The sequence below is a fragment of the Cyclopterus lumpus genome, chromosome 17 (assembly GCF_009769545.1).
Source record: "Cyclopterus lumpus isolate fCycLum1 chromosome 17, fCycLum1.pri, whole genome shotgun sequence".
NCBI classification, from domain to species: Eukaryota; Metazoa; Chordata; class Actinopteri; order Perciformes; family Cyclopteridae; genus Cyclopterus; species Cyclopterus lumpus.
Window position 1 is genome coordinate 4202429 of NC_046982.1, and position 65334 is coordinate 4267762.

General features: G+C 44.2%; 3 protein-coding genes across 5 annotated transcripts in view; 2 read left to right on the forward strand and 1 right to left on the reverse strand.

Moving 5' to 3' along the window:
- Nucleotides 1-21264, reverse strand: part of pappa2 (pappalysin 2) — a gene marked incomplete at its 3' end in the record, with an annotated part of 61419 nt that extends 40155 nt beyond the window's left edge. Inside the window, exons 1-10 of the mRNA XM_034555694.1 lie at nt 20295-21264; nt 19005-19237; nt 18175-18405; nt 17443-18041; nt 10491-10639; nt 7780-7919; nt 6774-6927; nt 6232-6424; nt 5162-5295; nt 1806-1988 (exon numbers count right to left, since the gene is read on the reverse strand). Coding sequence (XP_034411585.1) covers nt 1806-1988; nt 5162-5295; nt 6232-6424; nt 6774-6927; nt 7780-7919; nt 10491-10639; nt 17443-18041; nt 18175-18405; nt 19005-19237; nt 20295-21264 — 2986 coding nt within the window. The remainder of the gene's footprint in view (nt 1-1805; nt 1989-5161; nt 5296-6231; nt 6425-6773; nt 6928-7779; nt 7920-10490; nt 10640-17442; nt 18042-18174; nt 18406-19004; nt 19238-20294) is intronic.
- Nucleotides 21265-25950: 4686 nt separating this feature from the next.
- cop1 (COP1 E3 ubiquitin ligase) lies at nt 25951-40235 on the forward strand. Of its 2 annotated transcripts, none has more exons than XM_034556130.1 (20): nt 25951-26665; nt 26790-26849; nt 27395-27492; nt 27740-27804; nt 27932-28051; nt 30392-30460; nt 30547-30606; nt 30730-30809; nt 31148-31211; nt 31491-31605; nt 32512-32647; nt 32820-32963; nt 33046-33154; nt 33859-33940; nt 34041-34157; nt 35222-35339; nt 36656-36780; nt 36895-37055; nt 37218-37262; nt 39557-40235. In XM_034556130.1, the coding sequence occupies exons 1-20, from the start codon at nt 26310-26312 to the stop codon at nt 39572-39574; spliced, it is 2142 nt and encodes a 713-aa protein (XP_034412021.1). In that variant the 5' UTR covers nt 25951-26309; the 3' UTR covers nt 39575-40235. The 2 variants fall into 2 exon arrangements, with proteins under 2 accessions (XP_034412021.1, XP_034412022.1); XM_034556131.1 differs by having other exon boundaries at nt 27950-28051.
- A 1290-nt stretch (nt 40236-41525) lies between these two features.
- Nucleotides 41526-59362, forward strand: xrn1 (5'-3' exoribonuclease 1). 2 transcript variants are annotated; one of them, XM_034555258.1, is made up of 41 exons: nt 41526-41754; nt 42852-43084; nt 43713-43810; nt 44314-44423; nt 44516-44626; nt 44710-44795; nt 44900-44987; nt 45162-45330; nt 45547-45614; nt 46288-46425; nt 46514-46662; nt 47222-47311; nt 47631-47787; nt 47931-48050; nt 48155-48324; nt 48610-48727; nt 48884-48979; nt 49515-49618; nt 49965-50099; nt 50302-50464; nt 51593-51706; nt 51843-51941; nt 52036-52151; nt 52478-52624; nt 52885-52974; nt 53184-53319; nt 53402-53458; nt 54583-54715; nt 54797-54866; nt 55057-55243; nt 55348-55440; nt 55550-55621; nt 55794-55838; nt 56047-56127; nt 56640-56777; nt 56887-57013; nt 57124-57296; nt 57687-57803; nt 58141-58246; nt 58338-58531; nt 58825-59362. In XM_034555258.1, exons 1-41 carry the CDS (start codon nt 41680-41682, stop codon nt 59161-59163), a joined length of 5112 nt encoding a protein of 1703 aa, XP_034411149.1. In that variant the 5' UTR covers nt 41526-41679; the 3' UTR covers nt 59164-59362. The 2 variants fall into 2 exon arrangements, with proteins under 2 accessions (XP_034411149.1, XP_034411151.1); XM_034555260.1 differs by having other exon boundaries at nt 57127-57296.
- Nucleotides 59363-65334: the final 5972 nt, after the last annotated feature.

Genomic DNA, 65334 nt, shown 5'->3' on the forward strand with positions numbered 1-65334 from the left:
CATTCTTAAAACTTACTGGGAAAACTCATCAGTTCGATTCTGTTCGCTTTTGCCAGTGTTAGGTTGTAGTGGATTTTATATATATTTGCACATGTAGATAAGAGAAGTTTGTTTTAAATTAATACATAAAGAAAGATATGATAATTAATTTGGGATATTATGAGGAATATTCTGGAGGAATGTATTATGAAACATAAGAGAGGATCACTGTTTTATTATTCTGTTTTAATGACAAATGTAATGATTAACTGTATGATGCATGAGAATGAATGAATGTTTTATTGTTTAGACAATAGTTGAAATGGATGCCGATTGAAACCTAATGTGTTGCTTTTATTCTGAAGGCAGGATAATAGGGTTTTATTGTGAAGGGGAACTTCCTGTCCTTGACCGGAAGAGTGAGCTTTGACCCCGCTAGTTTATCAATTGGCTTAGCGAACAGAACTGCGGCATCCTTTGAACTGACCAATGGAACTAACCTTGAGGTGTGAATTCATTTGCATGACCATACTAACGACCGAGCATTTGTTCTGGGGAGACATGGTTCTACTGGTCTGGAGACATGGTTCTACTGGTCTGGAGACATGGTTCTACTGGTCTGGAGACATGGTTCTACTGGTCTGGAGACTCGAGACAGCCCCGGTCTGTGGCTCCCTGGGAGCTGCACTCCGTCTGTGGAGAGTTCCTCCTTTCTGGCCCCACGATCGTGAACGCTACATGAGTATTATCTTTGCCATTAAATATTGTTAAACTTTAACTCATTGAATCCTGAATTTCCTGCGGCCACGGGACCCGGAGCTTTGAACACGAATCTTACACCAGCTAAGCTAGAACTCAGATATTCGTCCCTCACAATCCTCACCACACATTGTTGAAGCTTCCGGTCTCTTCTACCTAAAAACAATGCTCGTAGATATCCCACGAAATGATTTGGGATGTTATCCACGTCATTACGGACGAGGAAGCACAGTTGGGGAATGGAGGTGGGTGGGTCCAGCGGCCTTTCAAACCAGGAGGCCGCAAGTCCCCGTGTGAAATGAGAAGTCAACGTTTTTGTCACTTCATCGAATAAAAAATAATCAAAAACAAATTTTGTGCACAAAATCCAAACTGGTTACAAAACCAAAGGGTCAATTTGCCACTTCTTGTGTTAGTGTCCGATTGGTGTTGATGGTAAATGTAGACAATTGAAGCAATAACAACAAAAAATCCCTGGTGAGTGCTATATTAATAGAGAAAGCCCAGTTTGTCCTCCAATAGGGAAGATCGGCGGTTCGATCCCAGGCTCCGGATCCTCCTGTCTGCGTCGGAGTGCCCTTGGGCAAGACACTGAACCCCAAACTGTGTGAATGGGTGTGAATGTGACTGTTCCTGATGGGCCTTTGCCATCACTGTGTGAATGGGTGAATTTGTTCAGGAATCCATCAACTACATTTCCCATCAACACTGATTGTATATACGTTTTTGTGAGTGACGCCGGATACGTCTCTGGCAGTGGCAGCTACCTGTCAATCACAGTAAGTCCGCCCTAAAGTATACCCTGATTTATGGTCAAAATGAATCTAAATGGACCATAATATACTGAATGTACATCATGCTGTATTGAAGAAGACTAATAACTGGAGATTGCGACCATAAACTCGTGTTAATAATATTTACTGAGGGAATAAAATCAAATGAGACGTAGAGCTATCTTCTCATAGACTCCCTGCTGGTAAGTAGAGATAATGCACGTTTTAAGACCCCATCGGCTTCCCTCATCAGAAGCGCAGGTTGCCACCTGCTCGCGATGGAGTGACACTTACTGGAAGAGACGTAGGTGACCCAGAGGGTGAGTGTGTGTGGAACGATAGGGTGGAGGAACCTCAGTGTGAGCGTGCAGCCCTCCGTGTCGGGACACGGCGAGGTCAAGTTGGTGTCATAAAGGCTGAGCTCGGGACTCCAGGCCTGGAGGCTGGGATCGCAGGGCTGCTCCACGTCAGGCGGGCCTGGGGGTTCAATGACATCACACGGACACACGCATCAGTATTCATGCATTGCATCATGTGTCGTGACATTCTCCTGTGTATCAGATTTGGAAGGTGGCTCAGCACCGACTTGCTACCTAGAACTGCAATGACCAGCGGATAGTCCTGATCAAGCAGATTAGTGGAGTTTTAGTCTTAATAAATAATCCCTCCGATTAAGAGGTTCTTCTCATTTTTTTTGTCTTTAATAGCAACTAATTTAACAAAGGTGTCAGTATTACTTTTAACAGTTAACAGCAAACCCTGAGCGCAGAATTTTCCAGTTGAGTGCGAAAGAGAGTCATGCTCCCTTCCTTAAAACATGGCACGCATTCAGAAATGCAGTAGTAACACCATTACAGACGGCAAAATGAGTTGATAATTGTTAGTGTTAGTAATTAGCACAATGGAATTACATTGTAGCAGTTTTATTGACAGCTGTGTCCCAGAAAGCCAAATAAAAATCCGGAGTGTAATGAGGTGTTACACATTTCACACCGTCTGAAGCACAATGGATTGCCACATGTACGCCAGCTAAATGATGTCGAGATTGGCCTAAATTAGCATGAAAAATGAACCATAACCGTAAATTGTTGCCATTAGTTTCTGCATTTTCCAGCGACTAACGGTGCGAGACGTATTAATAAAGATCGTCCGTTTCTGCCACACGTCTCTTGGCTCCACTGAAATACCGAGTCTGCAAAGAAGCACTGAATTCCTTACTTTATTTGTATTTTTTTTATTCGAAGATTCTATTGAGGTTTTTTTTTTCGAATGAAGCTTGAAGCTGTCAGTGGTCATATTTTATGACGTCATCACCCTAAAAAAAAAATGTTTAAATCCTCAGTTTGAATACAGATTCATCGGATTATTTTTTTTTTAATCGTTTTTAAATGAATATAATGCTTTTAAATGAATATAATGTTTTTAAATTAATATAATGCCAAGAAGAACTGATTGTGGAAAGACTAAACGCCAACAAATATGTATTGAAGCCACAGGTATAAGAGGCATTGAAAATGATTGTGGGACAATATTCAATGAATAGTCAATGTCATTCCATTGCTTTCCACCTTGCATTAGTCCAGAGTCCAGACTTGACTGAGAGACTAGAAAGTCATTGCCTACTTTTACAATAATTTGCGCCTATAATAAGGGCCAATCATTGATTTCTAATGTGCTATTCTGTCCATTCCTGATGCCAAATGTCCATTGGATTCAATGAGAAGATGATGTTGCTAGACGAGTATATATAAATAACATGCTAACATGTTTTGCCAGAACAACTTTAGAAGATCATAATATATTATATTATATATTCCACCACTCCCAAGTAGCCAAAAAATGTATGAATGCAGCTTCACGGTTTCCAATGGATGGTCAAGATTTCTAGTCATATGGATTGTTTGCATCCCAAAATCATTATAATCCCAAAAGTATCTAGATGCCTTTAAGTGTGTTGTATTTCAATACTTCATAGATATTCATCAAAATACTTACAGCGTCAACTATCCCATGCTTCTTGTGTGGTTTGTGGTTTCTTGACATACTTTCCATGCTCATATTTTGACAGTGTTTACGTTCAGTGTTTTTTGATATTTCTGTTTATGTTCTTTCTTCCGCTTTACTTCTTACTTCACCTAGATTATTACTTTTGCTGCAGCCACAACTCATTTCCTTTCATATCATACATCATCTCCTCTCTTCTCACATCTCGCCGTACAGATTGCAGCACGGCGAACGGCGTGACGCACCTACTCTAAACGCTTTCATTTGTGAATTATTAACCACTTTAATGCTGAATGCTGCACATAAACCAATACGACCCTTCTCAGTGGGATCTCAGGCTCCTGAAACAGGCGAAAACCTCGAACCTGTCAACGTTGTGGCACAGGCGACGTTGTTTGGGAAATGTGAGAGGACAATTTTTGCCAACTATTCGAGCCAACAGTGTATTGCCATTTTGCGTTGCCAGCCTTGATATCCGCATATAATTTGTCCAATTCTTCCCCCCACCCCCCTTCTCCTTCGCTTTCCCTGCTGAGGGAGATATTGCCCATCTCCGTTGGCTGACGAAGTGACCCTGTGAATCGCCCTCTTTAGTGAGTGAAAAGGGAGCCGGGGGAAGCCAGCAGACTGGCTGTCTCCTCAGCTGTGTGCATACCACTGTTTGGAGTAAGACTGTAATTGACTCTTTATCATCATTACGGTCCCGCAGCGACGGAGAGGGAGCCGTAATCCCCCCTGTTCCTCCTCTGCCCGCTTGTTTTCAAAGCGTAAATTCCAGCCGAGGATTTCCACATACTTGGGTAGAGTTTCCGCGGAGGGGAAGGAGGGCGTTATTGTGCTCGCAGGATCTTTCTTTCTCTCTATCACTTTCGCTCTCTTTGCTTTCTTGTGTTTCTTTTTTTTTTCTCTTCTTGTTGTTTCCCCCCCCCCCTTTACCCCGACATCTCATGCCAAAGGGGCCCGGGCTTCTGCAGAAATGATGATTGGAATAACAGGGACCATGTGCTTACATGACGCGTAACGTCTCAAAGTACAGTGCTACAAGATTCTTTTTTGTTTATGACTGAGGTTCAACGTTTGAACAGCACCCAAACATGAACCCGAGTAGACGGCTCGCCTCATAATCCTCGTTCTCGCTCTGGCTAAAACAAGACAGAGACAGAGGGAGCTCTGTAGCGGGAGGGCAATTATCATTTAATGATTTTCTGCTTTGTCGTCATCCAGGAGCCATTAGCCTCGCACGCACCTGAAGTTTACAGGGGAGAGACGTGTGTGTGTGTGTGTGTGTGTGTGTGCGTGCGTGTGTTTGTGTGTGATCTGCAGCGTGGAAACGAGAGACAGAAGTAGAACCCAAAAGGACACAAAAGGACCTGAAAAAACCATCACATTCCTCACTCGACAATAATCATTGACAGTGAAGAGTGTGTGGGGCGGAGAACTCGGGGTCAGCTGCAGATTTTTAGGGATGAGAGAGGAGTAATCAACCAATTGGCTTCCTCGCCCTCTCCTGGTTTGCATTTCAACAGTGGAAAAGTAATCTATGTTGATCAAGTGATTCATCAGAAAGAAGCGGCGCATTAAGAAAAGGGCGTTGCATCAAGGAGAATGCTACGATCCAGATCCACACGCGGTGATTTCTGACTGACCGACTGCCTCCTCGGGTGTCCAGTAGCCCGACGTGTCACAGATGCGCGGCGAGGTGGCCTCGGAGGCGTACTGGTGGAAGACGCCATCCGTCTCACAGTCTGCACAGTTGACACCAGACACTGGGAAGGAGGAGCTGGGACACGAGGAAACAGAGTTGCCGATTAGGGAACATCCCACTTTGTCTTTCACAAATATGTCTCTTTCGAGACCTTTTTAAAAAAAAAAATGTTTTCTACTCTCTCGATGGACAAAGCCAGAAAGCTGAAGGAGGGCAGACACACAGGTGAAGTAGAGTGGGACGACCTGAATACGTGACAGCGGGCCAACAAGACCTTCGTCATCTCAAAAAGCTTTGTGTTTTGCCCAGATGTTGAGAATCCCCTCATCTGTAGCACACAGGCCACTTGTAATCAATACATGAACTGAGGAAGTATGACGTGACCACCTTCTAAGTGTCTTTGTTCAGGTGGTCATCGTGCACTGGTAAATACAAAACATTAACCAATTTAAAAAGTACTGGGAGTACTGGGCACTAACTCCCGCAGTGCGTTTTGAATCACCAGGCATTACATGTTAACCAGCCATTACACTGTTTGCCAGGTGCCCGCAATGTTTTATGACATCATTTGTATTGCAAACCTGGTTATCTTCCCTGAGATGATGTCATGATGCCAACTTTCCGGTGACAAACTTTGAACTTGTTAACGAGGAGCCACTGAATGCACCTTTTGTCCCAGCAGACTCAGGTCCATCCTGGCGTGTGTGGTCCAGAAAAGCAGTGGGTTTATGGTGGGACTGAGCTGGCATCTAAGTTGTCATTTACTTGTGAAGAGGCAACACATTGCCGGCATTGTTGTCACTCATGGCAAGGGCAGTCCTTCGTTAATTCTGCACTGCATGAGTCAAGTAGTAACATATCTAACTATAAAGACTACTGTCCATCTAATCTTGCTGGGGACCCAAGGACGTGCGGTTCAAAAAAACACATTTGAACAATATACCTCAGATAACAGACATAACTCAATTTGAAAAGGTCAAATATTTAAATGAAGAACCCATGCAACCGTACCTCTGATAAAGTGGTCCCCTTATAGGTGGCAGCCAATAGATAGAGACAGAATCCGGACTCTGGTCCGTCACTATGGGGGCCAGAGGGATGGGGGCAGGTTGCAGCTCCGTCAGCCAGTTCTGGTAGACCAAGTCCAGATAACAGTGCATCCGGGCCACTTGGTTGGGTGTGAAATGATTGGTGCAGTTGTCATCTGCAACGCAACCAAAAGAAAGTCCAGGTAATCATCATGGAAAATAAAAATCTTCAGCTAAAAATGTATTTTTGGAGTCCTCACAAAACACATTTTGAAAAGGTAATGCAAGTTGTTTGTATGAAGTATATGTAGTAGTGTGTGGTTGTCAAGAGCCTTGTTTCTTTTCACTTGATATGAGGACATGTCATACCATGTCCCCAACAAATGATATGGATTTAAGACCAAGTTGTAACCAAGAACCAAGTGTTTGGTATTTCTGGATTTTATCTTGCACAAAAAAAAGCACAGTTTCTCATTTTTTCATTTCTGACAGTACACTCGCTGTTAATTGTATTATCCACCGTACCTGTGTAACTCATGTAATTGCTATAAGGGGTGCCGTGGTACATGGTGAGTCCACAGCTGTCATTGACCGCACCGGGGTCTTTGCATGCTTTGGATTTGGGTGTCGGTGCGGTGTCAGCACACAGATCTCCTGTCTCCATGGATGCGGTGGTCTCCTGCAAGTGCATATGACAGAACCACTCGCAAATGATCACAGAAGAGGGCAAAGCTCTATCATGTATATACTTTACAGACAGCAGACATTGAAAATAGTTTCATACAAAGAACGTTGTGGAGACCCTTTCCCACATAAAGTAGCATTTCGGATCAGACAATATACTGTATGATGTGTGTTACGACCCACATCAGCTGTTGTTTGGTAGTGACCTCTAATGGCTGTGCTAATTATGACGGGAGCGAAGGAGGAAGTCAGGCGACGAGTCATTTTAGGTCAACGTTAATTTACGGAACCGACGTACGTATGTCCGTTGGTTTTTGCTCGTCGCCGTCTTGTGGTGGAGCTAAGTACAACGGAGCACTGAATACGACATCTTTAGGTGACCAAAATGTAACAATGAACTTTCATGAGGTGAAAACACACACTGTGAAAGTGTTGAAGTTCTGAGATGAAAATACGGAAAACACCCTGACCGGAAAACCCATTGGTAGCGACCTGTCAATCACAAGGTAGCCACGTCTTAAAGCATACTCCACCTCATGGTCTATTTGACTCTAAATGGTACCATAATTTACTAAATGAACATCATGCTGTATTGAAGAAGACTTAAACCAAGTCAGAAGTAGGGTAATTTTCTCATAGACTTCTATACAATCAGAATTCTTTTTACAACTAGAGGAGTCGCCCCTAGATGGCCATTAAAGTGAATGCAGGTTTAGAGCACTTCCACATAGGCTTCCCTTTTCAGAACCAGCGGTTGCCACCTGGTCGTAAACAAACAACGTCACACCGTCAAGTGGGTCGGAGGACTTGTAAGTATTATCAAGAGGAGAAGCTTTAACAGTCCTACCTGACATGGGTCATCACAGGAGTCCCGCTCGCTCACGCCCTTGAAGACATGGTACAGTCCAAGGATGTGGCCCATCTCATGGATCATGGTGTTCTGGTGGCCCAGGGTGCCAAAGTACGACGGGTTAAGCACCATCCCACCTGAGGACAAAAGAACAAATTCACAGTGTTGGTTGTAAAATGATCACGATGTGTGACAGTCAGAGCAGTGAATACAACATTTCAAGTGACGTAAAAGTGAGAGTGTTTAAAATAGCTTTCCCTTTCAAAACTGTGACACCTCATTCCATCGCTCTGACGTGGTCTAAAAAAAGTAACCTCAAACAGGTTTAGTGCCCTACGGCAAGACACAAGACATTGCTGTGAATGTCCAGATTCTAACCACCGGCTGTGTGGCAATTCAACTTTTCCAAAAGACCAACAAACCTCCATTGTAAAAACAGTAAGCGCTGTGACATTTAAAACCAATTAGAAAGGCAGTAAAATGTAAGTACTTTAAACCAAAAACAGGAAAGTGGATACTGTTACGTGGGCCATTTTTTGCCTGCTCTGAATCTAAAGGAATGCTCTGCAGAAACCTTGCATTCGCCATTTTGCCTCATTTCCCAAATAGCTGACACCTACCACCATTGTCTAACTTGTAAAGAAGAAATGATGTGGCCTCGGAAACAAACCAATGCCACTGAAAATGCACTCAAATATCCTGCGAAACACCTAAACAACTAAAGCACAAAATCACTGAAAAACAATGGAGAAAGGTGGCCCAACCTCATAACCTTATAATAAATATAACATAAAGACTTTGTTACCGATATAACTAGATAACTACTAGATTATATTAGTGGGTTTAAGATGAAGTGTTTTGAATGTATTAGCTTATTAGAGTTATTCATTTTTGGTTGTCCACGGTTAACGCGGTGTAAATAGTCATAAGATCATAGATCATAATGAGAAAACAGAAGGAAAATCAAGCCTCTGATCTAATCATGAATGGTTCAAAGACCTTGAAAAAAAGCCCTCAAAAAGACTGAACGGAAGAACGTAGTGGAAAAATAGCATCTTTATGTTTCCATAAGCACATTAAGTCACTTTTCTAATGATGATGTGTGGATCTGTGGACTAATATTCCTCAAAACTCTTCTGCGATGTTTACTTTCGCTCAGATCTTTTTTCCGTTGATCCGTCCAACAAGGTATCTCAAAATATGTAACCAGATCTGAATTCAATTTGGTAGAGAGTTTCTTTTAAAAATGTTTCATGCATTTTTGGACATTATTTGCAAATGTAAATCCTTGGGACCAAAAATAAATTCTGACAGTATTTTTCAATGCATACATAAAAAATAAAAATGTTCTTTCGTGAAAGACTAAAGAAAAATACAAATCATCAATTATGCCAAAGAAATGTCTTACAAGAACGGCCTGTGAGTGGAGGCACGGCTCTTTTTATCCTGCTAATTGCAGGATCAGGAACAGTCGTGACAGTTATTGGTTTTCTAAATAGAAACAGTGTGTTCCGTGGCGAAGACGTAGAATACATTAAATATGAAAGCATTAAACAACAGGGCCTCCGGAGGCGCCCCGTCATCTACCAACTCGCTTTCTTAAACGGGGACAGATGCCGAGCGACTGAAGCAAATGTTCAGTCGAGAACTAAGTTCAACAGTTTCATTTGAAAATATAACATCTACTCTGACAATGTGAACAGTATCAAAGCATCCCTATTTAAATACACAGCGATCTCATGCTCATGAATCCACCGAATAACAACATATTACAAAGTCTAATTTTGATATTTGACATCCTGTGTTCCTCCGTAAGTCAGTCGTAGTGTGCTCATAAAACTCCACCTGTGTTTAGCTTCTGAGGCCACGGCTAACAATTACTTTCATTCAATCAACCGGTTACATTTTTGAGTGCTCAGTTATCAATTTAGTCTTCACAGCAGAAGTTACCAGAGCTCAAAGTGACATATCTGAATGAAACAGCTTATTTAATCTTACCGTCAAGAAATGGGTATATATAAGATTCCTAATTATATAAACTAAAGGAAAAGCACAAAAGCCTCTGCGAAATTGTACTAAAATTCTAAATAATCAATGTCAATTGTCAACCGTAAAATTATTCCACTAATCATTTCAGCAGTATTTTGTCTTTTTTTTGTTGAAGGTGTTATTTATTTAGGTTAAACGTACTTAACTGGTAGTGACTAGGAACTCGTCTGACAGCCTCACTTTTTGATGCACGAGGTGCTGAAAATGCTTTAGAATGTGTACAGCACACGACTCTTTCCGACCTTTATATTATTGCCCTCCCCCCAAAATAACTTTTAACGAGCCCACGCTGCCGTTTGTTTGTTTGGTTGTTGTTGGGTTGATTAGCCGTTTCCAGTGGAAAGGGGCCTCACGATTGGAACAGTAAAAGAGGCAACGTGCCGGGGAAATCCCTGCCAGCTCCGAACGCTCTCTCCATTCTCCTTAGGATATTTCCAAAGCGGACAGAAAGGTTACGGAGGGCGAGGGAGGAGATGAAGGGATGGATAAAAAGAAAAGGCGAGGAGAAAAAAATAAATAATAATAATGACAAATCCAGGAAAGGAGCAAAGAGGAATAAGAAAGAGAGATGATGATTTAAAGAGAATAAAGGAACAAAGACACAGGCCAGAGAGATGGCGATATTACAATATACGGTAGTTTGGTGTAATTTAATTTACCTTGGTGGGTAAGAGCCTCCTTCGCCCATGGCCAGGTTGCAGCTCCTGCCAGCTCTTCTCGCACCGAGTTGCTGGCAAAGAAAACGTTGAGCGTGTCGGTGCCGCTCAGGTGCAGCTCCTCCTTTAGCTCTTTCACACTCATATAGGCCCTGCAAACATGGATATTTTAGGTATAGAATATCATACTATTTAATATTAGTTAAGGTCTAGAACCCAATGCCAAGGGTGTAGACTTTACAGGTAATACCAAATAGGAATGAGCATTCATGAAATCAAATTGAGCGGAAAGAGTGAATCCAGAATGATCCTGAAAACTCTTTTAAACTAAACAGGACTATTTCCCTTGTTTCACGAGCGTGCAGACCAGATGAAAATGTGGCTAATAAAAGTTAATATGTGTGTTATTATTGTTGTATAAAACTGGCCATATTCACTGGATACATATCTACCAGCTTTTACTTTTGGATAGTAAAATGAGCGGTCATTAAACATAGATTTGCATGTTGCTAAAGCTTTCTGCATCATTACTACTGAAACAGACGTGAAACATTGAGCCAATTTCCCAAAAACGTGATGTATGAAATTAATAGTTTAAACCGCGGGTTTAACTTGTCACATGTTGAAGTTAACTTTGAAGTAGAACAGGCTCCTTTGGAATTGGAGACGCTGGCTAACTAGCTGGGGGGGAAACATGCTTCAAGCTTTTATGCTAAGCTAAGTTCACAACCATCCCACAGAATGAAAACTGTGTGACGGATGTAAAGTGTATTTAGCGACGTTGTAGTCTTGTCGCAGGCCATCTCTTTAGCAGACGACAGTTTGCTTTAACCCACCGGCATCTCTCTCTTGTAGCTTCCCAATTATAATTTTGCTTTTGTATCTGGAAAGCTTTTACACCCGTCACCGCTAGGCCACGCCGGGTCTAAGAGAACTTGCAGTGGGGCTGGGGGGCTCTCGTTGCTTGATGAGGAAGCTAGAATGGCAGTGAATGGCAGTATGGGTGTGTCTGTGTAGTAGTGTACTTCATGTATGTACAGGCCAAAATAAATATGCCGTGAGGCTAACTGTGTTCCCATTACAAAATCATACTTGAAGTTTGTATTTGGATGATGTGTTTTTCTGAAGAAAAAAAAAGTCCATGCTTTTGATTCAGCTCCGCCGTAGGGCCGAACTTCTAAATAAATATGACAACCTTTAAAGAAAAGGAAGTGCGTTTTTCTCTTTTTCCATCAGAAATATCATTTCTATAATTGCTCATTAAAAGAATACATCAGCTTTGGATCAGCGCCTCATGCATTGTTCCAACAGCCTGAAGGACAAACAGGTGAGCTTGTGACCGTAAAATCTCAGTTTACTGCTGGGAAAAACCTTGCTTAATAAAAAGCAGTAATCCCCATTCTCCCATGCGCTACGTTCAGAAGTGAAGCGCTTCGCCTCTAAACTGGTCCAAAGCCGTGAGTCCTGCATGTGTGTAATCCTCCTACTCCTAACGCGATCACTCCCTGAGTGCATGTGTTGTGCTGTAAATAAGAGTGTGTTTTCTCTGGCCAGAGCCTGACTAAATGAGGTTTAAGATTTAAGATACCTCAGGGAATCCCTGCTCTCGCTACACTCCTGAAGTTGAGTTCAGCAGAGGTCGCGCTCAGTATCCATCAACCTAGACAGAGAGTGTACCGCTAAAGAATCGACTTCAGCTTCTGAGACTCGGGGAGGGCACCTATCCACGGTCTACGTCTTGGTCTACGGCCAACCCGGCCAATAAAGGGCTGCGCCCGGTTGAAAATCACGGTTATGAGTCAGAGTCAGCAGCAGCAGCAGCAGCAGCGCTGTTCGCCATGCAAAACTGTAGATGTGTGTCCACTTTAAATGCGATCGCTGACGAGTCACTTACTTTGAATCCTCAAGAATCAGAAGACTATGCAAGAATATCGCACCGATAGCAGCGCAAACATTTGAATATGTTATGCTCTTCACTGTGCCCTTCACTTTGTGCACAGCGAGCTTCTGTACATCATAACAGACAATGTGGTGGTCGGCATCTAGATCTCATTGTATAGTACTCGCCCACTAATAGCATGAATCTGGAATTTTGTTTTCGGTCGCATTCGCGATCTTTGGTGGTTAATGCCCTTGCATAACTTGAGAAGCTATTGCTTCCAAACTATGTGTGCACACTCAGGTGCGTTGTCATTGTTCACGAACTGTGAAAGAGCCTCAAGCACCAGTGGGGCTTAACAAAGGGCCAGTTGTTACGGGTCTTACAAGCTTGAATCAACAATCTCATTGAGATAGCGTTGCATTCGCTGCTCTGCACCGCAATAAAAAGTTGAGATTCACGTGTTTGTGAAGCGTCAAGACGAGTCAAGAGTTTTCCTTCAGGGGAGTAGACTGAAGCTCTTTGCTCCCAAGTGCGCCGTCCAGGATTTGCAGACCAAAAGCCGTTCAAATCTTGGACATGTGTCTCAGTTTAAATGAACATGATGTCCCCTGCCACCCAATCACTCCCCCTCCACCCTTGCATCTCTCTCTCTCTCTCTCTCTCTCTCTCTCTCTCTTTCTTCCTCGCTCTCTGTCCATCTTTCCTTTTCTCTTTATTGCACTGCCAAAATCCTCAGTGTACCTGGCCACCGCTCTCGAACTGGCTCTCAAAAACAAATTTGTTTTCATGACAGCAGCTGGCTTGATCAAAAACAAAAAACCTCTGGGCCGGTACTGGCAAGCAGCAGCTGCACACATATAGGGTCCCGCAATCTGAATACCTGGCCCGAGAACACAGAGAGGAGGGGGAGGGGAGTGGGGGAATATTTTTTTTTAAAACAGATCCCAAAATATTAAAAAAACGGTTCAGTGCTCCACAAACACTAGCGAAACGCCATCTTCACATCGATTGTCCCTCCGCCTGAGACAGTTGGGATTCGCAAAAAACATCTGAATCTCCATAATCATGACCCAACCTCAACTTTTTGCTAATTAAGTCGGTCCATCACAAGGCAGGGGGATCACTAAATTACCGCGCTGATTGAAAATGAATAAATGTTTTGTTACTGCATTTCCCCTTTTTTCTCGCCTCAAATGTTTGCAGAAACCTATTTTAGTGTAGCTGTAAAATGAGAAAAAAAATAAACAAACCCGATACTAAGCACGGCCCAGCCGCCGGACCGTTTTGGGTTCCTCCCACGGCTTTACGTTTGTTGGACGGGTTTGGTGGATCTCCACCATCATTCAGGGTTAGACTGAACCACTTCATGGTTTGGCTTGAAATAACACAACGGACCGCAGATCGTCACGTGACATAATGTCGTCAGTAAAGAAATTCCCTCACTCACTCTTTATGGTTTCACATAGGACACGAACTCCGGTCCCCTGAGTCAAAGTCTCGCTCTCAATACGACGTCTGTTGTGAGACCGGGCTGTCGCATAAAACACACACACTGACTTTTGCTTTTCAGAGACCTTATTTATGGTTGTCTTCCAGGAAAAAACTTTCACAAAAGTGGATCCAATCCAAAGCCATGATTTATAAAAGCATTGCTCACATCAACATCAACGCATTATATTGACCTCTCCAATTCCCTGTCATGCATCAAGCTCAAACGGACTGTGGTGGACGTATTTTCATTTGTTCTTGTTGCAACATCCTTTCGCAATAACCATTGAATTAAGCCAGGTATAAATCACTGAGCATTTCATATAATTGAGGGCCAAAGGACCAGACCAAAACAACAGAGCAAGGTGCTGTCTGCTGTCCAGCTCTTTTCATTAGAGTCCATCTCCTCTCTGCAGGGAACATCTGAACATAACAATTACCCAAACCTTTTTTCTTTCTCTTTTCAGTCTGTCTCGCGGTGTCCATCCCACCGAGCTCATGACATGACAACATCAATTACCGTTTGCTTGTGACACACTCCGAACTTCCTGCATATGGCCAAGCAATGAGAACACGCATGCAGGTCAACTCTTTTTTTTCTTCTTTCCCCCCCCCCCCCCCCCCCCCCCATCTGTAACCAGCGTCACCCAAGCAGCGTGTTCTTTTCCAGCAACAGACAGTTTTGCATTCACACAGCTGCTCGGAACAGTGCAACCACGGGCTTCCTCCCTCCGGCTGTTTGGAGCCGTCCGGTTCGACCTGTTGGCCGGTGAAACAGTTGGAGTTAAGAGCCTTGCTTGTGTTATGGGTAAGGAAGGCGAAGAAGCTATAAACTCCAGCTTACTTCAAGTGTACAAGATGTTTTTCTCACGCGTCCCAGTCGGCCAAACTCTGCCGGTCGTTTCGAGTCATTCGGAAACATTGTTTCGGAAATGCCAACAAAGGTTTGGCCCAAACGCACGTCTTCCTCCCTCTCGCTATATTGTTCTGTTCGCTGCTACTAGAATCCGAAATGGGGATTTTATATGACCGGCGGTGCTGGCTTGTCGCCCCAAAGTCTGATTTGATCGAGTGGCGCGTTAGTCATCAAACAACCTGATTTGATGCGGATTTTGACATGTTTTTCATAACCACGTGTAAATGAAGAACTAGGACTGGGACACAGGAGCAAATGTTCCTTTCAATGGGAATCTAATGGGAGAAAAAGATTGGTTGCTGTTCAAGTTTGTATCACTCACATTACCCAACAGTTTATATTGGGAGCTGTTACTTGGCCATCCGTACCAGTTTCTGACCAAAATACCAAAAGGCCTCTGTTGGTATGTGAACATGTATTCATTCAGAAGGCATTTTTCCTCCTCTGAAATCTAATTCCCCCGTGTGTCTCGCCATCTGCCAAGTGGTAACGCATGTCTGTCCTCTATTCATAGTTCAGCAACTATAATCCATCACGGTCAGTCATTTCTGAAAGAATGTGATGATGTGAACAGTTTGTTTATCTTAAAGCTTGTCTCTGATCCGTGGAAGTGTTCTGCCTCTCATAACCATTATGGTCGAAACTGATAGAATCTGAAATTTGAAGTCTTGGACTAAATGGCAAACTTGTAATTTGGGATTTTGAGTCATGTTGAATTTGTTCTTATTTGCTACCTAAACTTTGAAAAGTTGGATTTTGTGACACCGATTGTGAAACAAGTCAACTTAATGCTCAACATTATTACAAAGAAGAAGCCCCATGTATGTAAGTATTGTATAAATAAATAGTGCAGTTTATTGTTTAATGAGCGGTGCTACAGCACGACTACACTACTACATAAGCGATTTGCTTTAGTGACATGGTTGGTTTTGGATTTGAATGATGGCACGAGGAAGTGTAATAACATATGTTCTCAATTGAGAAGGAGGTCAATTTGACCTTAGTATGAATGGAAAAACAATTATTTTGGTTAAAAAAAACATTGCTCCAGTTCCCATGTTCTGTTTCCCACTGCCCAGTGTTTACAATTTGGATCGAGGACGGCGTCTTGGGCCGACGCCTTCACGGCGTGACTTCGTGCAAGCTATTTGGAGCTCTGCATGAGCCGGTCTGTCAGACCAAACGGAAGGCAGCGGGGCTGCCCCTCGAGTTGTTTAGTCATAAATAAGTGTGTGCTTTGGCCTCTTCACCCGGCAACCCCATTTCTCAGAGCTCGCTGTCCAACCACTGGGGGAAAGCGAGAGCACTAATTTGTGCATGCAGCATGCTGAGCCTGTTCATTTTGCACATCCCTGCTGAAGCACAATGACACATTCACCTCATGGGGAGAACTGGTCTTATTAATAGACATTTATGCCCAGAGACCTCTCGCCTCTGGAAAAAACATGTTGTCCTCAGTGGCTGATATGAATCCCCCTGGTGCTTCTCTCCATCAATGTAGGCTTTTACGTTTTCCGCCAGTCTTAATATAAATGGATATGCGGTGTATCGTTGGGCTGATCACTAAACTGTTTATTCAATTAAATGTTTGTGACCAGCGACAACTCCTACTTAGAAACGATTCACTTAAAATGCTCTCAATTCGACTCGACCTACCTGGAACCGTTCTTTCTTTGGTTTTCTATGAGCAAAGGTTATGTATGGGACAAGGGACTTTTTTTTAACTTTTACTTGAGCCAAAGTTATGTATGGTACCTGGTTATGTATGGGAAATGGGACTTTTTTAGTTTTACATGAGCCAAGGTTTTCTATTAGCAAAAGTGATGTATGGTGCCTGGTACTTTTGGGGTTTTCTATTAGCAAAGGTATCGTACCTTTTTTTTGGTAGCACCTCAGTTGAGCTTCCAAGCGAGTTAAGCCGATACTAGAAGGTGGAGTTAAAACACTGTCGAACACTGTTTGGTCAGAAAAAAGTTACTATATTCATCACTTGTGCAACACGGGACATCCTGCATAAAAAACAACATTTTAAATAACCAAGCTACGGTCAATAGTGGTTTGAGCCGACAAGGATGGGGATACTATCTGCTACCAAAAGCAAATCGAGTAGAGCTGTACACAGTGTAAATGTGGCATAAGATCCTGAGTCTCTTTTTCGGTCACAGATAAAGGTTTTATTTTTTTATTTAAATGCCACCTTACCGTAGATTAATATGTATAATTTTGATTACCATAAATGATCAAATAAAGGCATGGTCCCTCATTTATCTCGAGGACAAATTTCCCTTCCTCTCTGATATTTGCAGACTCAACTTTCATCTCGATCAATTCAGTCAAACGGAAATTCCACAGCATTACTTCTATGAATACAACAACATTGTATTGTCACACCCACCCCTCTGATGCTGGGTTTCTCCAATATAAATATTGTTTTAATTCACAATTGTTTTTTTTCCCCTTATATTTTGGGGATCGCAGAAAAGCTAGGTACAGTTATGGAAACACTTCCTGCACACATGTGTCACAACAAAGGTCTGTGAATAAGCCCTTCCTTTCCTCATTAGTTTTAAATTTAAAACAATCTGCAGGAAATTAACGGAAGCACTTAGAAATAATTGGCGAATAAAACTAGCACGTGTTGCGACGTGACTTTTGTCTCTTAACCTCACCTTTCAGGGGACTCAGGATCGAAGCAGGTCTTGTAGACGTCGGTGACCTCCGGGTCACAGCAGTCTCCATCATCGTAATCATAGTGTATGCTGTTGCACTCCATGTTACAAACTCCATCCTGCCTCTTCCAGTTGTAGCAGGGCCCCAGTCTAAGGCAGTCCCCGCCGTCGTGGCCTGTCCTCGGGTGGTCGCACTCGGGGTCACATTGGCGGTTTCCGATCTTCCCAATTCGACAGTTGCTGAGGATGAACCGCTGTCGGAAGCTGGAGTTTCTGGCAGTGTGCACGCTCAGATGCAGCGTGATGTTGTAGGGGCGAAAGGCCTCGGTTAGAGCCCAGTGCTGGAGCTGGATCTGATCCTCGGACACGGTGGGGTTCCCACCGTCATCTTCGGAGAGGTTGACGACCCGGTAGCGAACTTGCTTGGCGGCACGGAGCTGCCAGTTGTTGTTGTAGCCGAAGATGATGTCGGTGTTGTCGCAGGGTGTCAGGCCGCAGGGTGGCGGCAGGAACGAGGACACAAGTTCTTGTTCGGGGACGGGAGTGGTGATGACGGTCGGATGCAGGCCAACTTTGTAAGGAGTCCATAGCTCCTTCACCTCAAAGCAAAATTATTATTTCACGTCATTTGAATACTACAGTAAACCAATTGCCACATTTAATGATTAAACAAGTAATGCTGATTAATATACTAAACAACTGAAATGGTAGAAATGAAATATAGTCAGTTACCTTAGTGAAGTCGGCCCACATCGCCAAGAGTGGCTCGCCTTTTTTGTCATTTGAAAGATGCCGCTGCAGCAGCTCCCCGTGAGAGCGGGCGTAGCCCCACAAGACCACGCCCCCTATGTGGCCCCTGAAGCTGTGGCCCTGATCCGATTGGTTACTGCCGAGGAAGAGGGATCTGCACGTCTTCATGAAGGGACTGTAGAGATTCCCCGCCTGGAGACTGCTCTCTCCCACCTGGGGGGGAGGGGGGAGGGACACAACAGCCGAGAAGACGATGTTACGAACATGATGAATGATTGATGGGTCAACCAAAAGACAATTTCCTGAATTCATCACTCTTAGTCTGACAGGGTTTTACAGCTGATGTTGTAGCGATGTCATTTGGTTGTTAACTAAATGAAAAGCCTACTCTATTCGCTAGAATGCTCTGATTGGCTGACACTACAATGGCCAACGTATCAGACAGGTGTGTGTCATCCTCATACGACTGGATGATGAAGAAATGAGCAGTATTATTTTAGCGATGAAGCTGGTTCAACAAAACAATCCCAGCTCAAGCTCCACATATTAGTTTTTTCCAAGCTTTCAGCCACATCATCCAGTCTTCATCCAGTGGAGTTGTCTCGGTTGTCCTGACAGGTCGGTGACAATGCGAGCTCAGTAGTGATTTCATCCGTGGCACTTTTAGGGCTCAGCGTGGAAGACCGCGGAAATAGATGATCGGCCGTGATACAGGTGGAGGACCCAGAGGAAGCCAGCGAGTGGACCTCGAGATGGGATCGCTTTGCCGAAATACAACCTGTGTGAACCAAAGCTCAACCAAAACCACACACCTTAGCGCCGTCGACATACAGGCTCATGTTGTGGCCGTTGTAAGTGGCCATCAGGTGAGTCCAGGCGTTGGCTCGGTACCGCTGGTGGCTGTAGACGGTGGTGGATTTCACGGCTCGGTCTGTGCGGAGCGTGAAGTAGAAGCGTGCGTCTTTGGCGCCGGCGGGCTCCGCGGTGCGGATGCCTACCGACCAGCCCTTCTCGCTCAGCGAATGGGAACAGTTGTCAAACACACCTATGGCAAAGGGGTAATGGGGGGAGGGGGGAGAAAGATATTAATTTGGAATTCAATTAAGGAAAAAAACCTGCAAACGTTTATCTTGCAGAGTCAAGTGACGGCAAATTTACAAATCATCCATTGCTCCTGAGAAGACATGGGGCAACACAGAAAGAGAGGCACGGCGAGGCCGACGCACACAGATAGAGAGACTGGAGAATACACAGGGACGGCGGGAGACAACCGAGAGGGGAAGGAGGACGGAGGAGGTATTTCACTCAGCCGAAGCATGGCCCTGATGTTTCCATCGGCCTTTTGCAACAGACACACACATATCCACATCTGCTCCCCAGATGTGTAACACTGGGAAAGCGAGGGGGCAGGGAACCCCTTCACCCTCCTAGAGCACCGCATGGGCATTGTGCACGTGTTTACACACGGTGCGCAAAGTGGACGACTGCAGCGTTCACATCGGTCAAAGAAGGCAGCGGTTAGGAGGCTTTGGCTTTGCCAAGTGAATTGGATTACGCCGCATTACCGAATGTAAATACATGAATACATTTGTATCGGTTTATGCATATCTACTGCAGCACATGAAGTGCCAAAAGGTGCTACATGTTGCACTCAATAGGAAGTAAATCATCATCAACACCGGGAGGGCTTTGGTCGGATCGAACTTGACTTGAGAAAACGTTCTCTGTCTTTCCTGCATCAGCAGATGGTCATGCCAAAGAAGGGACAGCATTTAGTTTGCAACTGGAAACAATAAGGATGGGAAATGCTGTCTTTATGTTGTGAGACATGTGCACTACCACATAGGGTTCATTGTTTTAAAGCTGCATTTATGTTTTGCTGTTGTTTGTTGTTTGACTCGAAACCCCAACATTGACATAATATCAATATATGGTGAACATGTTGGGAAACAAGAAGTTATTTGAAAAGTGCACTGTGGTGGAGTAAAAAAGTACAACATGTACCTCTGAGATGTATACATTGGAAATGTAAAGTAAAAGTAGGCCAGTTATAATGCTACATTATTTAGAATAAAACGAACTAACTCCTGTTGTTCACCCACCTGCGATGATGGCAGGGTTGCTCTGCCCTCCCTCGGGCTTCACCCACAGCTCCAGGCTGAACTTGGCCCTCGGCAGCTCCACCCCCGCCGCCGACTTCACCTTCAGCTGCTCCCGACGCCCGCCGAAGTACAGGGTGGTCATCCAGGAAGGGGGCACCCTGGGTACGCGACTCACCCAGGGAGAGAAGCTGCCGACGGGCAGGCTCGCGGGCGGATCCGCCTCCTCCAAGTCCCCGGAGTAGTCCTCGGTACTGTCCTCCGGGGTCCCGGTAGTCGAGGACAGCTGGTCTCCATCCCCTTGCTGCAGCCTGTAGAGGACCTGGAGCCCCGTGGTGTCGGTCGAGCTGTTGGGGGGAACTTTCTCCGAGCTGGAGTTGCCGTCGTCCTCGTAAGGAAACGTCCCGCCGAGGCTGCGGGTGAACCTGGAGCGGGAGGCGCGTGCGGAGGAGGAGACGGCCTGCCCGGCGTCGTCGGGCAAAGACACCCCGGGTTTCTGAGTGGTGCGTTCACGGACATAATTTGACCCTCTCTTGTCGTCAGCGGAGCGTTTCTCCAAGACCTGCGGGGGCAACGTCGCATACCCGCCCCCCGCTCCCACCGCCACAGCCTCCGCATCTCGCCTCTCCTCCCCCGCCGGAGCGACCCGGCGCAGCCCGGCGTCGAGCCTGCACTCTCCCGCACAAACCGCTGGAGCGCTCTCGCCAGTGTACAGCTCTCTCCGGGTCGTGCGCGTCCTCGGACGGGCCACTTGAGGGCGGTGTTGGGACGGGGAGAGGGAGCGCGGCTGCCACCGGGACCTCCAGGCGCCGGAGACGGTGCAGGGTTCACCTGCCAGCCTGGAGAGCTCGCGGTCCGCCCGCCGGGCCATGGCGCGTTTGTATCGGCGGAGCGCATCGGAGCGAACCGGGCTGAGCAGCCACGTGTTGGTGATGAGGACGAGGAAGACGGCCAGTACTCTGATCAACAACATTGCCTCGAGTTCTGGAAGTTTTTGGTGGGATTTTATTAAAAAATAAAGTGTGTGTGGGGGAGATTTGAGCTCTTAAAAGTATGCCTCTGGCTTCCAGGTCAGCAGCAGAAAGGCTCACACCAGACTGTGGTTTTTAGAAATGTTTCCGCACATTTACCCAGCAATAAAAACAACGTCCTTTTGGACTGCTTTTTTTTGCGGGTGGGGGATGGAATACAATAAATGTATTTTGTTAAAGAAATTAGCAGAGTAAATCCAAACATAAACGATCAGTGCATTCCACAGGGGATCAAACTAACAAAGAGGATGCAACACTCAAAGTTCCTCACGCGGAACTTAATAATGCATACCTCTTGCTATGTGATTGGTCAGCAAAAGATCTGCAGCATCTGTCACTGGGGTTCTGTTTAGGTAGCAGTAGTAAATACACTATTTCCAAAACTGAAATCGACAGACACCGAATAGTTTTATTACTAAGGCAGTGCACTTCCCCCTTATTAAAAAAGAAGAAGACTTGCAGGAATAAATCAGGTGAATTCACTCAATGCTGAAACCTCTCGTTTTACCTGACCCACAGCGGCAGCATTATTTAGTGCGTCCCGTTTCCAAAACAAATCGGAGTAGTATTATTATACATATAAAAATCAAAAGTCACTCCGGAGACGAACTGAAGTGCCGGCCGTCCTACTTGTTGGGCAGACTATAGGAGCTCTCCTGGTATTTATCTCAAAGAGAGCACACACAGAAATATGAGTCCATTATAATAATACAAATAATACAAAAATAAATCACGGTTTCGGAGTCCGCCGCGCGTCAGCTCTTCTCTTCGTGTCTTTGTTGTTGTTGTTTTTGTTGTTGTTGTTGTGCGTCTGTGTGCGCGCCTCAGAAGAATGACTTGCTCAGCTCCTCTGCACCGGCCCATGCAGCAGTAGTAATATCCTCCTCCATTTACTCCTCCACCTCCCTCCCCCTCTCTCTCTCTCTCTCTCTCTCTCTCTCTCTCTCTCTCTCTCTCTCTCTCTCTCTCCAAAGTTTTTTTATTATTATTATTATGAGGGAGCCCCTGCCCTGACATCACCGGTAGGGGAAGTGTGGTGGAGGTGGTGGGGAGGAGGGGACGTCCCTCCCTTTGCCTCACACTTGTGTTTTACAAGGGAAATCCTCTTTCTCCTCTCTCCTCATTCCCTATGCCCGGTCCCAATGGTGCAACAACACAACAGTGCAAGAAAAAAACTATGTAATAATATAATAATAATACACAATGAACGTGGCGCTTAGAAATATGACAGCTTTTTACTTGAGATGCTTTAAATCCGTGTTGATAATAGTCATGCACGTTTACTTTATTTTCATAATGCAGTGGAGATTTGCATGCATGGCAAAACATAACATTTGGAGTTATGTGAGTATCAAAAGTACTTTGCTATGCAGGTTTTAGTTTTTTTATACAGTTCCTGGATTACTTTCCTGCCGTCCGGTCGTGTTGGAGCAGCTTTACGTGCTCTTGTCTGCTGGTTAAACGTGTAGTTCATGTGTAACACATAAAGCACCGCTGGAAACACACGCCGGGAAGTAAGAAGTTCAATATTTAGTACTGTATTTAATACTATATGTATTTCAGTGGAATACATATAAAATCATACTTAAATACCCAGTTATTACCCCCCCACCCCCACACACACCCTTTGTCCACACCTTCCTAATAGGAGGCCCTAAGGGTCATCCTGGCAATGGGTGAATAAAGGTGGAGGTGGCCGAGAGCCCCCGCTGCAGTGACATAATTGTGTCTGATCTCTCCCTCGCTACCCCTCACTCTCTTTCTTCCTCACACACACACACACACACACACGCGTGTACACACACAGGCGCGCACACACACAGGCGCGCATACACACTCTTTTCAAAGTGAAGGAGGTGAGGTTTGAGTACCCCCCCCCCCCCTCCTCTCTTCCTTTCACTCCCTTCATCTACCCATCTCCCTCCCTCACGCTCTGGCTCTCCTCAGTGGTACAAAACGGACAGGCGCCACATCTGCCTCGCACATGAAACGTGTGTGTGTGTGTGTGTGTGTGTGTGCGTGTGTGTGTTTTTGGCGTGTTTCTTTCCGATCATCCAAATATGCGACCTGCTCTGTGCTCAACTCTTTCACTCGGGGTGGACCGAGCTAGGCCTGTAAACAAATACAAAAATAGAAATAATATTTGTTGTTTGCTGTTTGTCTCTTCCGGAGCTTTTTGGCAACGTGTGCCGTCCCCCTTCCTAAATCAGGTGTGATCTTCATTTCACTCTCTTCTGTACATCAGCATCTTCTGTAGACTTCTTCTCCCCTCACACCCCGCAATTTTATTTTTGTCAGGCTCAATTTTCAAACAGGGCCCTGGCTCTGAGGCAGGAGATGGAGATGGAGAGGAGGAAGAGGAGGAGGAGGCCACTGGCAGTAATGGCAGGGGCCCCCCGAAGGGGGGAAAAAAAAAAACGGTTCCTAAAGAGTGGGAGGCAGGAATTCCACAATCCCAGCCTGCCCGACTGAGGGATCTGCCTGCTAAACATTCAGCTTTTTCCTGCTGGCGAGGTGCCCTTTGAAATCCAGCTGCAACTGTGTTGGAAAAAAAGAAAGAAAAAAGAAACAAGAGAAATAGAGGGGTGGGTTTTAGAGAAAGCAACAAAAAAAGGAAAGAGGGAGGGAAGGAGAAGAGGAAGAGACCGATAGTATGTGTGTGCGTGTGTGTGTGTGTGTGTGTGTGTGTGTGTGTGTGTGTGTTTGTGTGTGAGAGAGAGAGAATCTGAATGAGCGTGCTCCACCGAGGGCCTCACCCCCCGCTGTAAGGGACCTCCACAGATTATCCTTCATCTGAGTATGTCGGTCTTGACCCCGTCGACCCTGAGGCCCCGCTCTCTGTGTGTGTTCACCCCCCCCCCCCCCCCCCCCCCCACACACACTCTGTCTTCCACCTTTTCCACTCACTCACTCGTTACTCCACACACCCCTCATTATTTCCTCCTTTTTTTCGCACAAGCAACCTGGTTTCAACCCCATGCATGAAAAACGGGGGGGGGGGGGGGGGGGGGGGGGGGGGGGGGGGGGGGGGGGACCCCAATGGGAGAACAAAAATCTAGGCTGATGTGGGGGACAAGTGAGGACGGGAGAAAAGAAGAAAAAGCTTTTCACCACCGCTGGGTGAAAGACCAAACGCGGGGAGGCAGAAGCTTCTTGAGGGGGACGAGTGCAACACGGTGTGTGCATGTAGTACTGCAGGTGTGTGACTCAGAGGGTCTCACCCGGAGTCACATGGGGGGCCTCCACAGTGTTTAATTTGTTTTAATCAAATTGTGTATGAGCTCAAACTGCTATTTGTGTTTTACAAGTTTGTTTGTTTTAAATCTACTTTTTTTTCTTCAATTCCTTTAATGTATTTAGTATCTTACTTATCCATCCTCTCTCTAAAAACCCAGAGGTCTTATTATGAAAGATATGTAAAAATATATATGTTTTAAAACAAAAAAAAACACATCTCTTTAATTAGTAATTAATTCATATTCTGATTTATTTTAATGTATTTAATCTAATTAAACTAAATATCGCATGTATATTAATATTAATATTATTACTGATTTACCATACTTTAAAAAAAAAAAAAAGAAAAAAAAAAAAGTTTTGTGCATGATGGACCTGTGCGGCATGCAGCTAAAGACGTCTCACTGTACACGGTGGTCCTCACCGAGCTCCGAAATGACACATGCGCTTTCCTTCCGCAAACAACAACATGGGAAAATCCATATTTGCGTGTGCCATACGCGGAGGGATCCCTTGTTTATCCACGTGGAGGGGAGAAAGCGGAAAAGCAAGTAGCGGGCTGGGCTGAACTGTGAGCGTGAATACGTTAGCGCGCCTCGGGTTGTGTTTGCCAAGCTGCAGGTGGACGCTTGAATGAATGGACGCGCGCTGTTCTTGGATCCCCTTGCAAGTTGTGGGGTGGGGGGGGGGGGGGGGGGGGGGGGGAGAGAGATGTGACCTACCTGCGTGTTTTTCATGTGAAGGCAATATCATCTGTAAAAAAAAAAAAGTAAAAAAAAGAAGAGACACTGTTTCTGTGGTTTACTGGAATACTTACTTACAAAAAAGAAAGGATGTGACCTCTTGGTGTTTGATTATAATCTTCAACAATTAATTCTGACAGAGGCTTTTCATTTTTAGCCACTTGTAGGGTTATTTAATTATTATATTGACATAATTCTACATTATCCCTCTGCTGTGGCGTTAATGGGAATCTGATACAGCTTTAGCGAAGAAGCGTTCTCTCTACAACAGTACAACATACAACAGAATGGATAGGAAAGCCCGAATTTGTTTTTATGTAATGCCACATGGATCATAATTCCACATAATGCAGTTTCACCCGAGTTTCAACTGAGAGTTTCAGTGCAGTGAGAGGGTTTCAGTGATTTGTCATTCACGTTGCCAAATAAAAAGATACTGTACATGGTTCGAGTCTAAAACTGTTAAAACTTATTGTTAATATTGTTATCGTCAATGCAAAATGCCTCTATCATGCTAAAATCGCACAATAAAAGCCACAACTGCGTGATTTCTTAAAGCGCATTTCTTACGGCGCAGTCGCACTCCTTCTCGCTAGGGGGCGGTAGCGGCAAACCGGGAGCGCGCTGGGCACCTGGGTAATCGAGGAAACTCGAAGGGATTCCTCTCTGGAGCTAACAGTAGCTAGCCGGCTGCTAATCTCCTGGACAACGCAGTTGTAGGGTTGTTTTATTGGCCGCTTTCAATGTCCGCGCCTTTCGTCCGTCGTACTTCAGCGGTCCCCTGATGCGCCGTCGGTGACGAAAGCGGGGCGGACACCGACGGACAAGTTTTAATGCGCTGGATGGTCGGTGACTCTTGCTTTCTCCCCAGGATGCTAGCACGCAAGCGAGCGAGCCAGCCAGCCAACTAGCCAACCTGCTGAAACAGCCAAATAGCAGCGGCGTCCGGATGCTTTGAACAGCAAGAACGCAACGGATATCGGGGAGTTTCTAGTCGGCCTCGCACGATGTCGGGCAACCGGCTGCAGCCGAGCGCTGGCGGGGCGAGTTCAGTGCCCAGCACGAGTAACGTTAGCGGCGGCGCAGGAGGCACCGGGAACACAAACGGTGGCGGCGGGGGCAACGCCGTCACCAGTAATGGCAACAACTCTGGAAACGTCGTGCCCTCCCGGACCCTTGCGGGTGCCGGCGAGGGGGCTATGTCGGTGCCGACGTTGGCCGCCGTGCCGTCGTCCCGGGGCGGCTTCGCGTCTCTGAGCAGACCCACCGCGTCCTCGGGTAGCAGGAAAAAGTCCCTCCACCAAGCACCCCTCTACAACGGCCTCTTGAATTCATACGAGGATAAAAGCAACGATTTCGTTTGGTGAGTTCATCTCCTGCACCGCTTTTTTATAAAGTGTACTTTCTGCAGTTGACTTGACTCCTGTCAAGTGTTTCTAAAGTTTGACACGCACTTATAACGTGTGTGTCTCTGTCTCCTTTCCCAGTCCCATTTGCTTCGAAATGATAGAAGAGGCACACATGACGAAGTGCGGCCACAGTTTTTGGTAAGTGTTCCGGTCGAGGCAAAGGGGGGTATGAAGTTCATTTGAGATCACAACAAGAGAGCGACGTGGTGATGCTGTTTGGCCAACCAGTGCCTGTGTTGTTGGTGCTTCCAGGTGTGGACGGAGGAATACAACTTCCCCTTCCTCCACCAGTTCACTTTACCCCTAAAGAAAACAGTCTGCACTATAAAAAGGAAGTAATAGAACCCAACTTTTTATTTATTGTTTTCCCCCTTAAAAAAAAAAAAAGAGGAACACCACTGTTTTTTTTTTTTTTGTTATTCATTTTCATAATATGTCAGACTATCTGTGTCGGTGGATTACCATCCTCAAACCTGAATTACATTTTTGTTTAAACAGTCTTAACAAAATGTATCAACAGTTCACCCAAAACGCGTACAAAAGCAATGCGCGGAAGTCCAACTTTAGGTTTGGCTTAGCTCGGGCACAAATATGTCCCGCGGCAGCACTGTTCTCTCAGGGCTCCCCTCGGTGTGCCGTCTCAGTCCTTCCCGCAGTGCTCAGCTGTCTCTCCCTCCCTGCAGTTTCAAGTGCATCCGCCAGAGTCTGGAGGACAGCAACAGATGTCCCAAGTGCAACTACATCGTCGATAACGTGGATCAGCTCTACCCAAACTTCCTCGGTAGGTGTTTTGATTCAAGAGGGTTAAAGGCTCGGGCCCTTTTTTTCCCTGCTTTTAGCTGTCATAGAACATACACATTTGCACGTTGATCAAATACACATTGTGGAGTGATTCCTGTTTTTAAGCACAACTAAAACCGACTCACCCAACGTGTAACTGCTGTACTGTGAATGTTGTGTTTCCGTCATGTACTTATGTAGCGTTTCCAACTCTCTCCCCCCGTCCCCCCCCGTCCCCCCCGTCCCAGTAAATGAACTGATCCTTAAACAGAAGCAACGGTCGGAGGAGAAGAGGCTAAAATTGGATCATCCCGTGAGTACAACACACGCTTATCGTAGCTGCTTTCTACACATATATTTTCACTCTCGCAGTTTTTGTTTCTTTAAATACATTTTTTTTTAAGTCTGTTGCTTGGAACTGATCGGTTTCTCTGACCCAGAATGGGTCGAGGTGGCAGGTGTTCCAGGATGTGTTGAGTCCCGACCAGGAGAACCTGGACCTGGCTAATGTCAATCTGATGCTGGAACTCCTGGTCCAGAAGAAGAAGCAGCTGGAGGCGGTGAGTAAGGCCTGATCTCAATCTCCAAACTAACGGACTTTGAGGCGTCCTTGGGTCTAGGTTTAGGACTGCCCCCCTGTCAAATCCCCGAGTGTTCGAGGGCTCTTTAGCGGACGTTTTCAGCCCTTTATTAACCTTTTCCATAAGTCAGCGTTCGCAGAGGGCTTTGCTCAAGGAAATTACCCACAATTCATTGCAATGTGCTGTTGAACACGGGGTAACCAGTGGAAGCATGAAGACGTGAACAAAGAGGCTAGCATACACGTGTTCAGCCTAGCAAATCACATGTACTCCGAAACATCAAGGATTAAAGATGGAGACATAAAACATATGAAATCAGAGGATATTTATTCATCAAACATTTAATTTTGTCATTGAAGCTAAATAGATGATTTTATGACTGAAACCTGAAAGACGTTCACATCAGGGAGAAGAAAGTATAAGTTAAATACCCACAATTGTACATCATATTTCTTTAGTGCTGTCCCATTCGTATTATATCCATACATGAGAGTTAAGTTTGACCACATGATTATGGCAGATCACAGGGGTAGCTAAGATGTTCTTGTAAAACCAGGTGCCCATCGCTCTCTCAGCTTAGCCTGGAACATCTCTCCCCCCCCCACACCCCCCACAGACCTCTTTTTTATTTTCTTGTCTTGACAATCTGTGGGAAGTTACAGGAAAAGAGAAGTAGGAGCCACAACGTATCCTGTTGATTTATGTCTTGTCACATCAGCGCTCTCCTTTTTAAAGTGACAGCAGGAGTTACTGTTTCATCTGTACACATGACATCTATTGCTTCTGTCTATCCGGGGAGAGGGATCCTCCTCTGTTGCTCTCTGAAGGTTTCTTCCCTTGTTTATTTTCTTTGGAATTGTGCAGCCTCACACTTGAGGAGAAATGTCAGGTGCATCATCACATTGTTATTGATTGATTGTAGCAGTGAGTCTTAATGCATGGCGCTTTTTCTTTTCTTAATGAAATATGTCAGTGCGTATTAATGAGGAAGGATTGTGGCGTCCACAAACATGTGCGTTTGGGCATAGTTGGCTAACGCAGCCAGTGACACAGGATCACCACCCGCCCCGAGTATTTACAAGTTTAATTTATACTAGGGCTGCTACCAACAATTATTTTCATTGCTGTTTCATTTGTCGATTTTTCTTTTCTCGACTTTAATCGATTCGTTGTTCTGTCGGTGTTTCCCAAAGCCCAAGATGATGTCGTCAAATGTCTCGTTTTGTCCGTGACTAAAAGATATTCATTCCACTGTTATCAAAGAGAGAGAAAACTGAACATTTTTACATTTGAGAAGCTGGAATGGAAGAACCAAATGAAAAAAGTAGTGGTCGATTTCATTTTACAATCGACCCTATATAGATTGATCGTTGCAGCTCCACTTCATACCAAGTGTGAGCTTTTTGCAGGTTCTACACCAGATTGGTCAAGAACTTTAGGTTTCTGTGGCGTCCGCGAAGAGCTAGGTTAGCATTCGTGCTATTGCTAGAGGGTGTGCCTGTGTCGTTGTCCCCTCTGTGTATGGTTCTGTCTCTCTGGACACTTGAGAGGACACTCGGATGCTCAATTCATTTTGATATTGGTCCTAATTTAAAGGTTGTGCTGTCAGGCAAGGGGCGACGGTTTGGTTCTATATTTGGTAAGGGCTCTTTTCTTTCCCCGATGGCAAATCTGCACAGTTCTGTAAATATTAATTAACGGATTTGGGCGACACAATGCAAAAAAGCTTCCACTTGTGTATTTATGACGTTTTCGCTCTATGACCTTCCAGACCAACTGGTGCATGGTATTCACCAACATGAGACTTTCTTTTTCTTTTGACCTTGTAAATCCCACCCGTACTCGAAAACAACGGTGAAATACTGTGCTACGAATTACTGCTGCAAAACAATTTCCAGATTTATGAACATCAGAAAACGTGAAAAGCGGCTCACATTTAATTTGAGTTCATAACCAGCGTCTGGAATTCGGTTGTCGGGGGTTTCACCTGAGAATCAAGTCTTTTTTAAATTATTATTATTTGTTTTGACTGCATGAAGGGGGTCCAAAATATGACTTCTCGGCCCGTGTTGTTTAGCCAAACATTCGAAGCACGGGAAACTTGTGACCGACATCCGTGACCCCTCGGGTTAGGGGTCGTTTCCTGTCGCTGAATCGAACAGCGCACCCGCTCCTTATAATCGGTGCCTCGTTTTGATCATTCCGCGTCTGCACACCGGCGTTCTGCCAACTCCGTACCGGGGAATGGAAAGAGCGGCGAGAACATTTTATGAAGTGTTGTGACTTTGTCAGTGAACTTGTCTTGTGTGTCTCCGCTAGGAATCCCAAGCAGCTCAGAGACAGATCCTCATGGAGTTCCTGAAAGAAGCCCGGAGAAACAAAAGAGAGGTACATACGTCTTTAATAATCCGAGTATAACTGTACCGCTGGGTGGCAAGGCATGTTTAATGGTGTGTTTCTGGCTCCGTCAACAGCAACTGGAGCAACTGCAGAAAGAGCTCAGCTTTCTTGAAGAGGACATTAAGCGTGTTGAGGTAAAGCAGCCAAATTGTAAATGTAAAGGCGGAGGAGGATTATGAAATCCTGTGATATTGTGTAATGGGGAACAACTGGAGTGTAACGCGTTAAAAACATGTTATTCCTGTGCAACGTTCCAGGAGATGAGCGGGCTGTACTGTCCGATGATGGAGGCCGAGTGTACGGTGCCTAATGTTGAGGCCCCCTCACCAGCACCCAGGTACAGCTGACCTCCGTGTTTTTAACAAGTTATACCTACGAGTCCATCGTCCTCCCAACCAGCCACAGAAGGACCTTCCTGATTCAGAACATTTGCCTGTTGCTCTGTGATAACTGCTATATATTTATAAGGGGACCAGTCCTGGGTAAAATAGTAGCAAGTCTAGGTAGAGTAGAATAGTATAGTGTAGGACCAGGTCTGGGTAGAATAGGAGCAGATCAGAGTCGGACCTCGTCTGTGTAGAACCGGAAAGAGCCACTTGGTCATGCATATAGTGAGGGTGTTGTGGCTCCTGTCCTCTGACTTATTGTCTGCATGTGTTTTTGCTTGTTGCGTAGCTGTAGCAGTATTATGGAGCCACCAGATTACAGCCAGCCTCCAGGATTTGGTGGAACAACCCAGGTATGTACGAGAAACGAGACCCGCCGGTTGCATTTCCTTTCACGTTTACATCTCCTTATTTTCATTATCTTTTTTTGATTTTTAATGTTTTGTTTGCATATCTGTCTTTTAGAAAATGTGTATAATATGGATCCAGGCCATAGAATATTAGAAAAAGTTCCCAAAAAAGGAATGTACACAAGCTCTCCCAAGTTTGGGACGTATAGTGAAGTGGTTCTGTGGAGTAAATGTCGGTCCAAGTTCAGCGCCGGCTTGACGGCACCCTTTGTTTTTCGCCAGGGCAAAAGACAGACCTGGTACAACAGCACGCTGGCGTCGAGGAGGAAGAGGCTGACGGCTCACTTCGAGGATCTGGAGCAGTGCTACTTCTCCAACAAAATGTCACGCATCACAGGTGACTAATCCCGCCGGGGAATGGCGGCGGCGGCGCTCGCTCCCAGCACAGCGGCAACACGTCCGAGGACATCTGTAGGCCGATGTGTTTCTGTTGACTACATTTGCATTGAAGGAAGCACACGATGACGGCTCGATTCTCACACGCACACACACACACACACACACACATTTGCCACAAACTCCACTGCTTGCTGTCACAGTGGGTTCTTTCTGTTGAAACGCTTTGGTTCTCAGCAAAGGAAGAATGACACGTATGCTGCGAGGCGCAAAAGCACAAAATGTTCCTCGTTTGTGGTTATGATATTATTATATGATGATTTATCGCTGTCAAAATGTGACACAGGGCTGCTTCGGCATGGTTACGGCCCCACACCCCCACTCGTCGGCCTATTTTACACACCCGTGGTTAAACACTGAGGACACCGCGGCTAACTAACAGCTCACTTTAACGGAGGCTGCTTTGCGTTAAGAGTAAGAGGAGTATCGGGTAAACAGACATAATATAATGCTGATGAAATGGATATACGGGAATTATGGCCTGTTTAACTTCCTAACACTAGCTCTAAGCAGCTTTTAATACATAATTAAATCTAACAATGCCACGTTTTTATTTCCATAATTATTTTGATTGTGCGTTTTTTAATTAATTATCACTATAGAAGACGATAACAAAGGAAAAGGATAACATGCAGAATTCTTTACGGTTCATGCTGATTTCGGTTTCCTTCGCCACCCGCTAAAACCAAAACCAAACCTCTCTGTATCGGACGATACGACACATCGGCGTCAAAAAGGCTGATCGGGGCTCCTCTGCCCTCTTCCCCATCACACGCAGCATACAGTCAATGTCCCCATTGCTCCCTGTGCACAGTGTTTTGACAGCGTGTGTCTCTATTGTGTCCAGATGAAGGCAGAAACCTGAACCAGTTGGATGATTTCATGGAGTGCCTGTCTAAGTTCACCCGCTACAACTCTGTGCGGCCGCTCGCCACCCTCTCGTACGCCAGCGACCTCTACAACGGCTCCAGTATCGTCTCCAGGTGCAGAAAGGAAGATGCAGACGTTGTCTATCGTAGCCTCAAAGGCTCAGTGTGGTTTTTTCGACATTTTGTTTAATGATTCTTTTTGTTGTTGTAGCCATTGAGCGTTTTCTCTGTGTAACCGTCATCGACCCTCTCACTATCAATGACTCCATTCTCACCTGTGCTCCAGTATCGAGTTTGACCGCGACTGTGACTACTTCGCCATCGCCGGCGTGACCAAGAAGATCAAGGTGTTTGAGTACGGCACAGTGATCCAGGATGCGGTGGACATCCACTACCCTGTCAATGAAATGACCTGCAATTCTAAAATCAGGTGAGCATCCTACAAATTATTTAAGAGCGTAGCCGATTGTGACGGTGAGCCTTACTGTGATCCCGACCCTTGTTTGTTGTAGCTGTATCAGCTGGAGCAGCTACCACAAGAACCTTCTGGCCAGCAGCGACTACGAGGGTACTGTCATCCTGTGGGATGGGTTCACCGGCCAGAGGTCCAAAGTCTACCAGGTATGATGTACTCAGGAGGCCCAGAGACTGACACCTCAGTGGGCTGAACTCAAATCAAACACTTATCTGAAAAAAGAAAGTCACTTTTCTATTCTCCTGATTTCCGCCGTTATTTCCTTCTTTCAAACCAGTGGTGGAGAACACCATGGGCTGAGTTTTTATTCCAACTAAATTATGACTCGTGTATTAACTTCACGTCTAATTAATGAGAGCACACAAGACCAAGTGAGTTCCTAAGTTATCATGTGACCGGTTGCTTTAAATTGGCTATTTTTTTTTAAAACCGAGTCCGGTGCATCGCTCGCTCCAGATAACATGTGGCATCAATCTTGTGGACAGTGACATCAAGTGTGTTGATCACAAATACAATCCTTCCCCACAGCCGATGTGAGGCTGAGCCCAAATGAGAGTGAGAACAAACAGATCCCAGTCAGTTGGGAACAGCAGCCCCGCCCCCCTCCACTCGGCGTACCACTAGACTTTAGAGCAGCTTCTTGCCTCTGGCTGGGATATTCCTCCACCTGTGTAATATAGTTAGTTGTTTTTTTTTTCGGGCCGAAAAACTGCATTTCGTTGTGCAGACTATATATATATATATATATATATATATATATATATATATATATATATATATATATATATATATATATATATATATATATATATATATATAAAAATAATGGTTCCTTCTGCTTTCTTTTCAGGAACATGAAAAAAGGTGTTGGAGTGTCGACTTCAACCTAATGGACCCCAAGCTGTTAGCCTCCGGTTCTGATGATGCGAAAGGTAACTGAGGACCAGAAACGCCGTGTCCTACAGGGTACAGTCATAAATCCTCTGTGCAGCTCATAGAGAAATGTTCACTGATCTGTTTGCTGTGTTTCAGTGAAGCTGTGGTCAACCAATCTCGATAACTCAGTGGCCAGCATCGAGGCCAAGGCCAATGTCTGCTGTGTGAAGTTCAGCCCAACCTCCAGGTATCACCTGGCCTTTGGCTGTGCAGGTGAGATCAGATTGTCAGATTGGTCTTATCTTTGTCCTGTGGAGTAACTGTTGATGGAGGACAACATCAGAGGTGCAAACGGTCTAGTTTATTGTTCAACATGATAATGGTTGACCACGGTAGTGGTCCACAATAACTGAACAATATTCAAGCATGCAACGCCTGTTATAAATTCACGAGGGCCAAGTTGAATGACTTTGTTTGGTGCATTCAAAGCTTTGTTTCGGGTTCGATACTCCGATCTATTCAGCGTAGCTCGAACTCCAGCAGGGAAGACGTCCGCTCTTGTTATGCAACTGCATCTATTCGATTTAAAACAAAGCGAGAAAGGAGTTCTCATACTTCTCATGGATTTTGTAAGACGACGCTTTAAAACCCTTCAGCTTACATAGTGCATAAGCGAGTTACAGTAGCAATGACAAACGCTCTTATAATATTAATAAAATAACCAAAACCTTTCTCATAATAATGAAATAGTATCTCAAAGTAAAGATAAAAACAAAACAATGATTTAGTGTCTCAAAATAACAAGACACTCACCCGTATTTTTGATACTATAATCATTATTTCCAAAGGAACAATTTTTTGCTCGTCGTGATGTATTAGTATTGTTACACCCAACCACCGCAGTTTGTCCTCGTAGACCAACCGGTTTCTTTGGCAGTTTTGCAGACTCCGGTGGTCCAGACAAACCTCTTGATAAATTAATGTTGCTGCCTGAGAATTTGAAATCTTGTACACAGAAACGACCCTTCAAGTCGCCAACGTGGGACAAACAGAGCTGCACAGAAACTCTTGTGTTATCCGGCCCCGGCTTATTTACCCCCAATCCCTGTGTCTCCACGGTCCAAGTCCGCTGAGCCCCGGGGGGGGACAAAAACCCTTCTATGCCGTTGGAAGTTGTTGTTGTAGTGAAGCTTTGATATTTGAATGAAAGCCAGCAGGCGCCGTGTGCCGTTCATTCAGCCGTCGTCCCACCATGGCTGCCTGGCCTCGACAGGATTGACACTGAAAGAATGCACACTGTTTTATTTAATTGTTGTTTTTCCCTTTTCTGCTCGCAGACCACTGTGTCCACTACTATGATCTACGCAACACCAAGCAGCCCATCATGGTATTCAAAGGCCACAGGAAGGCTGTGTCCTACGCCAAGTTTGTCAACGGAGAGGAAATAGTTTCTGCGTGAGTCCGTTTGCCCTTATTTTGTTTAGCAGTGCTGTGCCGAAATGATATAAATAGGGTTGAAAAGGGGCGGAAAGTTTCCACAGGAATTTTGTCTCGGGAATTTTGGGAATTTTGAAGGAAAAAAAAGTTTATTTGCAAAAGCATATAACAGGGAACTTAAATGTAGTTGAGAACAAGACTATGCACGCCTAGCTCAGCTGGACCCTGAATGCAGCTGGTTGGGAACATTGTCTGCCAGAAACATAAACGTTTTTGAACGTCTTTGTCATCAGTGTTGCGTCTGAACGTTTCAGCCCTATGCCCGCCAAGTGTGAGAGCGCCGAGTTGCGTAGAGGCCAAGAGCGGTATTGCAGACGGATAGAGATTTAAATTATAGCTCGCAACATATTGAAAAAAATAACTGAACTAGTTCATTTTTTGGAGCTGTGAACTTAGTTCAACATTTTTGAATTATGAACTATGAACTGAACTAGTTCATGTAGAAAGTGAACTTTGCCAACACTGTTTGTCATTACCTAGCATATTGATTACTTGGTAAACTGAAGCCATGTTCATTTTAATACCAAGTTTATTTGTATACAGTAGACTAACTTTTTACAGCAGTGAGGAGGACGTTGATGAGGTCCAGGAAGAAAGCATTTAGACCTGAAAGGATTCAGGGACAAACACTAAAAAATTGGTTTGGGGGGTGGCGATCATAGGGAATACACCTTTTTCATTCAACGTTTTTGTTGTTCGATGATTGAATAAAGTTCTACTCACAAAATGTAAAAAATGTCATTTTTAAAAGTTGTATTATAAATGTTTGCATGCATGTCTGCTCATGACAAGGTAAATACAGTTAAATTACCCCAACATTTCCAGTTTATTCCCGTTTATTCCCGTTAATTCCCGTGGAAAGTTTCCAACTTTGAATATTCCCGGAATTTTGCAACCCTGGATATAAATAATGTGTTATTACAAGAAATCTTTTTTTTTTTTTTATAAAGACTCTATGTTGTATGCTTATAATTAGGGATGCCCTAAATAAGTAAAACCCAGAGAATCGCTAATGTCCGGCGTTAATTGCTCTGCAGTAAGTTACGGAGCGATCGCTATGAGTCTTAGTATCAATTCAAATTCTCACGACACCCGTCTGTACTTCTAATCTAGCCCCTTTACCAACTGCTTTACGTTGCAGGGTTGACCAAAGAATGGCGACCCATTTTCTTTCCTCATTTCACACACAAAAAGATGCTCAGATTTACAAACTGCCAATTGAGCGTTGATGGCTCCTGACTCGGCTCGTGTGTTTCCCACCCTTTCTGGTACAGCTCCACAGACAGCCAGCTGAAGTTGTGGAACGTCAACAAACCTCACTGCCTGCGCTCTTTCAAGGGTCACATCAATGAGAAGAACTTTGTGGGCCTGGCTTCCAATGGAGACTACGTTGCCTGTGGTAAGCATCGATAAAAAAAAATAATTCAAATAAAAGACAACCGTGTTGCAAATGAACCCGTGGAGCAAAAACATCCGCTTTTTTTTCCTCCTCCTTTTGTGCGTGTTTACACAGGCAGTGAAAACAACTCCCTGTACCTGTACTACAAAGGGCTGTCAAAGACGCTGTTGACATTCAAGTTCGACACGGTGAAGAGTGTCCTGGACAAAGACAAGAAGGAAGACGACACCAACGAGTTTGTCAGCGCCGTCTGCTGGAGAGCCCTGCCCGATGGAGTAAGCGCCGTGTGTGTGTGTGTGTGTGTGTGTGTGTGTGTGTGTGTGTGTGTGTGTGTGTGTGTGTGTGTGTGCGCGCGCTCGTGCTCTTGCTCTTTGTTAATATTGTCCTGTAAGTGATACATACGTTCTAGGTTTTATAAATGATGCTTTGTTTTTCAGGAGTCAAATGTCCTGATTGCTGCAAACAGTCAAGGAACGATCAAGGTTTGTGTTTTTAAAGTCGCTCATGAAACACACTAATCACTATTGTGTTTGACATTTTCCACGGAAAAGTTGTTTGCTAATATATTTTTCTGTCAATTAATCGATCTTTGCAGATCTAATACACTTTAGTAATCATGTTTTTAAAAGCACATCCATGATTTCAAATGTATTGCCTTTGGGGAGTGGTCAAAATATATAGACACTAGTAGTCTAATGTGTAGACTGTAGTTTCTGAATGCTTAAAACAAGTCAAATGTTAAGAGAACACTTGCAATAAACAAAATCAATGACTTCAAACAATATTCCAAGTAGAATTTAGAAATATGTTAACATTGTGGAAGGGCGACTTGCTTCGACATGAAGGCCCCCGTAAAAACAGATATGGTGGTTTTCTCAGTGCAACTTTTTTAAAGTGACCAAGCAAAAAAGTGAAGACGTCAACCACCATTACATCGCCAAAGTCTCAAAACATTTGACTTTACGAGGGAGCAGGTGTTGGGAAGGAAGGTCGAGTTGGTCGCGTCGAGGGGGCACAGGAAACCAGTGCAAACGTGTCCTGAACTTGCATTCTCTCTAATGGCCATCAGGGGGCGACTGCTCTAGTTGCAAAAAAAAGTCTGGTTGTAACGAAGTCTGAGGAAATGACCCATAAAACAATTGAGTTTATGGTCTCAATCTCTAGTTTTTAAGTGTTCTTCAATACAGCGTGATGTTCATTTAGTAAATGATGGTTAATTTAGAGTCAAACAGACCATAAAGCAGGGTAAGCTTTAGGGCGGGGGTCACTAACAGGCGATCCGGATCCGGACCCAGGCGCCGTTGTATCTGGACCCTGGACCTATAACCGATCAATAATTGAGAATTATTCAATGTTGACAGAGCGCTTTTCCAGTCTTTACGGCACTCGTTCAGTGGTTCAGGAAACACACCGACCAATTACACCATGTCACGTGACCATACTCAGCCAATCAAATATGCGTATTCGGCATCGTGTCTCAAGGGAGAAATACAGACTGGAGAGACCGGAGGAGGAGAGGCCGAACAGTCGGAACAGAACGAGTGAGAAGTTATTCCATGTTGTTCTCCAACAAGAGAAATGTGGACAGAAACCAGAGTCTTTAACCAAGAAGACTCTTCTATATTCATTCTTCTTTAATAGACTCTTTTATGCTCATTATTCTTTAATAGACTCTTTAATGCTCATTATTCTTTAACAGACTCTTCTATGTTCATTCTTCTTTAACATACTCTTCTATATTCATTCTTCTTTAATAGACTCTTCTATGTTCATTATTCTTTAATATACTATTTTATGTTCATTATTCTTTAATAGACTTCTATGTTCATTCTTCTTTAATATACTATTTGATGTTCATTATTCTTTAATAGACTTCTATGTTCATTATTCTTAAATATACTCTTCCATGTTCATTATTCTGTAATAGACTCTTCCATGTTCATTATTCTGTAATAGACTCTTCCATGTTCATTATTCTGTAATAGACTCTTCCATGTTCATTATTCTATAATTGACTCTATGTTCATTCTTCCCAAAGGCAGATCAAAACTATTATGTCTCATGTGTTCAGAGAACACATGAGACATAATAGTATAGATTATGTATAGATAGTATAATAGATTATTAAAAGCACCAATGTGAAGCAAAGCAAAACTCTTTGAAACAAACGTACCGACTCGCATCTGAAATGAAGGAACAGAAAAATAAACGATCTAAGACCCCCCAATATGATCAGAATCCTAATAATTCATTCACTGTCCAACGATGATGTCAACAGAGAGAATAGAGCTGAAACAAGTGGTTTCAATAACAGATCCCTGCACATACATTTTATAAGAATAATATAATGTCGTGACTTTTTTGGTTGACATCACAAGACACCTGAATAAACTGAATTTAAAGCTACAGGGAAAAGAACATTAAGTTCCATTTGTTTGTGTAAAATTAAGTACTATATTTTAAGAAACATTTTTCAAAACCGTTCTGTAATGTTTTTTTTCTATTTTTAAATCCAGCATTGTAATTGAAATGAGAGAATAACATTTATTCATTAGAGTATTTATAATTCATCAAGTTAAATTTGAAAACTGATAATTTTGATAATAAATCTTTATTTGATTTGACAGTCAGTTGTTGACTACATAAAGATGTTGATAGGCTACTTGAACGGCATGTGGCCCTTTTGTATTATTGTAAAGGCCATGACTGCACAGGTGGTGTTTTAACCCTTTGTTTCCAGTGCTGTAACGGGTCTTTGTCTTATCCCCCCGCTCAGGTTCTTGAGCTCGTCTGAGGGCCCCCGCTGCGTCTTCAGCATGTGACAGAACGTCCATCAGCTGCTCGGTGTTTGATAGTGGACCAGTCTGATGCATGGAGGAGCCCAGGCGGCCTGCTGGACCCGGATGCCTGACAACAGAGGGAGACCTGAATTGAACTGAACCACCAACCCACCAACATCTACCCCACTCCGGTCTTATTTTTAATGAGCTGCAGCAGAAAAGAATTTGGGCCATAGCAGGAGAAGATGTGCTGTCATTTTACAGGCAAAAGAAACGAGGACCTACTAGCTTGGGCACACAACGAAACAAGAGACTTTAGCAAGCCTGTTTTTGCTGTTTTTGTTTCTTTACGTTTAAAATATCGGCTACAATAGAAACGCCTCTTTATGATTTTAGGTTGAATCAAAAAAGTGTACCTTTTTTTTTTTTTTTTAATTAAGCTGTTGCTCCCGAGGGTACATCCAGCCAAACGCTACCAGTGTGATGCTTTTTTCTTTTTTTTCCTTTTTTAAAGGCCAAAGCACAAGACATAATCACATGCAAAAATCATGTCTTTTAACCCCAAACACAGACACATTGTTTGTCAACCGACTGTTTTCCCTCTTTACATGTAGTTCTTTTTTGTGTTTTTCAGATTGGGAGAAACCAGTTTTAATAAATAAGACTTGAATTTCATTCTGTCGGGCGCATCGTCGGTTCCTTTTCTGGCTTCACAGTGTAGAATGTAAGGTAGTGGACGGAGGTCACGGACCACCGTCGGGGTCACCCGGTGGGGTCACGGACCGCAACTCTCACGTAGCACATCAAACTGGATCACTCTTTCCACCTAGGTGAGCGGCTTGTTGAAAAGCGAGAAGCTCACAGAATCAAGATTTAGTATCTGTATTTTTAAGTAGCAATGGAATTAGTCTTCACACATACTGGAGGTCAAAATATCTACATTTTGAACATGACGCAACATTGGCGACCACATTGGCGGGGAGAGGATTTTGGTAAACACCGCCAAGACCTACCTATTTTATGATAACTGAGTGAGAGAGGGTGTTTTGTATTTGTATAACTGAATAAATTATTTCGAAACAGTTTGGTCCCATTGGGTCTTTTTATTTTTTATTTTATTTTAAAATACATATTTTTTTGGCATTTCTAACATTCTCTTGACCGCCCATGTGTCACTGAGTTGCGTGGTCATCATTGGTGATGGAGTCGGTAACCACTGAAAGAGCCCATATTGACATTAATAAAGTCTCAGACATTGAACAGAAAAATTCAGAACAAATTAATTGGATACGGCCACAATTTCATTAATAATGACCAATATTGTTCAATTTCCTGTTTTCCTTCTACTTGTGTCTTTAAAATATAATTTTCCAACTCAATTCCAATAGTTTGAATATATATATATAGCAGTAAAAGATGACTCCAATAACATCCAGTGGTGGCTTTGGGAAACTGACACTGGTGGACTATTTTAAGTCTTTGAAAATGCACACTTTTTGATCACTGTTACCCAGAACGTTGTGTGTTTAATGCAGCCACATGCTACCAAGTCATATTTTGACAATCTTAATTTAACGATTAGTGCGAGTTTATCAAGTCATATGATGTTAAACATAATTTCATTCAAGACAGGTATGAGTAAGATAGATAGATACTGTATTCATCCCCAGGGGGAAATTAATGTGTAGCAGCAACAAACAAGGTTACAATATATACAATACACTCAAATTAAATTTAAAAAGCAATGCCAAGATTATGACTTTTGAAAAATTGCAATATTGTTGGCTTAGTATCTTGTGGTTTTCTGTTTACATATTTTAATTTTTCATATATTTACTTATTTTGTTTCTGTAGTGAGGGAGAAATTGAAACAAACAAACAAGAACGGAACGAGTGTTCTCACAGTAGCGGCGGAGTGATTTAGCAGACGGACCACGGACAACTAGCTTAGTTAGCGGCCGACGGAAACAAAACCGGACCCCCCCTCCCCCCCCAAAGCAGGTTCTCATGTTACCCAGAGAAACCGTAGCCGTATCCAGTTACCCGCACAGCTAAACGCCTCCTCTCAGCCCGGACTGTTTACTGATTTAACCCACAGGTCGAGACTTTCGTGGCGAAGATGGGAGTGCCGAAATTTTACCGATGGATCTCGGAGCGCTATCCTTGTCTCAGTGAAGTTGTCAAGGAGCACCAGGTAGAAAACCAAGGATGGAATGTTGTTAGCTTCAGGAGCCTCTGCTGCCGATAGCCGCGGCGCTAGCTTAGCTAGCCGGCGGCTATCAGCGAGCTAAGTATGAGGTTCGCGGTGGGCCGTGGAATAAAATGCTCACCAATGCTTGGCGACGGGACACAGCTCTTGACGACCCCTCATGAGCAGCCTTATTTAATTACACGCAATAAAGCTAACGTTAGTCTTTTACCGAATTACAAGACTAACTCGCTTCCTGTGTCGCTACCGTCTAGCTTACGTGGAACGTTACACAGAGACAACGTACATTCAAGTTCCCACGGTACTACCGGGCTGTTTGGGCTCTTTGTTGGGGCTGAAACATTCAGAAACAACCCCCCCCCCCCCCACACACACACCACACCACACCACACCACACCACATTAAACCCCGCACGGTCAGCTGAGCTCACCAACTTTACGCTCACAAGAGGGGGAAGTGGAGAGGAGAGGCTGAAGCTAACGTTAGTCGCCAGCTAGTTAGTTTACAGCCACCTTGCTCTGAAACGCGAATGTGGTTGTTTTATAACGCAGTCATTCTGCCCGTCAGGCCGTATCTGCTCCAGCTTATACTAAGGGGGAGTTAGTTAACCGTACATTATGGGGGTTGGTGGAACTGACTTGGTTAGCGAGCTAGTTCCCAGAGGAGTAAAGCAGATGGTGTTTCAGAGCTCCAGCAGCAGTTTCATCAGCTGGACGTGGCTGTGTCACTCATTGCGTACGTCAGCTTTGACGCGTTTAAGACAATAACAACATACTTTTAAAAAGCTGGCAGCTTGGTATAGGATGGATATGGGGAAGATGTTGTGTGCCTGTCTCTGACACTTAAGGTCACTGCACAGCTCAAATGTCATTTTGCCTCTTTTACTCCGGTCTGAATGTCAAGGGAAAGAGAGTTTCGGTTCTTCGTGTGTATCAGGCTGGAGGAGACCACTACATGAGTTGACCCTTTCTCTCCCCCAATCTGCACTGCAATATATCTGTTTGCTGCTGAGAGATCTCCAGACAGCCGGGGAACAATTTATGACGCATCGCCTTTTCCTTTTTGTTCCTTTCTTTCTTCAGATTCCAGAGTTTGACAACCTCTATCTAGACATGAACGGGATTATCCACCAGTGCTCCCACCCGAACGACGAGGATGTCCACTTTCGCATTTCCGAGGAGAAGATCTTCGCGGACATCTTCCACTACCTGGAGGTGCTCTTCCGGATCATCAAGCCTCGCAAGGTCTTCTTCATGGCGGTGGACGGTGTGGCGCCGAGGGCAAAGATGAACCAGCAGAGAGGAAGGCGATTCAGGTAGAGAGGGGGGGCGGGGGGCAGCAAAACACAGACATTATCTCCTCTGTTTGTGTGTGTGTGGTGATACCCGGAGTAGGGTCAACCGGGGTCATCTGACCGTGCTCCATGAACTTGATCCAGACCTGATTTTAGTGTTGTTGTGCCTGTCTGGCGTTTGTTTTGAACACATAAACATAGGATTACGTCATTTTTCTCTTACATTATTTTTCACATTTATAGTTTATATTTAAATATGCAAACTTGCAGCCCTGTCACCTGGAAATCCTCCTCCTCTTAGCCTCAAAGACAGTTCAACGTGATTGTTCAGTTTAGGTTGTTGCAGTAGCTTTTCTTTTCTTGCGAGGACCAAATGAAGACCAATGGCATTGCAATGAACACAATGTGTACAACGTGGAACATTCTCTATTTACTGATCTGATCAAGACGACGAATTTTGCGAATGCATTCTGCCTAGTGTCTGGTGTAATTCAGAGACATTTGTGGCGCAGCCTTACACGGCGGAATGAGCCTCCAGACACTTGCTTTGGTAAAGACGGAATAAACCAGACTACAGGCTGAGACTGTGAATCTCATCTGCTTTCTCTCTCTCGCTCTCTCATATCTGTGTGGGTCTCTGTGTGTCCAGGTCAGCCAAAGAAGCAGAGGACAAGATCAAAAAAGCTCTGGATAAAGGAGAGGTGCTTCCGACGGAGGCTCGCTTCGACTCCAATTGTATCACTCCCGGTAGGAAAGGCTCTGAAGCTTCACACAAAGCCAACATCACAAGTCCGGGAGATCTGTTTTTCTAACCCTTCCACATTAACAGGAAAACATCTCTAAAAATATATATTTTTTCAAAATGCATTTCTCATCACATGTTTGAGAATTGTGAAACGGGTTTATTTTAGACTCTCTTCCCCACCCACTCTGACTTGGAACGTGCGTGTCAGAGTTCCTCTTAACTTGCTTTGCAGTTTCATCGCTCTCTTTGCTTCGACCTGTTCGGTGTGCTTCATACACACTCTGGGGCGTTTGCTTTTTTCATTTTCTTTTGGCTCGGATTGTTTTGGTCGGTGCGAAATCGAACTGGTGCAAACTAAACTAACGCTTCCCAGTGAGCGTCATCCGTGGCGTGAAAGCAGTCGTCCACAGGATTTCTACATCACGTAAAATAAAACACATATATGTGACTGATAACCAGACATTTTTATGTAAACATTTCTTTTAATCAATCATCTATCTTCCAGGCACCGACTTCATGGCAAGACTCCAGGAGCAGCTCAAGTATTTCGTCCACACCAAGGTCTCTGCCGACAGGCTGTGGCAGAACGTCAACGTCTACCTGTCTGGTCACGAGGTGCGTCAGCGGCCGCTCCAGTTAATATGGCTTCCGATGTCTCTTGTGCAACGTGTGCATTTATCTTCTCTCCCCCCTTTCCCCCTCCGCAGACTCCAGGCGAGGGAGAGCACAAGATCATGGAGTTCATTCGCTCTGAGAACACCCAGCCGGGTCACGACCCCAACACCCGGCACTGCCTATACGGCCTGGACGCTGACCTGGTAGGGCTCTTCGATCGGGGGGTGCATCATCTCTCAAACCCCCCCCATGTGGATGCTGACGCTGTCTCCCCTCTGTGTCCTAGATCATGTTGGGTTTGACCAGCCACGAGCCAAATTTCTCCCTGCTCAGGGAAGAGGTCCGCTTCGGAGGAAAGAAAAACCAGAAAAGGTCTTCAGTCTCTTTTTTGTTGTTTTATTACACGTGTTTTTGTTTACTTGTCTTTCCCGTTCCACCAGTTTAATTTCTTTTCTATGGACCCTTATTTCTTTTAGAATAACGGCTCCAGAGGAGACAACTTTTCACTTGCTTCACTTGTCTCTGATGAGGGAGTACATTGACTATGAGTTCTCTGAGCTCCGGGTGAGAGAGAGACACACACACACACACACACACTATTAGGATCATCATGAACAGTCTTCTCAACGTCTGTGAAGGTTTTAATAGACGTTTTTGTGCCTTTAAAAAAAAAAAATAATAATCCATGTTGCCGGATTGGATATCTTCTGATTATGTTTATTCTTTCTTTTTTTTCAGAATCATATCGGTTCTCATTATGATTTGGAGCGAATAATAGACGACTGGATCCTCATGGGCTTCCTAGTGGGGAACGATTTCATCCCTCACCTCCCCCACCTTCACATCAGCCACGACGCTCTGCCGTTGCTGTACAAGACCTACATCAGGTCTCTGCCCACGATGGGGGGTGAGAGACGCGCGTCCTAACTTCCCACTTATCTGTTAATAATCGTTCAAATGTTCAGTGTAAATATATAAATAGGTGTTTATCATGGTCTTTGGAAGCCGTTTCAAGGGTTGCTCACATCAAATCGTCTGTACAATGTAGAAACATGTTCTGCGTCCTATGATTTCCACCTCGCTTGTAAGAAAAACCCAAACGGACTCCTGTTTTCTGACTCAGGCTACCTGAACGAGAACGGCCACCTGAACCTGAGGAACTTTGAGAAATACATGGAGAAGCTTGCTGAGGTGAGGCAACACTGTACACAGATCCACTTTTTGACATGCATTCTTTTCAACTTACGCCTTTTTATATAGGAATTGATATTCATTTAGTTTGGCTTTGGATGATGCTGAATAATGTTATTTACAAAGTGAATTCAACTATATAAATGGGGCACATGATTAACATTATTGAAAACTGTAAAAAAAAAACTGAACAACCCAGAATCTTTCAAAATATTAAAGTGGCAAGAGACAACTTTTCAACCCCTTTTTGTATTTCCTTCCAAATCTGCTCAACACACAACCCCTAAGCGTTATGCTAACAAATCGCACATGATGACATCTTTGCTGATCATACAGTGATCATATTTATACAGTAACTTTCTCCTATGTTTTCCCAATACATTCTTCATAATATGTATTCATTTAAAACATAGACGTTCTTATTTACATGTGCAAGTGTGTATATAAAAAGACATTACAACTCTACAGTGTGAAATGAAATTGCGTGTTTTTTCTAAATGCATGATTTCCCCGCCCCCCCTTCTTTCCTTCCTTCCTTCCTTCTTTCCTTCCTTCCTTCCTTCCTTCCTTCTTTCCTTCCTTCCTTCCTTCCTTCCTTCCTTCCTTCCTTCCTTCCTTCCTTCCTTCCTTCCTTCCTTCCTTCCTTCCTTCCTTCCTTCTTTCCTTCCTCCAGTTCGACCGGGAACATTTCAGTGAGATCTTTGTGGACCTGAAGTGGTTTGAGAGTAAAGTCGGTAACAAGTATCTGAACGAGGCGGCCGGACTAGCAGCAGAAAAGGAAGCTGCCAGCAAAGCCGCCAACAAGAACAAGGTCTGCTGTTATGTCAAACTGTGACTGCACATATTTTTATATATATCAATTATTTATTGCTTGTGAGTAATAACGTGTTTGTGTGTAGGATTTGACCTCGTCAGAACGAGTGATTGGAGAAGGAAAAGGAGGCGTGGGCGACGACGAGGAAGAGGAGGAAGATATGTTTGAAACTGAGTTCAGACAGTACAAGCGCACCTACTATATGACCAAGATGGGCGTGGATGTGGTGTCTGAGTGAGTGCATAGACCAACACGCATGCAGTGCATAGAGACAGCAAGACGCGACCGCATAGGGGGAAAAAAAATGCATAGAACGTCTGATCCTCGCACCACAATACCGATCTGCGATGTCCAAAAGTAACACATCAAGCGTCAGCCACCACACTGGCTATTAGCCCGATGACGCAATAGGTAATACATTTAGTTGTGATGGTCTCTACCTAGTCTCGCAGTAAGCCACTGCCATTTTCAGCAGAATCCCGGTAAAACTTTTTTTTTTTTTTACATATGTTTTTAAATCACAAACACAGAAATTAAGAACACAATGTTCTCCCTTTCCTCATACCTTGGTAGAGTGGTCTTGTTACACGAAACATTTCAGTTGTTTGAATACGTGTTGGCAGGTGCTTGTGTAGTTTACTCGCCCTCAGCTGTTCAGAAAAAAGATTTAGAGAAATGAATGGACATGTAAGGTCAAACATATTTGTCGATGTAACTTTATTTTTTCTTTTAACGGATATTTCATGCCCATACATCAACTTGCGAGCGAACCCTGAAATATTCTCATTTGCAGTGACTTTCTAGCCAAGCAGGCCAAGTGCTACGTGGAAGGTATCCAGTGGATTCTCCACTACTATTACCACGGGGTTCAGTCCTGGAGCTGGTGAGAACCTTTTATGTATTCTACATATTAGCCATTCGTACCTCACATCAACAAGTATGCTGTTTATGTCCAAGATGACCTCAAAGTGTTGGAAGCAAGTGTACTCTAGGGGTAATTCGGATTATGTTATGAATGTTCTTGAGAAGTGAGGGCGTATCGGATAGCTTGAGCTTGAATACAATGTGGAAAGTAATGCAAAAAAACATTAATTTATAGTTGAGGACGTTGGTAAGAGCATGTTGCTCGCTTTCCTTCCTCTGCTCCCATCCTTTTGTTCAATATGTAAATCATATTTAATAATGTGTGCCTGTCTGTTCAGGTACTACCCCTACCACTACGCCCCCTTCCTCTCCGACATCAAGAACATATCGGGGTTAAAGTTGACCTTTGACCTTGAGAAACCCTTCATGCCCTTCCAGCAGCTGTTGGCCGTCTTGCCCGCTGCCAGCATGGAGCTGCTGCCCGAGAGTTACAGGGTAACGCACTCGCTATCGCACACACACGATGCCGTGTGTACGCACACACGTGCAAGTATCGCAGAATGGAGCAAATATTAAGATTTGTGCAAGATCCAAAAGTGAAATATAAAAGTTGATCTTTTTTTCTTCTTCCGTTACAGCACCTGATGTCCAGTGAACTCTCCCCCATCATTGAGTACTACCCACTTGACTTTCAAACGGACCTCAATGGAAAGCAGCAGGAATGGGAGGCTGTGGTTCTTATTCCATTCATAGATGAGGTACACACACACACACACAGACACGGAGGAAAAACCCTCACGCAATGATGTTAAAAAGGCATACTCATATGTGTGTGTGTGTGTGTATGGTGTTTATTGAACAGAGGTGCCTACTAGCAGCCATGGACCCCTTTAATGACAAGATGACGAAAGAGGAGAAGGGCAGGAATCGTCACACAGAGTGTGCGGTCTACTCGTACGACTCCCAAAAGGACTTCACATACACCTCCAACCTGCCTCAGCTGTTCCCCGACATCGTCCACTGCCACGTCAGGTAGACACACACACACACACACACACACAGGGCATTCTAGTCATCTTCTATTCCCACAACAGAAATGTGTCACAATTTCTTTTCCATTTTTAAAAAAAGTTTTATCAAGGAATCCAGCTGGAGTGAAAGCTAGTGGGGCAATTGTTCGGTATTTGCAGCATTTGATTGGTCACGGTTTTCCTGTCACATTGCAGGTTCAGGAAGTAGCTTTTATTTATTTTGTTGGTGCGTGCTTTCTCACGCAATCGTCCGCTGCAGGTTGACCGTGTTGTTTGTGTGTCACAGGAAAACGGACATCCCTATGGACGCCTGGCACGTGGCGTTGGACCACGTCAGCAGACGCTTCGACCGCTCAGCTCTGTACTTCTGTGGCTTCCCCACGCTGCAACACATCAAACACAAGGTTGTGTGTGTGTGTGTGTGTGCGTGTGTGTGTGTGTGTGTGAGAATATACAGGGTCTAATGGAGTAGTAGACTACCTGGAAGGAGAATGATTAAGAATAATGTCCACTTTCTTTTTCCCCTTTTGTCTCTGTCTCCATGTCGCTCTCTTTTCTAGTTTTTCAAAAAGAAGAGTGGGGTGGTCGTGTTCCAGCAGAGCAGCAGAGGGGAGAACATGATGCTGGATATCCTCCCCAGCCAAGAAGGAGAGCCGGTGAGCTTCGACTCTCCTTATTAGAAGGAACTGAGACACCATGGCGTCCATCGGCTGAGCAGCCGCCGCCAGGGTGCTCCTGCCATACATGCTACGGCCTTTGACTTGTTTTTACTTCTGAGATCACTCCATTCTCTCTTCCAAATCCGAATTCCATTCGGGGAAATTAAATCGCACACTTTTAGGACCCTCCTTGGTCCAAACCTTTTCATATTGGCCTTTTTAAAAAGATCCACAATAAAACAAAGTTACAAAAAAACACAGCTGAAAATATTTAAAGCAGACTCATCCCTCGTGCCTCATGTTTGAAGTTGATCATAACAAAACAAAAATGTCTGTGCCAAAATCATTAACATTATCTATTAGTATTATTTTCCACTTTCACCAAGTTGAATTTTTTAAACCACATCCTGATTATGACCAAAAACGTGTACATTTTGTATGGATTTCAACCCTCCTTAATGTCCCTGTTGTTGTTTTTTATGGGGGGGGGGGGGCCACAATATTGAAATCCTTTCCCTCGCTGTCTCTTTAGGTTTGTGACCATGTTGCTCAACAAGTGCTGGGGAAGCCGGTGTTCGTCAACTGGCCGCATCTCGAGGAAGCTCGCATCATCGCAGTGTCGGATGGAAACGTCAAGTAAGAATTGGCACTCTGTCCAATAACTGATTTGATTATTTACAATCTGGAGAGATTCTACGCATGTATCAATAATCAGTGTATGAAGTTTTTACCATATTGGAGCCATCACCATGTTTTTATGGAAGGCATATTTCCCCCCCCCCACAGCTGAAATGAAAAAGAGTATGTTGATGGAGAAAAAAAGATGTATTTCTCGACAAATTTGACAGTGTCTTTACAATATCGTCCGACGACTCCTCGGCCACAATCTGTCCGACTGCAGCGTGCGCGTCCGCTAGCGCAGACTCCGGCGTCGTGTCTGCGTGAAGCACACTCAGTGGAGTTGTTTTTCCCTGTTTTGCAGGTTCTGTCTAGATGAACCACCCGGTGTCCAACGTGTGTATGACAGGCCCTCCACTCCTCCCCCCACCAAAGTCACCTGCCCCTCTGACAAGGAGCAGAAGGACTGGGTGAAGGATGTGCAGGGACTCACGGAATAGTAAGTCTCCATGAGCACGGCTCGTCTTTTAAGACAATTTCTTCGTAATGTTGTTTTGGAAGTGTGTTGCGGCCGTTTGTTCTCGGGGGGGGGGGCTAAGTGGCAAAGATAAAGCGTGACCTCCCGGCCATATTTCACGTGTGTGTGTGTGTGTGTGTTTGTGTGTGATTCGGTTCTTTAAAGTGATTTGTCTTCCTCCCAGTTTCGTGAAGAGGAAAGGCATCATGGTGAACGACACGTCGGTGGTTTTGTACGGCCAGTTGTTGTCGGGAAGGAAATACATCCCCAAAGCCAACGGGGTGGTGGAACTTGAGAAACAGTGGTCCAAGCAGGTCCTCCCCTTCGCCTATCAGACCATTGTTAAGGTACACGCACGCCAGAAATGGATTCACGGGTCAGAGTCATTGGGGCCTGTGACCAAGCGAGCACCATGAATGCAATATGTTTTAAATCCAAAATACAAACCTGGATCCGTAGCGGTACTCGGCAGCCGTGGGTCTTTATGCTGAGCTGTAGTGTTTTCCACGAGGCAGCAGGGTCGCTCCACAGCAACTCGCCGAGAGCGCCCAGTTCATGCCATGAATGAAAAGAAATAAAAAAATCCCGAGATCCAATAGATCTGCTCCAAATATTTTTTTCAGTTCTGACTTTTTAGTTTTAGTTTTTGCATTGTAAGCGTCACTAAATGCTTTTCTTCTGTTTTACCGGACTGGGTTGAAGTTTTTCACATCCAAGAACCCCCGAGAATAATTTGCAACAGTATTAAATGGTATAACGGTATAATGGTGGTAACCATTTGCAGCCATTTTAGATTCTGTGTTGTAGTAATATAGTTCCATCACATTCCAAGTCATTTAGTCCTTCATAAAAGTGCCACATGTTGCTACATTAGAGCTTAGGAGCTGACGAAGTCTTTTAGTTTTTTATAAGATAATAATACTAATAGCTTTATTTATATGACCGCTTTTTGAAACGGTCTTTGTCAAAAGCATTGACGGACCAAGCAAAGCAAAAGCAGGTTAACAGACAAAATAACCACAGAAAACCAAACGGTGAATCCAAACTAAAGCAGTTACAATAGATGAAACAATAAGAAAACACCTCGATACAATAAACAGAAATAAATTAAAATGCCATAAAACTCAAAAACATTAAAAAAAAATACCAGTACATAATCAAATTAAATTAAAAAAAAAGGTTTTAAAAAGTGATTTCAAAGAGATTGCCGATACTGCCGGCAGGTCGTTCCAAAGCCGAGCTGCCCTGGTGGCTAAAACAAGCTCACCTTTTAGTTTAGAGCCGTGAATTGGTGAGTCTTCGAAGATATACAAACATGCTGCTAATTATGTGAGCAGTGTGTTAGAAAAGCAAATGATGCATCCATATATTGATATTTCCGGGGGGACATCTTGCTAACTGACACTGCTGAAGACACCCCTTTCCCCCGTGTCTCTCAACTCACCCGTTTTCCCCGTTTGCCGTCGTCCCTCCAGGACATCAAGGCCTTCTACTCGTCGGTGACCTGCTTCAAGAGCTTAGACGAGCTCTTCCCTCTAGCAACCACCGTGTTCATGGTGGGGAACCCGTACTACGGCGCCGTGGGCGAGGTAAGGGGCCGCCGTCCTGCAAGATTCGCCACGCGTTCTCTTGGTTATCGTGTGCCATTTGCGGAAAGCGGCGCCGGCTCGACTATATAAATGTCTCCTCCTGAATCTCCGCCCCTCTTTGTTCCTCGCTCCACAGGTGCAAGACTCGAGCGACGTCATCAAAGACGGGCGGGTGCGGGTGGTCTTCAATGTGCCGCACGAGCCACAGCTGGAGCTTCTGATCCAGAATCAGCACGTAAGAGACCACCATGTGCCATGCGATTCCACTGATGTAACCCCCCCCCCCCCCCCCCATTTGTGCCTCACGTGCGCTTTCTTTCACCCCGCAGAAGTACTGTGTGAAGTACAGCCCCGGGTACATTCTGGCGTCTCGGCTCGGCATCACCAGCTACCTCGTGTCCCGCTTCTCGGGAAGCATCTTCATCGGTAGAGGCTCCAAGAAGAAGTGAGCGGTTCTAGCTGGGATGCACGGGATTCATTTACGTTTGGCTATTCTGATGTTTACATCTTCTTTTCTTTCTTTTTGAAAAACATTTTTTACACTTTCATAGCCTGTTTTTTTAAAAAATCTGAAGCCTAATCGAACAAAATGATTGAGGGCATTTCGGACAGATATGGAAGTGAAAGTTCCGAAGGCATAGAACTGGAAGGCAGTGTTTCTGCCCATTTTTCTGTGTCGCGAAGGGTTTAGTTGGTTCCACTGGTCAAAACCCTTTTATTTCCTCTGCCGTCCTGCTGTGCACCAATGTTTGCCCCCTTCACTGTTCGCAGCCCCTGTGGGGAGCAAAAAGCTAACGTTGGCCTCAACCTGAAGTTCAACAAGAAGAACGAGGAGGTTCCTGGGTACACCAAGAGAACGGAAAAGGAGTGGCTCTACTCTTCGGCTGTGGAGGAATTGCTGGCGGAATACCTGGACAGGTAAACAGAAGAATCTGTGTGAGAACATTAATGTGATAGTTAGAATTTATAGAAGTGGGCCTTTTATGAGGTACTTATCCACAGTCGGTGTATTACTAGACGGCTCAGTAATGGAAAAGAGCAGAGATAACTGCTTGGGTTCCAAGATGAAAAGGTGAACATATTTTTGATATAGTGTACACAGCAGACGGGGTAAACATGTTTAGTTAAAAGATGCACTATTGCAACATTTTTAAATTGTTTATGTAATGCTTTTCTAGATTTTCTGAAGTCTTCAACTTGGTGTCCAGAAACAGTCATGACGATGTTTTCTATGAAGATGACGTCTGGCCTGCAGAGGACCAGAACGGGTAATAAAATACACACACACACACACACACACACACACACACACACACACACACACACACAGGAGCATTTCCTCTTGCCGTACCTCCTAATGAACCTTTCTCAGCACTCGCAGTTTGAACAAACTCGTTAACTTCTGAATTCCCTGAAAGGATGTTGTTCTGATCGATGATCTCTCCCCCCCCCCCCCCCCCCCCCCTTCCCCCCGCAGTGCGGAGAAGGTCGGTGAGATCACCTCGTGGTTGAAAGGTCACCCGGTGAGCTCCATCGGCAGGACGTCGTGTGACCTTCAGGTGCTGGACTCTGCCATCGTGGAGAGGATCGAGGATGCGGTGGAGAGGGCCAAGGTGACATTGACGCGCCGCATTCAAAGCGGGCTCAAACCGCAGCACCACTCACACCCATTCACACCCCCTCTCTTTGTCTTAGGTGAAGAAGAGCACCAAGAAAGTCCGCGTGACAGTCAAGCCTCATCTCCTCTTCAGGGTGAGTGTGTCATGTGTGTATATACAACATATCCATATGTTTACCTTTTGGCTGATTTCTCGCACGTCACGAAAAATCTTCCAACAAAGTAAATTGAGGCCTTAGGTGAATTTCTATGAGTGTCTAAAAAGAAGAATGGAAGAGCTTTAAAAAAAAAAAATCCTGCAGTCATGGACATCATACTCGCTTTAACAATATTACTCACTGTTACAATTATGGTGTTGCTAAGCTAATACATGAATGGTGTTTGTAGTTTTTAACTAAAAAGAACACTGACAATTGAATTGAAATTGATTCGCTTTGCTTTTTGTAGAGAAAAAAGATAGAAAGTATTTTAAATATTTCCATCCCCATTCAAAAATGTATTCATCGTCGACAAACATTTTCTCTTTTGCTTCCGTCTTCTGTGGTTTGTAACTTCAATGTATTTTGGTTTGGGACCCTTGCTTGGAAACGTTGGTGGATTGTCTCACATACACACAAAATTAATTGTGACGATAACTTATAGAGAACTATTCAGTTCAGTCCATTAGCTAAACTCAGGCTATGGACGTTTTATACATGTCCAAAATGACATGTAATTGTTAGGTATACTGTAAAACCTGACCATTTAGGATAATCAATGGTGTTGCATCGGTCATTATTATTGTTATCGTATTTTATCATTATTATTGTTATCATATTTTATCATTATTGTTGATGTCCTTGTATTGAAGGCTATGAATCAAATATTATAAACGCATAAATCAGAAAACCAGTAGAATGAATCTCAGCATATACAGTAACGTGCTCCTTTGGCGCCACCCGGAGGAAAGGTGACCACATTGTAAGTGTTCACTGTTTTATTATTGTGAAAGCAACAGTTACGGCAATGGATTTGAGGATTGTGTTTCTGTTTTTATGCTTTCATCCAAAAATGAAAGTTGGCACACCAAGTGTCGGCCTGGATGTAAAGGGAAAAAAATCGTCAACTAATATTCTGTGTTTTTTAATTCAAGGCTATACTACTAATAATAATATTAATATTTTTACCAAATAATGAATAGTACTGATTGTTGAGCCCTGCATATATACACTAACAAAGTATTGATCGTGTGTGTGTGTGTGTGTGTGTGTGTGTGTAGCCCTTGGAGCAGCAGCAGGGAGTGGTTCCGGACCCGGATTCAGAGTACCGCCTGTTCGACCGAGTCATCAACACCAGGGAGAGCTTCTCCGTCCCTCTGGGACTCCGGGGAACCGTCATTGGCATCAAAGGAGGTGAGGACGTCTTCATACCGTGAACATGTGCACGAGCTAAAAGGACACGCTTTGACATCCGGTCTGTCTTTGTGCCTTCAGCCGAGCGCGAGGCGGAGGTCCTCTACGAAGTTGTCTTCGATGAAGAGTTTGCCGGAGGTCTCAACATCAGGTAATCTGCAGTGTGATCGTGGTGCTGCATTATTTCATGTCCAACAGAGCAGAGCATAATGTTGGAAACACACCAGGAGCGCATAATAATAATAATTCTATATGGGTAATATATTGGTATCTAAGTAAATGCCATCCCACTCTACATCAGAGTGATTTCCGACCCGGTCTCATGACTCCTCCCCCTTCAGGTGTACATCACCTCGCGGTTACCGCCTCCCGCCCTGCGCGCTCATCAACCTTTCCCACGGAGCGCGAGTGGATCACAGTTCCCATAAACTCACCGCCATCGTCAAACCTCAGCCGGCCACGGCCGCCAACTTCAACTCCCCGCGGCAGCTGAACCACTCTCCACGGTCGCCCTTCACGTCGACACAGGTAAGGGCGGAGCCGCGCCCCACACGTACCCATTTTGTGTCCCACCGCGCCATTTCTTTCCTCTTACTCCCCTTTCGTTCTGCTCCGCCGCTGCACTCCTGCAGCATAACAATAAACACGGTGTGGTGAAGGCAGCCTCCCAGGGCAACAACAGGAACTCTCCCTCTAAGGGTCCTGTCCAGAAACAACAGGCCAAGGTGAGCGTGGGCTCCTCTGTGTGTGTGCACGGGCCCTTTTTAACCATGCGATCTTACTAATGTACACATTTGTTTTGTTCTCATCTTTTGTCTGTCTCCACTCCTCCAGGAGTACACTAATGTGTGGCAGTCTCTGCAGAACTCTGGTCCTCCTCTCAAGCCTCCTGCTCACTGGCACAATGTACGTCTGTGTGTGAGAGGCCCATTTGAATAGATATTGTGAATGAGAAGGGACTAATATTGCACCATGGTGTTCATATTAGTTGGCATGTTTGTTGTGGTTTGAGGTTTGCAACCTTCAAGCATTTGATATTGTGAAGATAATAGAACACTTTGTGTGTTTCCAACTCTAGGAAGGACTTTCCCAACAGGGGAAGAACCAGCAGTCCAACAAAACCGTAAGTACACACGTGCTCAGACAACCATATATACAGTGTGTGTGTGTACATAAAATATACATTATTATATATGTGTATGTGTACACGTTTGTGTACAGTGCGATGTACTTGCATGATTTCATTGGAAGCATGTTATATTTACACGTGTGTGTGTGTGTGTGTGTGTGTGTGAATATGTAGCTAGAATAATGGTGTGTGTACTTTGCAGGCCCCAGTTGCCGGAATCAGACTGTTGAAGAAAAATGAAGATGCCAACTCCCTTTTCCCCCCTCAGAACACGGCCAATAAGGTACACACACACACACACACACACACACACTTTGAATGGCCTTTTCGATGACCTAGTTTTCTGCCGATCACTTGATGTGCGTCTTTGAGCTATAAAGGTTGTGAAGGTTTTCAGTGTCAGCCGGTAGCTTGTTGCTCCAAGTGTTGAGTCCTCAGTCCGTATGCTCGTGTAAACCACACATGTAAAACAGTAGCACGCATACAGTGTGGCGGCCATCTTACCCGGGTTTTAAACTTGCTGTCATTGGAACATATGGTGAACGTCCATCAATTGAGTCAACCGGCACGGGGTTTTTGATTTGATGATGAGGACTTGTTTTAATTGATGATGTTTTTTTGCAACGTTTAGCACCTTCAGCAGAACTCCTCGCAAGGTTCTGACTTTGATTTTTTTAAAAAAATCAACCTCCCATCTACTCTGCACTGCCTCGTTGAAAGGCATGTGGTTGTGAACGTACCCAGGCATAAAGGCGGTCCTTATGCTCCCTCATGTACATATTTCTCTCCCTTTAGGCTTCAACTGAGTTTGAGGACCTGATCGCCAGTCTTAATATCTCCAAGGGCAGCCAGCAGACGGCACCCCCTCCTGCTCCTCCACAAGCGCCCACCAGCCAAGCAGACGGCCCGTTGTCCCCGCAGTCCTTCGCCATGGTGAGTGTCGCATTACGGGACACCTGAAGAGATCTGGAAGGAATAAGAACCTGTGATCACATAGTAACGATACGATGCGGGGTTTGTTTGCTTGCTCTTGTTTCCGCAGAAGGGAACCCTGATGCTGAAGGAGATGCTGAAGATCGACGGCGCCGGAACAGGAAGTCCCTCCTCCCACGAGGCAACTGACAGCGGCGGCCAGCAGCACAACAGGCGACGGTCCTCCAAAAAACTAGGTACGTAACCAATTTGCTACACAACAGGTAAATGTACCACAACCAGATGTACAAACCCCTGTCTGTGTACAGATTAAACCATGTTCCCCCCCTTTCATCCCATTTTCCAGCAGCCAATATGAACGCCCCCTTCGGCGACAGCGCTGCAATAGCTTCCCCCTCATTGGCCGGCTCTGCCAACCTCCCCAACGCCGTGCTGACCAGCAAGGTGTCGGAGCTGGCGTGCGTCTGCGTGGGGTTGGGAATGGCTCCCCCCGACTTCAGCTTCATAGGCAGCAGACAGGTTGGTCTAAACACTGTTTTGGGTGCTCATCTATGGCCGCATGCGTTAAGGATCTCTCATGGTTGCATAGGACTCACGCTTTCTCAGAAGTCCTTTTATAGCCAGTTAGATGTTGCTGTTGCCTGGCGGCTCCTTACTAGCTATTCTTAACCTTCCTCTGATCAGTAGAGGCCACAGGCAAAACGTTTTAATAACAGCTAACATGACTACACACAGCGCTGAGGCCAGAAACCGCTATTCTGTACATTTAAAGAAAATAATACTAATTGTATTCAGCATTAACCTCACGTTTACACTGGTGTTTTGAAGCCTCAACGTGTGCGCGTGCATTATTTATATACAGTATGTGTACGTATACATGCATATGATTCCCTTACTCTGTCCCCACAGGGTCACACATTCGTGTGTCAGGTGAAGCTGTCCAACGGGTTGATGGTTCACGGTCCGCAGTGCCAATCAGAAAGTGATGCCAAGGAGAAAGCTGCCTTCTTCGCCCTTCAAAGACTGGTACGACACACACACACACACACACACACACACACACACACACACACACACACACACACACACACACACACACACACACACACACACACTGAGCGAGACAGTTAAGTCATAGACGCCACTAGTTGGAGCTGACTTTATTTTGTCACTTACCTCTCGGCGTGAGGATACTCCAAGAAAAGAGAGAAAGAATATTAACAATTACACTACGGAATCATTTGTCATACCATTGAGCTATTGCTTCAAGGTTTCCTCTAACAAATTACTTTTGAAATTGTGAATGTTCATAACCCGGTTTTATAGTTCAGATCTCTGTCTGTGTCCTCCTGCTAATCTGTAGAACTCAGTGGGCACTGGCTTCCCCCTCCCACCTCCTCTATACCCGGGAATGGGTCAGATACGACCCCCGACCTTAGGACCAATGACCCCCGTCTACAACCAACAAGGTCGGTCTTCCTCTCCTTCCTTCAGAAGCAAAGGGTTACATCTACAATTCCTCGCTTCATTTGAACCTCCTCCGTGTGCTTTGTCCTCCAGGCGCTTTGCTGCTGCCCCCCCAGGGTTACGGCCCCGCCCCACTGTGGGGAATGCCGCTGCCTCCTCCCCACCACCCCCTCCTCCAACAGAACCAGCCGTTCTTCGGGCCAACGGGAACCTTCCCCGGTGCCGCCCGCCCCCAGCCTGCAACAGTGCCGCCCATTGGCTCACACAACCAGTTTATTCCGCTCCAGGTGTGTGACGTGTGCCGCATTCCTTCTCACGTCGGGTGCTGATCACACCCACGTTGTGCACTCCTCTCATGGCGTGCCACCACCTTTTTTAGCGGTTAAAAAATAATAATTGTGTGTGTGTGTGTGTGTGTATATGATCTTATGTCGTGGCTTAATCCAGGCTCCTGTCTCAGAGAGAGAGAGAGAGAGAGCAGTTCTTTTCATTTGATCGTCCACACCAGTAGTGTCGCATCTCGGTGTGAGCAGCCCCCCAATGCTTCACGCGTGGTAACCCCGCCCCTTTTTCCGAACAGGTGACGAAGAAGCGAGTCTCGGCCAACAAAAAGAGCCAGGACACGCGGGAGTTCTACAGCGCCGCCCACACCGTGTCCAGAAACCAGACGCACAAAGCCCAGAACCAGCCCTTCGACCACTCACTGGCTCAGGGTGAACCACAGCCGCACCAGCACGCCGCCAACAGCCACCACTCCCCGGCGAGTCCCGGCCCGGCGGACGCCGCTTCCGCGACGGCAGCCCCGCACACACCCCCTCGGCAAAACATCCCAGTGACGGGCCACACCCCCAGCTCCTCTTCCAAGAGGAAGCACAGAAAGTTGGCTGTCAACTTTGAGGCGGCTAAAGTCTCCGAGTGATGAGCGTGTGTGTGTGTGTGTGTGTGTGTGTGTGTGTGTGTGTGTGTGTGTGTGTGTGTGTGTTGTGCATGCGCGCTTGTTGTTTTTAAGCTGCTGTTTTAAAGCCTGACTCAGCATCTCTGATCAACCTCACCAGTGCCACCGTTTCGGTTCACAAAAAAAAAAAAGTTTTTACCGCTTCCCTTTTGAAACACGGCGACATTTCATCAAAAACAAACTCCTAAAGTTGTGAAGAACACGATAGTTTTTCCTTCAATGGTGAAACGCTGCCCTTTTTTTTTTTTTTTTTTTTTAAATGGCCATCGTTTTCGTATAAATATGCATTTTAGAAAATTATCCCAGGCTCAAAAGAGGAGAGTGTCCGCTGCCCTTTTGGGTCTGGCCGGCTCAGGAGGCCCAACGCTAGACTCACGGTCCTCGACGTTGACCTCCACCCGCTGGATCTCGGTTCTCGGGGACTACTTCCTGCTTTTCCCTCGACGCCGTCCGCCTTTAGAAAACTAGTTTGACCTTCATGCGATGCCGTGTTTTTTTTGGCATCCTTTTTAATTTTTGCATGACAACGAGTCCTTTTGTCCCGCCCGTGCTCGTACGCACTGATCCGTATGTGGAGCGTCTGCTTCGTGGGGTTTGGATCGGCGCTGTTGATTTGAATGTTTCCCCTTTTTGTTTGCTCTTCCTGATCAAGTTTGACGGCCTATTTCCTGCAGATGTTTGATGCCTTGCTACGTTTTTTTTAAATTATTATTATTATAATTTTTTTTTTGTTGACTACACGGCCAAAGTAAAAAATAAATAGTTATGCGGAATTATGACGTGAGAATCAGTACACATGCACTCAAACATGCACCGTTATTGGACTGCCCCTGCAAACAGTCCAATTCCACCTACAGTGTTAAAATTGCCAGATTTTTTTTTATTTTTTATAAACTGAACCTTTTGTGGGGAAGTAATTCAATTTTTTTTATTTAAAGTTTAATTTTAATTGTCATTGTCTCCAAACTAATCTGACCGATGTGTTCAGTCACACCTCCAGGAGCCGTACTGCCATATTTCATAAGTAATCACGTTAATAGGTCCATGAATTTGATGACGGCTGATTTTAGAAAGTTCCCACGCAGCTGATGATCGCTGTCACAACTTAACCAACTGTCTGGGTTCAGTGCGAGGCGGAAAGAAAGAAGGCATTGATCTGCAGTCGTGTTGAAAATGATTTTGTTTTGTATCGACGATGCAGCCGAAGAGCGTCCCATTAGTTTGTGAGAGGAGGACTGGTGCACTCCCAACACTCCCAGTACGCATCTCAGTTTCTTTTTGGGGACGTTCCTCCAGGTCTCGGTTGATGACTTTTCTAAAGCTGCCGGGCTAATTTAAAATTCTCGGCTTTACTGTACATCTCGGTGCACATCTGGATTCATCTACATAAAGACACGCGATATAGAATTTTTAAGATCTTTCCTTCTTTCTTTTTTTTCGTCTTTGAAATTATGGATTTTTATCGATACCCTTTTTATCGGCAGTCTTGGGGTCTTTTCTAAGCTAATTATTGTTTAAATGCGTGCGTGCTGGAGCTCCTCGTGAAGTGTCTTTAGGTCGTCCTGGTTTTAAAGCACACGGGCGTAACCAGATGTTTAAGGCTGATGGCCCGGGGACTCGAAGGAGCTTTTACAACATTTTGGAAAGAGAAGCACACCTGTTGTATATCTTTCTCCTTTTTTTTTTTTCTTTGGGTAAATTAAACAACGTACAGAATTCTCAATATGAATAAATGACTTGCTGTTTTGATCCAGGAATGTGCTGTACATAACCATTTAATAAAGTACATCTTTTGTTACTCTGTGTGTCTCTTTTCTATATGCGACTTATCTTGGGAAGTCTTACTCGTAACTGTTCTGGTCCCAGTGCCTTGCTCAACGGCACCAGGTTGCAGAGAATACCGATCTGAAGACGGGTTCTTACACGCTGTTCTTTATCTTAACAGATATTATGTGCATGATATTTCACGCGTTTGTTGCTTTTATTCATGAAATCACCGTCAATATAATTTTGCTTTTTTGACAAGAAGTAGCGGGGAAAAAAAATCTTTTAATAATAAAGTGAAAACAGATTTTTACAAACTAGTGTTAATTAATAAAAAACATACACAAGGTAAAGTGAAAGATTGCATAAATATTGACCCCCTTCACGTCAGTATTTAGTGGGCGCACCTTTGGCTGCATCCCAACACTGGTGCCGACACATCTGGACACATCTGGACCCTGCAATGTTTCTCCATTGCTCCTGCTCAACAGCTCGAGCTCCGTCAGGTTGCTCGGTGTCCAGCCACACATTCTGGACTGGGTTGAGATCTGGGCTTCGACATTCCCCTCGTTGTCTTGGGAACCATTTCTTCTTGGCTTTTTGCTGGATGCTCGTGGTCGTCGTCGTCTTGCTGGAAATGAAATCTTCTGCCAAGTCGTAGTTCTCTTGCAGGCTAAGTCACATTATCCTCCAGGATTTGGTGATCTTGTTCTGCGTCTATCTTCACAAGCCTCCCGGAGCGTGGTGCTGCTTCACCGTGGAGACGTGACGGGTTCGGTGTTCCTAAACATAGCGTCTAGTTTGCAGCCATCTCCTGACTTCTTGAGTTGCTCTGCTCGGAGTGTTCTTCGGTCTTCGTGTTGCATTATTGCAGCAGGAATACTGATGAGAGGAGACTGGACCTCTTAATACGACAATCACATGACACGCATCAACTGCACTCGGGTGTTCTCCATCTCACTATTTGAATTAGGTCAGCCACTTAACGTGGGGAAATATTTATGCAAACACTTATTTTACATTATGTATTTTTAATTAATTGACATTAATTTGTACAAATCTTTTTTCGCTTTGACATGAAAAAAGCTTTCTTTTTTTTTTGTTGCAAATTCTTGTCAAAAAAAGCCAAATTACATTGACCATGATTTCATGTAGAAAAGCCACAAAAGGGTTAAACATCCAAGTGGGGTGAATATTTATGTTGAAGCCATTGTATGTCTGCGTCTATCTGTAAATCCAAATGGCCTAAAGTCTTTTCCTTTGACCTCGATGGAATACGTCGTGACCTTGAGGACGTGAGGGAGAATTCCTCAGCATCCAGGAAAAAGAGCACCACGCTGCTCAGAGGATCCACTCTCACTGCGTGACATCATCATGACGCGGGCGGGGGCGTGACCCTCGTCGTCTATGTGGGCGTCTCCCACCCTGATGCTCGTATGACGCAGTCTGCAAGAATGAAAACGCCCACCGGCTGTGAAGGAGTGATGCCTTAGCTCCTTCCTTCCTTCTGATGTCCCTTTACAATCACTCGACCGCTCATACCAATATTCGTTTATGTGCAGTATTAATTCAGCTGTTTAATATCAATATGTCCTATGGTCATAATGGGAATTCAACCATTCAGTTATTTTTTGGCTTTTTTTCCCTGTCATTGCACCCCCTATACATAAAGTCAAATAAATGATTACTTTACCAAAGTTGAAACTTAACAAAATGAATATAGGCCTCCAGTCGGAAAGTTTTATATGATAATTCATGAGTTAATTCTTTGAGTTATGGAGGTGTATTTCTTCCTACTGCTTTTTCAACATGTAATACTTATTCATCCATGTTATTTATTGCCATATTCAGTTTATATTATTTAGTTTTTTTGTTTAGTTTTTCACTTATTTGAAACCTGTTTGAAATAAATAAATAAATACGCATATACGATAATACAAAAATGATTTTAACTGTCCACTCACACTTATGGATTCATGTTAATAAATATATGACAAGATGGGCATATCCATCGTCTTTTGATGTAAAATGTTCATTATGACTTTTCTTTATTATTTTTGAATGACCCACCATGCTCTGATGGACACAGTGAAGGAAACTGAAGGAGTCACCAAATTAAAAAAACAAACACAAAATAAGACATTTATTCATGAAGCACCGTCAGTCAGTACAAACGTCCCCGTTCCTCAGGCTCGTTTGAACAATAATCATAATCAGGAAAACTACGCGGCCTCGTTATCATCTTGGAACTGCAGCTCTATCAATGTTTGGTGAGAGAAGAATCATTTAGTGTGTGTACAAAACCTACCTCTACAGTGTCAAAACAAAAACATCTCAACAATAACAACAAAAACAAACACACACACACACACACACACATATATATATACACATACATATGTATACATATATACATATGTATACATATATATATATCCAATGTATACATATATATATATATGTGTGTGTATATATACATATATGTATATATATATATATATATATGTATATATACACATGTATACACACATATGTATATATACATATGTATATATATATATATATATACACATATATATACATGTTACAATTTGAAAGTGAACGTGCTAGATTGTCACACTATGCTACTGTATAAATTAATTAAAAATCACACATTGATTTCAACTCTAATATTAATGCACTTATGTTAATGTTGACACTAATTTAATCATTTATTGCAAGCAGCAGGGCTAAAGTTCAGCAGAAAAATATCTATATTTTTTTAAGACATTCAATCTCTAATATTGGATTATGGGATGCCAATTAGTGATGAGGAAATGTAAACGAAACAGCATTTTCTGCACCATTCTACCGTTTATGAATAAATTCTTCATTATTTGTATGACGTGTGGATTCTAAGCGAGCTAAGAAACATGTTGGGAAACATGGCTTTGTTCTTTTTCTGTCTTTTTTTCTTCTTCTCCGTCTTGCGTGACTAATTTCTTTCATATTCGTATTAATATCTGCAGATTCAACGGTTAGAGAGAAGATATTAGTGGTAAAATGTTGTTGGTCAAATCCAGCCACTTCTTTTTTTAGGGGCTTTTCAGTCGCCTGAAAAAAAGACAAAATGGAGGAAATGTGAGTGATGCTGCGATTGGTTGACTTTGCTGGGAGCAAGTCATTTACATAAAAGTGTATTTACATATAAAAGATTACAAGAAGACGGACACCAAATAAAAAAAAGCTCTCTCATACACGTACAGTATGATTTTCTGTCCGGTGATAGTCTATTTAGACCGTTTACATTGTCAACAATCCAACTGTTTAAAATCCGAAACCAACAAATAACTCATCCAATTCAATGAGTGTTATGACATTGTTTTAAACTAATAAAAACATATCAATGAGCACATGTTCCTTCGTTACAATGAACATGCATGTAGTTTATTTAGACACCTGCCAGTAGTGCATCGGCTGTGTATGAATCCGCCACTCAAATAGGCCCCAGAGCCAATGCACTGCTTCTTCCTGTTTGCTATGAACTACAGTGCTCAGCTGCTTTGGGAAATTACTGAAATATATATATATATATATATATATATATATATATATATATATCTTTTACGATCTTCAGTATCGTATTGCCGCAGACAGGCGAGGGCTAACACATTGTTGGTTTTGATCTTTCCATGGGGTTTGATGACAATATTGGAAATATAGAATTTTACCGATAATGTTTTATTCATTGCATGTCCTAAAAACTCTGCTCTGTAGAGTAAATATAACAGCTGGGCCTAAACTTAAATACGGTAATGTTCTTTACCCACAATTCAGTGTTGTAGTCCTGTTGACTACGAATCATGACTCTTCCCGTGTACTTTACATCACAGCTATGTGCAGACAGTTTTCCTTTCATTCCTCTCCCTGGAGGAACATCATTTGGCAAATTAGTCCACAGTGTCATCAAGTCGGTATTACTCTCTTCAGAACCGGTTATTATTCACTTTAAAAGAAACCACCACTATGCAACGGTAACATAACAAACATATGATGCAGACTTGATGCTGGAGGGAAATGATACACAACCAATGGCTGCATGGAACTATAGCAACAAATATTCCACAAAAACAATGGTAATCTAAAACTATGGCATGCATTTGAAAGCGATCAGAACAACTACAGAATCCCTGAGAGGCAAGTGAGAAGAAAATGTATTCTGCTGATCCATTTTCTAAATCTGATCTCAATAATGTGTGCTTATGACTGGGTGGAAAAAAACACGTTTTGGCAGGATAATCCATCAGGATCATTTTCAGGATGAAGTTGTAGTTGTAATGCTCATTTTGTCCACGGGAGGCAGAAGTGAAACCATACCCAATGTTCTAAAAA

What these genes read in the sequence shown, in the direction of transcription:
- cop1 (XM_034556130.1), top strand. Translation starts at nt 26,310, where the DNA reads ATGTCGGGCAACCGGCTGCAGCCGAGCGCTGGCGGGGCGAGTTCAGTG. An exon ending in ACCTGCAATTCTAAAATCAG is followed by an intron (nt 32,964 to 33,045) that starts GTGAGCATCCTA and finishes TGTTTGTTGTAG; the next exon opens with CTGTATCAGCTGGAGCAGCT. An exon ending in CCTGGCCTTTGGCTGTGCAG is followed by an intron (nt 34,158 to 35,221) that starts GTGAGATCAGAT and finishes TTCTGCTCGCAG; the next exon opens with ACCACTGTGTCCACTACTAT.
- xrn1 (XM_034555258.1), top strand. Translation starts at nt 41,680, where the DNA reads ATGGGAGTGCCGAAATTTTACCGATGGATCTCGGAGCGCTATCCTTGT. An exon ending in CTGGCGGAATACCTGGACAG is followed by an intron (nt 52,625 to 52,884) that starts GTAAACAGAAGA and finishes ATGCTTTTCTAG; the next exon opens with ATTTTCTGAAGTCTTCAACT. An exon ending in CTCCTGCTCACTGGCACAAT is followed by an intron (nt 55,622 to 55,793) that starts GTACGTCTGTGT and finishes TTCCAACTCTAG; the next exon opens with GAAGGACTTTCCCAACAGGG.